Genomic DNA, 66194 nt, shown 5'->3' with positions numbered 1-66194 from the left:
TACTTGCTCGTGGTGGATAAGCTTTTTGATGTACTGCTGGATTTGATTTGCCAATATTTTGTTGAGAATTTTTACACTGATGTTCATCAAGGATATTGGCCTGAAGTTTTTGTTTTTGTTGTTGTATCTCTGCCAGGTATCAGGATGATGCTGGTCTCATAGAATGAGTTAGGGAGAAGTCCCTCCTTCCCAATTTTTGGAGTAGTTTCAGTAGGAATGGTAGCAGCTCTTTTTTTGTAAATCTGGTAGAACTCAACTGTGAGTCTGTCTGGTCTTGGATTTTTTTTTTTTTTTTTTGGCTTGTAAGCTATTTATTACTGCCTCAATTTCAGAGCTCATTATTGTTCTGTTCAGGGCTTCAGTTTCTTCCTGGTTTAGTCTTAGGAGGATGTATGTATCCAGGAATTTATCAATTTCTCCTAGATTTTCTAGTTTATGTGCATAGAGGTGTTCATAATATACTTTGATGATTGATGGTATTTCTTTGAAAATTTATTATCATTTTTCCCCACATTCTTGCTGTCATTTTGTTCTCACCCATTAATTCAGGCTATTTTATAGTTACCTGCACTCTCTTGACTCAAAATCATTTGCTTTCATGTTTTCCAAATTCACTAATTCACAGGCTTTGATGTATATAAGATTATCTCAGAAGTTATTTCTTTTTTTTTTTAGTATTATACTTTAAGTTTTAGGGTACATGTGTACAATGTGCAGACTAGTTACATATGTATACATGTGCCATGTTGGTGGGCTGCACCCATTAACTCGTCATCATTTAACATTAGGTATATCTCCTAATGCTATCCCTCCCCCCTTCCCTCACCCCAAAACAGGCCCCAGTGTGTGATGTTCCCCTTCCTGTGTCCATGTGTTCACATTGCTCAATTCCCACCTATGAGTGAGAACACGTGGTGTTTGGTTTTTTGTCCTTGTGATAGTTTGCTGAGAATGATGGTTTCCAGCTTCATCCATGTCCCTACAAAGGACATGAACTTATCCTTTTTTATGGCTGCATAGTATTCCACGGTGTATATGTGAGTGAACAGGCAACTGACAGAATGGGAGAAAATTTTTGCAATCTACTCATCTGACAAAGGGCTAATATCCAGAATCTACAATGAACTTCAACAGATTTACAAGATAAAAACAAACAACCCCATCAAAAAGTGGGCAAAAGATATGAACAGACACTTCTCAAAAGAAGACATTTATGCAGCCTAAAGACACATGAGAAAATGCTCATCATCACTGGCCATCAGAGAAATGCAAATCAAAACCACAATGAGATACCATCTCACACCAGTTAGAATGGCGATCTTTAAAAAGTCAGAAAACAACAGGTGCTGGAGAGGATGTGGAGAAATAGGAAAACTTTTACATTGTTGGTGAGACTGTAAACTAGTTCAACCCTTGTGGAAGTCAGTGTGGCAATTCCTCAGGGATGTAGAACTAGAAATACCATCTGACCCAGCAATCCCATTACTGGGTATATACCCAAAGGATTACAAATCATGTTGCTATAAAGACACATGCACACATATGTTTATTGCAGCACTACTCACAATAGCAAAGACTTGGAACCATCCCAAATGTCCAACAATGATAGACTGGATTAAGAAGTTATTTCTTAAGCTGGGTGGTTAGTATATGAGTTTCTATTATTCTAATATCTATGTACTTTTATGTGGTAAAAATTATTTTTATATAAGAAAACAAATGGAGCTTGTTAAACATGCAGATTCCCCAGATCCGTTTTCCCAAAGGTTCTGATTCAATGGGTGATTCTGGTACTGGTGATCCACAGTCCACACTTGAAGAGACAACACTCTTGTGGGTTGGCCTAAGTAGTTTCCTTGGGTGCCACATTTTTGAGAAAGCCCATCCGGAAACTGCATATATTGCATAGGCAGGTGCTGATTATGGCACAAAAAGCCAAATGTCCCCAAGATAAAGATAAGATTATTGGTTGAGATATCTGTAACGAACATATCTGCACTGATGATCAAAGATCTGTCAGTGCATGCCTTTTTTTTTCACTCCTCATAATAGTCCTGTTGTTTGCCATGAGAAGAACATTGTGAAGGTGCTGAACTGGGAGAAGATTATAAAATTAAAATGTTGCAATGGGAGGTTTTCCCTTTTTTTCTTGAACAATATATACTCATTTTGTTATGTTTCAGATGTAAAATTACCTGCTTCCATTATTCAAGTAAGGCCAATGGTGTTTCTTTTGATTCTGTGATTCAGATTTACCTTGATTCTTAGACCTCAAGGAGGATCCAACTATTAAGCATGTGGTTCAGAGAGAATGGGGTGAATGAATTGAAGGAGGTGGGTGGTCACAGAGGCTGTAGCAAGACACAGCAAACCTTGTTAGTTAACATCTTATGAGGCAAGTTGGTATCTGACAAATTCAATTGGAATTGCATGAAAAGGAGTTCCAGAAGTCCTAAGCAGATGACAGATTTCACCACTTCAAATCAAATTTTGCCTAGAAAGTTGTCTATTATCAATGTGAGGACTCTTGCTCACAAGAAAATGTGGAGATCCTGTCTATAGAGAGTCCACACTCATTTTAGGGTGAGGAGAAAGGACATGGGAAGAAGAGAATATGGAAGAATAATATAATGAAATATTGTAAACTAGAAAAATAAAAAGTTTTAAAGCTTTTAAAAGGTATTGAAAAAAAGGGGGACACTTTGGAGAAGTGGAGAAGGCCCACATGGAAGGACCAGCAAAGCAGATTTCTAAGTTTTTTTAGAACACAGACATGTTTCAGATACTATTTTTCAAGAGAAGAGGAAAACTACACGCATGGAGGGTTCTAACCTTTCAAGGATGTGGAAATCTTAGTATCACAGTTAACCTTTTGTTAGGAGAATTCTTCCAATTGAGTTTTCAGATCACATGTACACCCTCTGGACAGTGCCCTTGGATGGCCTGATACTTACAGAAGCAGAAACCATGAAGTTCTAGTGATCTTATTTTTGTTTTTTCTTTTTTCTTTTTTTTTCCTGATTACCTCCTTGCCCCATTTGCCAAGTTACACTACGTATCTGCCATGGTCTACAGCTGATAACAATGTAGATTTGGAGAGTGAAATAAGATTATAAACAGCTTCAGTAGATCAATTTGGTTCTGGAAATTTATTTTGGTATGTTCTGATATGTTTATATGCTTTGATATCTTGCTGGAGCCATTGAATACATGACACAACTGACACTTCATTTTGGAGTAGTCTGGGAGTTGTATATAACTTAGGGTACCAGTTCAGCTACTGTAAAAAAAAATTATAGTGGCTTATGGGTGAAAGTTTTTTTTTTTTTAAATTTCTGAGAAAATGTAGTCCAGGGCTGGCATGTTGGCTCCGTGGTGTTGGAGATGATGTTGTTGTATCGTCTTCAACATGCTTTCCCATGTCATGGTATAAGATGGCTGTTCTAGCTCCTACTTACACATCCGCTTTCCAGACTGTATTAGTCCATGTTCACACTGCTATAAATACCCGAGACTGGGTAATTTATAAAGAAAAAAGGTTTAATTGACTCACAGTTCTACATGGCTGGAGAGGCATCAGGAAAGTTACAATCATGGTGGAAGGCAAAGAAGAATCAAGGACCTTCCTTACATGGTGGCAGGAGAGAAGTGTGAGGAGCGAAGGGGGAAGGGGAAAAGCCCCTTATAAAACCGTCAGATCTTGAGATTGGGAGAAACCGCTACCATGACCCCACCACCTCCCACCGGGTCTCTTTCTCAACTCCTGGGGATTACAATTCAAGATGGGATTTGGATGGAGACACAAAGCCTAACCGTATCACAGACATTAGGAAGAGGGAAAGTATAAGGAGTGGGCATATTCATCCTTTTAAAAATGCATCATAGAAGTTGTACCCATCACTTTTACTCATATCCCCTTGGCTATAATTTAGTTGTGTAGCCACATTTAGCTACAGAGAGGTTGGGAGTGGCTGGATCAGCTATGTGCAAACTAAAACTAAGTCATTCCATTAATAAGGAGAAAGTGGGATAATAAATATTGGATGGCACATAGAAGTCTCTTCCATAGGAAGAGCAAGCTCCAATAACTACGGTGGCCAGGCAGGTAACCTAAAGGTAAAATAAGCCAAGGGTAATACTGGAGGGAATGGTGAAGACTGTGGAAAATTAGACAGTGCATGTCTTGTCTGAAGGGGGCAGCCTATATTCAGTCCAGACAATTGTTGCCATTTGAAAATCGGGCCCATGATCTTTCAGTTTTTCATGGGAAGCCAGAGATCTCTAAAACACAGAAAACACACGTATGAAATGAATTTGGCTTTCTGGCTGCCTATTTTTCACCCCTGGGATAATCACCCGTTAACCTGATCAGCACAATAAAACCTTGGGAGCTGAGCAACACAAATGAACAATCTTCCTAGCCCCTTGATACACATGTGGCCCATGGACCTTTTGCTGAAAGCTTGTTAAAAATGAAGAATTTCAACCCCTTCCCCCCAAGACCTATCGACTCAAAACCTGCTTTTCCACAAGATCCCCAGATGATTTGATTCCAGTGCATATTAAAAGTTTGAGAAGCACTGGCAAGGGGTGGCAAACTTTTTCTCTAAAGGGCCAAATAGTAAATATGTTAGGCTTTGTGAGTCATATAGTCTCTGTCACAACTATTTAATTCTACTGTTAAAGCTTAAAAGCAGTCATGGAATAATTTTCACATGTCACAAAATATGCTTCTTTTGACTTTTTTCCAGCCATTAAAAAAATCAAAATCATTCTCAACTTGAGAGCCATACATAGACAGTCATGGAGCCAGATTTGTCCCAAGACCTGTAGTTTGCCAACCTGTGGGTTAGAATACCAAGGAACAGAAAAGCCTGTGAATACTTAAATATTAATTTTTTGTCCCTGTCACATTAATTCCCTAATGTTGTCATTACTCTAAACAGATCATCCTTCACCACGGTATTTTTGGTGTCCACCTTTTTTCTTTCTTGCAGCATACCATCATAACTCTATAACCTAGTCAGAATCTACAGGAGCCAGAATTTAGAGGCGCTTTCCCCTCCATAGCTTATGGTCTAGAGCAAGAGATTTAGGCTAGCTGGGAGGACTGGCAAAACAAATACCATTACCAAGCCTTTGCCAGCAAGCACCAGGCAGCAGAGAGTTTCTCCAAGGGGAGAAACTTATGTTGTTCTGCTGGCACTACGTTCAGACCACTTGATACTGTGGCAAACATGATGACCTATTCCCAGAATAGGTCTTAGAGATGTGAGTCTTAGAAATCATAAGCCAGATTGCCTTCAGAGAAAGAATGAGATATTTGACTGGAATCCCAAGTCCTTGAAACTGGCCAGAGGTTCCTGCATGTCCTTGTGGGCCATATGCAGAGTCACTCCAGGCAAATATATATTATTACTAGCTAGAAACTTTGGCCCCAAATACTTGTCTGATTTCCTTCCATGATAAATAGAACTAGACCAAGTATAAGCCCATGGAACTAATTTTGGCCCCATAACTTATGGTCTAGAGCAAGAGTTTTCAACATTGACTACACATTGAAATTGTCTGAGGAGATTTTGAAAATGCTAATGCCTGGATCCTATGCTCAGAGATTGTGTTGTAATTGCTCTGAGCTGTGGTCTGAGCAATGGGATTTTACAAAGCTTCTCAGGTTAGGAGCAGCCAATGTTAAGAACCAGTGATCCTTAATTCTTATGATCTGTAGGAACTTTCTGGGAATGTTGTCAAAATGACGATTCTGATTCTGTAAATATGGAGCACGGCCTCACATTCTGCGCGTCTAAGAAGTTGTCAGGTGATATCAATGTTGTTGTTGTACAGACAACATTTTGAGAAGCAAGGATTTAGGCCCAGAATTTCTTATTCAGCAGGTCTGAGAATAAGCATAATGACAATAAAGTAGGAAGGAAAGTTACTGCTGTACATCTGGGAAGTCAAATTTCTTTCTGATAACAAAGGACTAATGTGGTAACAGGAGGCATTTTTACTGCTAAGTTAAAGAAGTTGTAGAAAAGGGAGAAGCCTTCTTCTCTCAACTCATCAAAGTCATTCTCCATCCAGCTTTGTTCCATTACTGGTGAGGAGCTGTGTTCCTTTGGAGGAGGAGAGGTGCTCTGACTTTTAAAGTTTCCAGTTTTTCTGCAGTTTTCTTCCCCATCTTTGTGGTTTTGTCTACCTTTGGTCTTTGATGATGGTGACATACAGATGGGGTTTTGGTGTGGATGTCCTTTCTGTTTGTTAGTTTTCCTTCTAACAGTCAAGACCCTCCCCTGCAGGTCTGTTGGAGTTTGCTGGAGGTCCACTCCAGACCCTGTTTGCCTGGGTATCAGCAGCGGAGGCTGCAGAACAGCAGATATTGGTGAACAGCAAATGTTACTGCCTGATCGTTCCTCTGGAAGTTTTGTCTCAGAGGAGTACCCAGCCATGTGAGGTGTCAGTCTGCCCCTACTGGGGGGTGCCTCCCAGTTAGGCTACTCAGGGTTCAGGGACCCACTTGAGGAGGTAATCTGTCCATTCTCAGATCTTAAGCTGCATGCTGGGAGAACCACTACTCTCTTCAAAGCTGTCAGACAGGGACATTTAAGTCTGCAGAGGATTCTGCAGCCTTTTGCTTGGCTACGCCCTTCCCCCAGAGGTGGAGTCTACAGAGGCAGGCAGGCCTCCTATGGCTGTGGTGGGCTTCACCCAGTTCGAGCTTCCTGGCCACTCTGTTTACCTACTCAAGCCTCAGCAATGGTAGGTGCCCCTCCCCCAGCCTCACTGCCTCTTTGCAGTTTGATCTCAGACTACTGTGCTAGCACTGAGTGAGCTCCCTGGGAGTAGGACCCTCTGAGTCAGGTGTGGGATATTATCTCCTGGTGTGCTGTTTGCTAAGACCATTGGAAAAGCACAGTATTAGGGTGGGAGTTACCCAATTTTCCAGGTGCCATCTGTCACCCCCTTTCTTTGACTAGGAAAGGGAATTCCCTGACCCCTTGTGCTTCCCAGGTGAGGTGACGCCTCGCCCTGCTTCAGTTCATGCTCGGTGTGCTGCACCCACTTTCCAACACTCCCCAGTGAGATGAACCCGATACCTCAGTTGGAAATGCAGAAATCACCTGTCTTCTGCGTCACTCAGGCTGGGACCTATAGACTGGAGTGGTTCCTATTTGGCCATCGTGGCTCCATGATTATCTCAATAGATACAGAAAAGGCCTTTGACAAAATTCAACAGCCTTTCATGTTGAAAACTCTCAATAAATTAGGTATTGATGGGAACTATTTCAAAATAATAAGAGCTATTTATCACAAACCCACAGCCAATATCATACTGAATGGGCAAAAACTGGAAGCATTCCCTTTGAAATCTGGCACAAGACAGGGATGCCCTCTCTCACCACTCCTATTCAACATAGTGTTGGCAGTTCTGGCCAGGGCAATGAGGCAGGAGAAAGAAATAAGGGGTATTCAATTAGGAAAAGAGGAAGTCAGATTGTCCCTGTTTGCAGATGACATGATTGTATATCTAGAAAACCCCATCATCTCAGCCCAAAATCTCCTTAAGCTTATAAGCAACTCCTGCAAAGTCTCAGGATACAAAATCAATGTACAAAAATCACAAGCATTCTTATACACCAATAACAGACAAACAGAGAGCCAAATCATGAGTGAACTCCCATTCACAATTGCTTCAAAGAGAATAAAATACCTAGGAATCCAACTTATAAGGGATGTGAAGGACCTCTTCAAGGACAACAACAAACCACTGCTCAAGGAAATAAAAGAGGATACAAACAAATGGAAGAACATTCCATGCTCATGGGTAGGAAGAAGCAATATCGTGAAAATGGCCATACTGCCAAAGATAATTTGTAGATTCAATGCCATCCCCATCAAGCTACCAATGACTTTCTTCACAGAATTGGAAACAACTACTTTAAAGTTCATATGGAACCAAAAAAGAGCCTGCATCGCCAAGTCAATCCTAAGCCAAAAGAACAAAGCTGGAGACATCCCGCTACCTGACTTCAAACTATACTACAAGGCTACAGTAACCAAAACACCATGGTACTGGTACCAAAACAGAGATATGGACCAATGGAACAGAACATAGCCCTCAGAAATAACACTGCATATCTACAACCATCTGATCTTTGACAAACCTGAGAAAAACAAGCAATGGGGAAAGGATTCCCTATTTAATAAATGCTGCTGGGAAAACTGGCTAGCCATATGTAGAAAGCTGAAACTGGATCCCTTCCTTACACCTTATAGAAAAATTAATTCAAGATGGATTAAAGACTTATGTGTTAAACTTAAAACCATAAAAACCCTAGAAGAAAACCTAGGCAATACCATTCAGGACATAGGCATGTGCAAGGACTTCATGTCTAAAACACCAAAAGCAATGGCAACAAAAGCCAAAATTGACAAATGAGATCTAACTAAACTAAAGAGCTTCTGCACAGCAAAAGAAACTACCATCAGAGTGAACAGACAACCTACAGAATGGGAGAAAATTTTTGCAATCTACTCATCTGACAAAGGGCTAATATCCAGAATCTACAATGAACTCCAACAAATTTACAAGAAAAACACAAACAACCCCATCAACAAGTGGGCAAAGGATATGAAGAGACACTTCTCAAAGGAAGACATTTATGCAGCCAACAGACACATGAAAAAATGCTCGTCATCAATGGCCATCAGAGAAATGCAAATCAAAACCACAATGAGATACCATCTCACACCAGTTAGAATGGCAATCATTAAAAAGTCAGGAAACAACAGGTGCTGGAGAGGATGTGGAGAAATAGGAACACTTTTACACTGTTGGTGGGACTGTAAACTAGTTCAACCATTGTGGAAGACAGTGTGGCGATTCCTCAGGGATCTAGAACTAGACATACCATTTGACCACGCAATCCCATTACTGGGTACATACCGAAAGGATTATAAATCATGTTGCTATAAAGACACATGCACCCGTTGGTTTATTACGGCGCTATCCACAATAGCAAAGACTTGGAACCAACCCAAATGTCCAACAATGATAGACTGGATTAAGAAAGTGTGGCACATATACACCATGGAATACTATGTAGCCATAAAAAAGGATGAGTTCATGTCCTTTGTAGGGACATGGATGAAGCTGGAAACCATCATTCTCAGCAAACTATTGCAAGGACAAAAAACCAAACACCGCATATTCTCACCCATTGGTGGGAATTGAACAATGAGAACACATGGACACAGGAAGCGGAGCATCACACACCAGGGTCTGTTGTGGGGTGGGGGGAGGGGAGAGGGATAGCATTAGGAGATATACCTAATATTAAATGATGAGTTAATGGGTGCAGCCCACCAACATGGCACATGTATACATATGTAACAAACCTGCACGTTGTGCACATGTACCCTAAAACTTAAAGTATAATTTAAAAAAAAGAAAAGGGAGAAAATTGGTACATTTTGTATTACTGGAACTGAATTATTGGGACTATACTGATGCCATTATCTGATATAATATAGTTGAGCACAATTAAAGATGGAAACTGGGAAGATGACTTCCTGGCATTTTTTGTAGTGTAGCTTTGAAATTAGCTTAATTGAAGCAATGTCCTTATGCATTTAAGTGGACTCGAAGGAGAGTTTCAGAGAGACATTCATTGAAGACCTTGAGGGGCTGATCTAATGATCTAATCATCTTATTGGTCCCAGGTACAGTGCCAACAACTAGAGAGACAGGTTTAATGGTGGTACAACAGGACTTTTCTGGTACTCTGCTGATTGTTTCCCATGAAGAAGACAAAAGTAACCCTGGTTGACAGCAAGCCCTACTGTTAGGCTCATTTTATTTAGCTAGATGAAGAACAAAATGTAGAGAACTGTCTGTAACACATACTAACTACAGAAAGTGGTCAAGATTTCCACTATCACTACTACTACTGTGGAGGAATTGCTAGGGGTTGGTGGGTTGGGGACAGAAAAAAAGGTACAATTAGTAGGGGTAAGAGATGTTAATAGGTCTTCACTTACTGATAGTATGCAACTTCATGGTGCACTCTCATTTAGATAACTCTCTGTTTTTCACTTCCATATAGCTAATGTGGTAAGCCCAGTAGGATCAGTGGGTTCCATAGGAAAGAAGCTATGAAGGGGGAAGCTTAGACCAGTTATACTGCAGTCACAGGGAGAAGATAAGTGTCAAGAAGCTACCCGAACAAGCCTTAGTCTACATCAGTAGTTTATAAAGTGTGGGCCCTGGACCAACAACATCAACACCACTGGGGACATTCTGGAAATATTCCATGCATTTGATATACTTTTGATTATCTTACCAGATGTGGGACTACTAGAAGTCTTGAAAGTGTAGAGTGTTGCTTTGCTTTTGTTTACCAAGTACCTAGGTGCTACGAAACTCCCATATATAAGAACTTAGGAAGCCCTGCATCTGGCACTGACTGAGTTTGCAGATGCTTCAGGCTTGGGTAATCAGATCGTATGTCTATTGCAAAATTGACTCATATGGGCTGACTTCAGTAAGTTATAGTCTATTTCATTCCTTCCTTGCCCACCCACATGATTCATCTCAATTAAGCTGTCTTTAATGTTGGGTGCTTAAAAAACAAAAGAGCGAGACAGAGAATGAGAGAGAAGAGATCCATTTACCAAGTATGTGTGAAACAGGAAAAAGATTAAAATGGTGTGAATTGTCTAGGGATCTGAGCATTCTTCAACTCAGAATAAATGGCCTGTGGCAGACTCAGTATTAATGGCTCATCCTGGACCATAGCTCACCTGTAGGCCTTTACATTACCTGTTCTAAAGAAAACTTGCCAGATGCTGTGGTTCATGCCTGTAATGCCAGCCCTTTGGGAGGCTGAGGCAGGAGGATTTCTTGAGGCCAGGAGTTCAAGATCAGCCTGGGAAATATGGCAAGACCCCATCTCTAAAATAAATAAGTAAATAAATAAAAATTAGCTGGGTGTGGTGACATGCCCCTCTAGTTCCAGCTACTTGGGAGACTGAGGTGCAAGAATTGCTTGAGCCCAGGAATTCAAGGCTGCAGTGAGCTGTGATCACACCACTGCACTCTATTCTAGGCAACAGAAGGAGACACTGTCTCAAAAAACAAAAAATCTAATAGAGAAAACTAGGCAACTAAGATTGAGTTTAAAGGCACCATTCTAATCTGTTGTGTTGCCAGGACTCAGGCATTTTAAAGTGTCTTAACTTCATTTCTTGTTCATCAGAGTAAAATTAGCCTCTTTTTGATCCCTCTCTAACAAAGCAGAGATATCAGGGAATGTCTCTACTGACTTGCTTTCTCTGTATTTTCATAGTTTCTGCTCCCTTATACAAAGGGTCAGAGCGTAATGGAAGATGCCATTTAGAGCAGTGGAACTTTGAAACCATGTTACCACAGGCGAAGAGGGCTTTACCTAATATTTGAATTGTTGAAATCTGGTTAGAAGTGCTCTTTTTTCTTCTTTGTTTTTTCTATTGTACTTTAAGTTTTAGGGTACATGTGCACAACGTGCAGGTTTGTTACATATGTATACATGTGCCATGTTGGTGTACTGTACCCATTAACTCATCATTTACATTAGGTATATCTCCTAATGCAATCCCTCCCCCCTCCCCCCACCCCACAACAGTCCCTGGTGTGTGATGTTCCCCTTCCTGTGTCAAAGTGTTCCCATTGTTCAATTCCCACTTATGAGTGAGAACATGTGGTGTTTGGTTTTCTGTCCTTGCAATAGTTTGCTGAGAATGATGGTTTCCAGCTTCATCCATGTCCCTACAAAGGACATGAACTCATTCTTTTTTATGGCTGCATAGTATTCCATAGTGTATATGTGCCACATTTTCTTAATCCAGTCTATCATTGATGGCCACTTGGGTTGGTTCCAAGTCTTTGCTATTGTGAAAAGTGCCGCAATAAACCTACGTGTGCATGTGTCTTTATAGCAGCATGATTTATAATCCTTTGGGTATATACCCAGTAATGGGATGGCTGGGTCAAATGGTGTTTCTAGTTCCAGATCCTTGAGGAATTGCCACACTGACTTCCACAATTGTTGAACTAGATTACAGTCCCAAAAACAGTGTAAAAGCATTCCTGTTTCTCCACATCCTCTCCAGCACCTGTTGTTTCCTAACTTTTTAACGATTGCCATTCTAACTGATGTGAGATGGTATCTGATTGCGGTTTTGATTTGCATTTCTCTGATGGCCAGTGATGATGAGCATTTTCTCATGTGTCTTTTGGTTGCATAAATGTCTTCTTTTGAGAAGTGTCTCTTCATATCCTTTGCCTACTTTTTGATGGAGTTGTCTGATTTTCTCTTGTAAATTTGTTTAAGTTCTTGGTAAACTTTGGGTATTAGCCATTTGTCATATGAGTAGGTTCCAAAAATTTTTCCCCATTCTGTAAGTTGCCTCTTAACTTTGATGGTAGTTTCTTTTGCTGTGCAGAAGCTCTTTAGTTTAATTAGATCCCATTTGTCTATTTTGGCTTTTGTTGCCATTGCTTTTGGTGTTTTAGACATGAAGACCTTGCCCAAGTCTATGTCTTGAATGGTACTGCCTAGGTTTTCTTCCAGGGTTTTTATGGTTTTAGGTCTAACATTTAAGTCTTTAATCCATCTTGAATTAATCTTTGTATAAGGTGTAAGGTAGAGATCCAGTTTCAGCTTTTTATATATGGCTAGCCAGTTTCCCCAGCATCATTTATTAAATAGGGAATCCTTTCCCCATTTCTTGTTTTTGACAAGTTTGTCAAAGATCAGATGCTTGTAGATGTGTGGTATTATTTCTGAGGGCTCTGTTCTTTTCCATTGGTCTATATCTCTGTTTTGGTACCAGTACCATGCTGTTTTGGTTACTGTAGCTTTATAGTACAGTTTGAAGTCAGGTAGTGTGATGCCTCCAGCTTTGTTCTTTTGGCTTAGGATTGTCTTGGCAATGCGGGCTCTTTTTTGGTTCCATATGAACTTTAAAGTAGTTGTTTCCAATTCTGTGAAGAAAGTCATTGGTAGCTTGATGGGGATGGCATTGAATCTGTAAATTACCTTGGGCAGTATGGCCATTTTCACGATATTGCTTCTTCCTACCCATGAGCATGGAATGTTCTTCCATTTGTTTGTATCCTCTTTTATTTCCTTGAGCAGTGGTTTGTAGTTGTCCTTGAAGAGGTCCTTCACATCCCTTATAAGTTGGATTCCTAGGTATTTTATTCTCTTTGAAGCAATTGCGAATGGGAATTCACTCATGATTTGGCTCTCTGTTTGTTATTAGTATATAAGAATGCTTGTGATTTTTGCACATGGATTTTGTATCCTGAGACTTTGCTGAAGTTGCTTATCAGCTTGAGGAGATTTTGGGCTGAGACAATGGGGTTTTCTAGATATACAGTCACGTCATCTGCAAACAGGGACAATTTGACTTCCTCTTTTCCTAATTGAATACCTTTTATTTCTTTCTCTTGCCTGATTGTCCTGGCCAGAACTGCCAACACTCTGTTGAATAGGAGTGGTGAGAAAGGGCATCCCTGTCTTGTGCCAGATTTCAAAGGGAATGCTTCCAGTTTTTGCCCATTCAGTATGATATTGTCTGTGGGTTTGTGATAGATGGCTCTTATTATTTTGAGATAGTTCCCATCAATACCTAATTTATTGAGAGTTTTCAACATGAAAGGCTGTTGAATTTTGTCAAAGGCCTTTTCTGCATCTATTGAGATAATCATGTGGTTTTTGTCTTTGGTTCTGTTTATACACTGCATTATGTTTATTGATTTGTGTATGTTGAGCCAGCCTTGCATCCCAGGGATGAAGCCCACTTGATCATGGTGGATAAGCTTTTTGATGTGCTGCTGGATTTGGTTTGCCAGTATTTTATTGAGGATTTTTACATCAATGTTCATCAGGGATATTGGTATAAAGTTTTCTTTTTTTGTTGTGTCTCTGCCAGGCTTTGGTATCAGGATGATGTTGGCCCCATAAAATGAGTTAGGGAGGAGTCCCTCTTTTTCTATTGATTGGAATAGTTTCAGAAGGAATGGTAACAGCTCTTCCTTGTACCTCTGGTAGAATTCAGCTGTGAATCTGTCTGACTCTGGACTTTTTTTTTGGTTGGTAGGCTATTAATTATTGCCTCAATTTCAGAGCCTGTTATTGGTCTGTTCAGGGATTCAATGTCTTCCTGATTTAGTCTTGGGAGGGTGTATGTATCGAGGAATTTATCCATTTCTTCTAGATTTTCTAGTTTATTTGCATAGAGGTGTTTATAGTATTCTCTGATGGTAGTTTGTATTTCTGTGGGATCAGTAGTGATATCCCCTTTATCATTTTTTATTGCATCTATTTGATTCTTCTCTCTTTTCTTCTTTATTTGTCTTGCTGGTGATGTATCAATTTTGTTGATCTTTTCAAAAAACCAGCTCCTGGATTCATTGAATTTTTGAAAGGTTTTGTGTGTCTCTATCTGCTTCAGTTCGGCTCTGATCTTAGTTACTTCTTCCCTTCTGCTAGCTTTTGAATGCATTGCTGAGGAGTGCTTTACTTCCAACTATGTGGTCAATTTTGGAATAAGTTCAATGTGGTGCTGAGAAGAATGTATATTCTGTTGATTTCAAGTGGAGAGTTCTATAGATGTCTATTAGGTCTGCTTGGTGCAGAGCTGAGTTTGAATACTGGGTATCACTGTTAACTTCCTGCCTCATTGATCTGTCTAATGTTGACAATGGGGTGTTAAAGTCTCCCTTTATTATTGTATGGGAGTCTAAGTCTCTTTATAAGTCTCTAAGGACTTGCTTTATGAATCTGGGTGCTCCTGTATTCGGTGCATATATATTTAGGATAGTTAGCTCTTCTTGTTGAGTTGATCACTTTGCCATTATGTTATGGCCTTCTTTGTCTCTTTTGATATTTGTTGGTTTAAAGTCTGTTTTTTCAGAGACTAAGATTGCAACCCTGGCCTTTTTTTTTTTTTTTTCCATTTGCCTGGTAGATCGTCCTCCATCCCTTTATTTTGAGCCTATGTGTGTTTCTGTATGTGAGATGGGTCTCCTGAATACAGCACACTGATGGGTCTTGACTATCCAATTTGCCAGTCTGTGTCTTTTAATTGGAGCATTTAGCCCATTTACATTTAAGGTTAATATTGTTATGTGTGAATTTGATCCTGTCATTGTGATGTTAGCTGGTTATTTTGCTCATTAATTGATGCAGTTTCTTCCTAGCCTCGATGGTCTTTATAATTTGGCATATTTTTACGGTGGCTGGTACCGGTTGTTCCTTTCCATGTTTAGTGCTTCCTTCAGGAGCTCTTGTAAGGCAGGCCTGGTGGTGACAAAATGTCTCAGCATTTGCTTGTCTGTAATGGATTTTCTTTCTCCTTCACTTATGAAGCTTAGATTGGCTAGATATGAAATTCTGGGCTGAAAATTATTTTCTTTAAGAATGTTGAATATTGACCCCACTCTTTTCTGGCTTGTAGAGTTTCTGCTGAGAGATCTGCTGTTAGTCTGATGGGCTTCCCTTTGTGGGTAACATGGCCTTTCTCTCTGGCTGCCCTTGACATTTTTTCCTTCATTTCAACTTTGGTGAATCTGACAATTATGTGCCTTGGGGTTGTTCTTCTCGAGGATTAACTTTGTGGCCTTCTCTGTATTTCCTGAATTTGAATGTTGTCCTGCTTTGCTAGGTTGGGGAAGTTCTCCTGCATAATATCCTGCAGAGTGTTTTCCAACTTGGTTCCATTCTCCCTGTCACTTTCAGGTACACCAATCAGACGTAGATTTGCTCTTTTCACATAGTCCCATATTTCTTAGAGGCTTTGTTCTTTTCCTTTTACTCTTTTTTCTCTAAACTTCTCTTCTCACTTCATTTCATTCATTTGATCTTCAATCACTGATATCCTTTCTTCCAGTTGATCTAATCAGTTACTGAAGCTTGTGCATTCATCATGTAGTTCTCAAGCCATGGTTTTCAGCTCCATCAGGTGATTTAAGGTCTTCTCTACACTGGTTATTCTAGTTAGTCATTCGTCTAATATTTTTCCAAGGTTTTTAGATTATTTGCCATGGGTTTGAACTTCCTCCTTTAGCTTGGAGAAGTTTTATCATCTGAAGCCTTCTCTCAACTCGTCAAAGTCGTTCTCCATCCAGCTTTTTTCTGTTGCTGGTGAGGAGCTGCGTTCCTTTAGAGGGGGAGAGGTGCTCTGATTTTTAGAATTTTCAGCTTTTCTGCTTTTTTTTTTCCCCATCTTTGCGGTTTTATCTACCTTTGGTCTTTGCTGATGGTGACTTACATATGGGGTTTTAGTGTGGATGTCCCTTCTGTTTGTTAGTTTTCCTTCTAACAGTCAAGACCCTCATATGCAGGTCTGTTGCAGTTTGCTGGAGGTCCACTCGAGACCCTGTTTGCCTGGGTATAAGCAGCGGAGGCTGCAGAACAGAGAATATTGCTGAGCAGCAAATGTTGCTGTCTAATCCTTCATCTGGAAGCTTCATCTCAAAGGGGCACCCGGCCATATGATGGATCAGTGAGCCCCTACTGGGAGGTGCCTCCCAGTTAGGCTACTTGGGGGTTAGGGACCCACTTGAGGAGGCAGTCTGTCTGTTCTCAGATCTCAAACTCCATGCTGGGAGAACGACTACTCTCTTCAAAGCTGTCAGACAGGGACTTTTAAATATGCAGAGGTTTCTGCTGCCTTTTGTTCAGCTAAACCCTGCCCCAGAGGTGGAGTCTACAGAGGCTTGCAGGCCTCCTTGAGCTGCGGTGGGCTCCACCCAGTTCGAGCTTCCAGGCTGCTTTGTTTACCTACTCAAGCCTCAGCAATGGCGGGCACCCCTCCCCCAGCCCCGCTGCCGCCTTGCATTTAGATCTCAGACTGCTGTGCTAGCAATGAGCGAGGCTCCGTGGACATGGGATGAAATGCTATCTTTTAGTATGTTTTTTTTTTTTTCAAATGTAACTCCTATATAATTTCTGAGGTTGAATTTCTTCAGTGCTGGTCCAGCAGGTATGAGATAGGGAGCAGTTCTGAATCATCACCAAATTTAGGCTTCTCTTAGCCTAATAGTGCCCAACTTTTTCAATTTGTCTTTTTGATGACCAAGGCTGAATTGACAGCAGTGGATGTTGAAGGTCAGATGGACCCTAAATACAGGTCCTTGACAGTGTACTCTCAAAAGTTTATTCTGCAAGAGTATATACACATTTCACCAGAATTTAGGTCCTAATCATAAAGTTAATGGCATAATTGTAGTCCTTATTCCATGTCTCTTATTCTAAGAAGACTTCTCAGCAGGTGAGTTACTAGCCTGACACTCTAGGTACCTGTGACACAAGCTGATCAGCTGCCTCAGTTCCCACTGAAAATATTAGCAGCCAATGGCCAAAATGCAGGGCATGACTGGATGTTCCAGGCTACTGTTAGAGAGCAGAGCTCAGATCACACAAAGTTTAGCACAGGTAGCATAGGGGAAAGTGAGTAATAGGACCAGAAGGTTCATTTGGTCACCTACCTTAACTTTCAAGGGTAGGGGCTTATAGGCGATGGTGGGGTCTTCTAGTCAGGAACACATGTTGACAATGTCCACCTAAACAAGCCTGAGCTTGTAGCAAGTTGGGAGGTAATTATAGTTTAATGGAAAGAACCACAGTTTGGAATCAGATAGACTGGGTTCAAATCCTGGTTCTGTCATTTTCATCCACGGGACCTTGGGCCTAACTTTCCTCATGTGTGAAAAGAAGATAATAGAGGTACCTTTTTCATTACAGTGACAATTAAATGCAATAATATATGTAAAGCACTTAGTGCAGTTTCTGAGAATGTAGATTCTCAATAAATGGTTGTAGTGGTAGCAATAGCAGTAGCAGTAGTAGTGACAGTAATATTAATAATAGTAGCAATAAAGATGGTTCTGTTTGGACAAAACCCAAATGACAAAATTATTTGATACCTTGGAGTATACCACCACCTGGGGTTCACTGTATTTGTCTTTATACAGTCTCATACATAGCTAGAGCACCCCTAAGGCTAGAGAAGGGAAAAGTGGAGAGATAAATGTGATCCAGGCCAGTTCTCCTACTCCTAATCATCTGAGGTTCTGTGCCTCAGGAGGTAAATATTAACATAGTTTTGGCTGCTTGCATTAGCTATAATTGACAGGAGATATGCTTCCCCTATCCACATGGTCTTATCCTAAATCTTGACGGGGATCCACTTTATGGTCATTGCAGACTATTCCCCAGTAGGCATAGCTAGGAAGACAGCTGGCTTCCTGGCCACATACTAGTCAGTAGTTTTGCCAGATGGCTGCCAACTTCAGCTGTTGGGCCGATTCATTGGGAACAGGTTGGCAAGCCCTTCCTGGTGTCTTTTGAGGACAGAACTAGGCTTAGCAGTCAGAACTCTGCCACCTATTGACTGACTTACCTTCTCTCCTTGTGAAGAAGGGAAAATCTAAAATTGCCAAACATCTGGGAAGCCCACCAAGACTTCATAAATAGGGAATTTTCTCCTATGTGCCCAAGATGACTGAACTCCCTGTCTCCTTCATCAGGCAGGAAACCAAAGTTCTGTCTATTGTGATTCACCTGAGAAACACAAGGCCTGAGAGTACAAGAAGTTGCCCACTTGCATGAGGAATCCAGGAAACTGTGTTGTTTTGCCAGCAAAGTACTCCTGCAAAAGCATCCAGTGCAAGCACAGCTGCAGAGCCGGTGCTCCTAGTTGTGCAGGCTGAAGGTTGTGCATGAGACCAGAAACTCTGCACTGACCTCTGATAGTGGGTTGATGAGGTCTTGTCCACACATGACAGCCTCATCTTCAGCACCATGTTGAGCCTGTCCTAGAAATTTTTGAAAGTGCACTGAGAGATTCTAGAAGTACAAGATTGCCTTTATCACTTGATGGCCAAGACTAGAGTGACGCCATGACAGTAATAAACAAGGGGGCACTATTAGATTAGAAACATGTCTACTGAAGGTAACCTGAGGCTTTTCAAGAGAAGCCAAGGTCACAACCAGGACAAAGGTGCCAAGTGTCTGAAAGGTGAAATGTGTTCTAAAACAAGAGAATGAGAACAGCTGTCAGTAGCCAGTCTGGTTAGAGCAGACAGAATCAAGCTTGAGTTGGTGAAAAAACATGAAGAAAAACACCAAAATACTAACATAAGTCATCTTTGGGTACTGGGATTACCAGTGTTTTTTATTTTCTTCTATTTTTCTGTGTTATCTATTTTTACTATAATAAGCATGTATTTTGTGTGTGTAATAAAAATTTTAAAAAACACGAATAGAAGCTCTAATTTTGTTAGAAATATAGGAGTAACAACAATAATAATAGCAAACACTTCCAGGCCCCTTCCTATGTGTAAGGAATATTCAAAGTATTTATCAGTATTGGTTCATTTAATCTTCCAAATCAACTCTATGAGATAGCTGTATTATTATTATTCCTGATTTACAGATGATGAAGTAGAGAGGTCAAATAACTTGGCAAGGACATACAGCTAGTAAATTGGAAAGAAAGAACCTGAATCCAGGCAGCCTTGCTCCAAAGCTTATACTTTAATTACCAAGAAACTTATCATTAAAGATGGCTGAATGACCACACATATTTCTCTCCTTTTCCCTTTGAGGTTCCCTAAATTGATAGTAAAAGAATGAGAAAAGTCTGAAGCTCTAATAAAAAGAGAATGAGTGCATATTTGTGGATAAAATATTTCAATAAACTTCTAGAAGCTGGAGAGCAGCTGGGTGACATAATGATGCAGGGCAGAAGAAGACACAGTCTAGAATACACAAAGAGAAACAGCTAAAATAGTGGTCAATGTGACTTGATTTAGACAAACAAAAACAATCCAACAGATGATTGGAACTTAGGCAAAGAACAACAAAGGACAGGTGTATGCTGCAGTAAAGGATTGGAAATCTGCGCATAATAATTGACTGAGTTCCCACTCCTTGATGTGCAGATTTCTAAGCAGCTGGGCATCCAACCATCAGGGCTTATAATAAAGGAAATTGAGCATCTTCAGAGAAAAGCTTGTTCTGACATTCAGGAGTTTCCCAGAACCCCACTCAATAATCTAAAACTGTAGCCCATATTCAGACCAATTAGTCCACTTACATAGTGCTTTCCAATCATACTTATGGTGTCTCATTCTTAAATACAAATGGACAAGCAAAGATCATCAAATGTTTAATAAAATGTTTCCAATAGTAAGCAGAGTGACCATGATAAATAAGTAGAAAAGCAAAAGGCTCAGGAGGAAAAGAGACAATGAAAAGAACAGAAGAAAATTTGAAAAACTTTCATTAGAATCCTCAAGGAGATCAGAGAAGATACCTTTATGATAAAATGAGAAGAAATTTCTATGTAGAATTAAAAAATTAAAAAATACCCCACAAATTTAAAAATAATTGCCAGGATGAGCAAATTCAAGATAAGGGTTGGAAGACAAAGCAGAGAAAATTTAGAAAGTAAAACAAAACAAAAAAGAAGTAACATTAGATAAAAGATTTAAAAATTAGAAAATCAATCCAAGAGATTCAATATCCAACTAATGAACTTCTAGGAAGAGACAAAAAGAAAATGAAAGGAGGACATTATTAAAGAAATAAGAAAGTTTTCTCAAGGGAAAAGACACAAATTTTCAGGTTGAAAGGGCCCACCAAGGGCCCAGAAGAATAAAGATTTACACTTAGGCACATTATTGTGAAATTTGAGAACATCAGAGATTAAAAACAGACAAAAAGCTCAAAGAAAGAAAACACAGATTTTCAGTCAAGAATCAGGAACCAGAACTGTGTCTGATTTTTCAACACTGGTTGCGTTGAACAATGCTTTCAAGTGCTAAGGAAAATTAATTTCAACCTAGAATCTATATTCATTCTGCTTAGCAATGAAGCATGAAAGTAGAAAAATGATATTTTTAAGATAGATATGATAAAAATTTACCTACCACACACCCATTCTTAAGAAGTTACAGGAAACCTTTATCTACAAAACAAGCAAAAGGAAGACATGGAACCCAGGAGAGAATGTCTCCAACCCAGAGAGACAGTGAAGGAAAACCCCAGTAAGCTATTATGCTTCAAATTTAAAGGTTACCAGTCAAGACTGGAGCAAGGGCATGGAGTACCAAAGCAGACAGAAGTCAAGAAAAAGGGGGGACTTAATAGAAAACTTAATTGAGTGAAGAGATTGAAAAAAAGCTCCAGTCTGTTATTAAAACAAACAGAGCAAGAAAACAAAAAGGAAAAGAAAAGAAAAGAAAAGAAATGCAGTTAGACACTCCAGAAAAATAAAAGCTACACAAGAAAAAATAATAAAAATGTAATTGTGGGTTTACTGACGTTAAACTTTTAGAATCAACCTAAGAAACAAGCAGACTGAATTACATTTACAAAACAGAACATGATTGTCATCAACCTTGATAGGGAAAAAGTCAAAGAACAGTTGTAGACAGTGGGAGCAGGAAGGAAGAATGACAGCCAAAGGGAAGGGAATAGATGCTAATATAGTCGTCTTCCAAAGTAGTGAGCCAAAAGATACTGTTCATGGTGGGTGGAACAAGAATTAGTGGTATTGGAATATTAGTTAATGTTACAAAGGTACCAATAGAGGAGCTGAAAGTAATAGTATAAAAATAGAAAGGATGGGAGTCAGGTTCCAAGATGGCCAAATAGGAACAGCTCCAGTCTACAGCTCCCAGTGTGAGCGATGCAGAAGATGGGGGATTTCTGCATTTCCAACTGAGGTACTAGGTTCATCTCACTGGGGCTTGTTGGACAGTGGGAGCAGGACAGTGGGTGAAGCCCACAGAGCATGAGCCAAAGCAGGGCAAGGCATCGCCTCACCCAGGAAGCACAAGGGGTTGGGGAATACCCTTTCCTAGCCAAGAGAAGACAGAACAGACGGCACCTGGAAAATCAGGTCACTCCTACCCTGATATTGAGCTTTTCCAATGGTCTTAGCAAAGGGCACACCAGGAGATTATATCCCGTGCCTGGCTCAGAGGGTCCCATGCCCACAGAGCCTCCCTCATTGCTAGCACAGCAGTCTGAGATCAAACTACAAGGCAACAGCGAGACTGGAGGAGGGGCGCCTACCATTGCTGAGGCTTGAGTAGGTAAACAAAGTGGCCTGGAAGCTCGAACTGGATGGAGCCCACTGCAGCTCAAGGAGGCCTGCCAGCCTCTGTAGACTCCACCTCTGGGGACAGGGCATAGCCTAACAAAAAGCAGCAGAAACTTTTGCAAACTTAAACATCCCTATCTGACAGCTTTGAAGAGAGTAGTGGTTCTCCCAGCACAGAGTCTGAGATCCGAGAACGGACAGACTGCCTCCTCAAGTGGGTCCCTGGCCCCCAAGTAGACTAACTGGGAGGCACCTCCAGTAGGAGCTGACTGATACCTCACACGGCCGGGTAACCCTCTGAGATGAAGCTTCCAGGTGAAGGATCAGACAGCAACATTTTCTGTTCTGCAATATTTGCTTTTCTGCAGCCTCTGCTGGTGATACGCAGGCAAACAGGGTCTCGAGTGGACCTCCAGCAAACTCCAACAGACTTGCAGCTGAGGGTCCTGATGTTAGGAGGAAAACTAACAAACAGAAAGGACATCCACAACAAAACCCCATCTGTATGTCATGATCATCAAAGACCAAAGACAGATAAAACCACCAAAATGGGGAGAAACCAGAGCAGAAAAGCTGAAAATTCTAAAAATCAGAGTGCCTCTTCTCTTCCAAAGGAACACAGCTCCTTGCCAGCAACAGAACAAAGCAGGACAGAGAATGACTTTGACGAACTGAGAGAAGTCTTCAGATGATCAGTAATAACAAACTTCTCCAAGCTAAAGGAGGATGTTTGAACCCATCACAAAGAAGCTAAAAGCCTTGAAAAAGATTAGACAAATGGATAACTAGAATAAACAGTATAAAGAAACCTTAAATGACGTGATGGAGCTGAAAACAATGGCATGAGAACTACGTAAGGCATGCACAAGCCTCAGTAGCTGATTCGATCAACTGGAAGAAAGGGTATCAGTAATGGAAGATCAAATGAATGAAATGAAGTGAGAAGAGAAGTTTAGAGAAAAAAGAGTAAAAGAAAATTAACAAAGCCTCCAGGAAATATGGGACTATGTGAAAAGAGCAAATATGCGTCTGATTGGTGTACTTGAAAGTGACAGGGAGAATGGAACCAAGTTGGAAAACACTGCAGGATATTATGCAGGAGAACTTCCCCAACCTAGCAAGGCAGGCCAACATTCAAATTCAGGAAATACACAGAATGCCACAAAGATAATTCTCAAGAAGAGCAACTCCAAGACACATAACTGTCAGATTCACCAAAGTTGAAATGAAGGAAAAAATGTCAAGGGCAGCCAGAGAGAAAGGTTGGGTTACACACAAAGCGAAGTCCATCAGACTACCAGTAGATTTCTCAGCAGAAACTCTACAAGCCAGAAGAGAGTGGGGGCCAACATTCAACATTCTTAAAGAAAAGAATTTTCAACCCAGAATTTCATATCCAGCCAAACTAAGCTTCATAAGTGAAGGGGAAATAAATCCCTTACAGACAAGAAAATGCTGAGAGATTTTGTCAACAACAGGCCTGCCCTAAAAGAGCTCCTGAAGGAAGCACTAAACATGGAAAGGAACAACCGGTACCAGCCACCAAAAAAACATGCCAAATTGTAAAGACCGTCGAGGCTAGGAAGAAACTGCATCAACTAACGAGCAAAATACCCAGCTAACATCATAATGACAGGATCAAATTCACATATAACAATATTAACCTTAAATGTCAATAGACTAAATGCTCCAATTAAAAGACACAGACTGGCAAATTGGATAAAGACTCAAGACCCATCAGTGTGCTGTATTCAGGAAACCCATCTCACATACAGAGACACACATAGGCTCAAAATAAAGGGATGGAGGAAGATCTACCAAGCAAATGGAAAACTAAAAAAGCAGGGATTTCAATCCTAGTCTCTGATAAAACAGACTTTAAACCAACAAAGATCAAAAGAGACAAAGAAGACTATTACATAATGGTAAAGGGATCAATTCAACAAGAAGAGCTAACTATCCTAAATATATATGCACCCAATACAGGAGCACCCAGATTCATAAAGCAAGTCCTCAGTGACCTACAAAGAGACTTAGACTCCCACACAATAATAATGGGAGACTTCAACACCCCACTGTCAACATTAGACACAACAACGAGACAGAAAGTCAACAAGCATACCCAGGAATTGAACTCAGCTCTGCACCAAGCAGACCTAATAGACATCTACAGAACTCTCCACCCCAAATCAACAGAATATATATTCTTCTCAGCACCACATTGAACTTATTCCAAAATTGACCACATATTTGGAAGTAAAGCACTCCTCAGCAAATGTAAAAGAACAGAAATTATAACAAACTCTCTCTCGGACCACAGTGCAATCAAACTAGAACTCAGGAATAAGAACCTCACTCAAAACTGCTCAACTACATGGAAACTGAACAACCTGCTCCTGAATGACTACTGGGTACATAATGAAATGAAGGCAGAAATAAAGATGTTCTTTGAAACCAATGAGAACCAAGACACAACATACCAGAATCTCTGGGACACATTTAAAGCAGTGGGTAGAGGGAAATTTATAGCACTAAATGCCCACAAGAGAAAGCAGGAAAGATCTAAAATTGACACCCTAACATCACAATTAAAAGAACTAGAGAAGCAAGAGCAAACACATTCAAATGCTAGCAGAAGGGAAGAAATAAATAAGATCAGAGCAGAACTGAAGAAGATAGAGAAACAAAAAACCCTTTAAAAAATCAATTAATCCAGGAGTTGGTTTTTGAAAAGATCAACAAAATTAGACTGCTATCAAGACTAAAAAAGAAGAAAAGAGAGAAGAATCAAATAGATGCAATACAAAATGATAAAGTGGATATCACCACCAATCCCACAGAAATACAAACTACCATCAGAGAATACTATAAACACCTCTACGCAAATAAACTAGAAAATCTAGACGAAACGGATAAATTCCTCGACACATACACCCTCCCAAAACTACACCAAGAAGAAGTTGAATCTCTGAATAGATCAATAACAGGCTCTGAAATTGAAGCAATAATTAATAGCCTACCAAGCAAAAAAAGTCCAAGACCAGACAGATTCACAGCTGAATTCTACCAGAGGTACACAGAGGAGCTGGTACCATTCATTCTGAAACTATTCCAATCAATAGAAAAAGAGAGAATCCTCCCTAACTCATTTTATGAGGCCAGCATCATCCTGATACCAAGGCCTAGCAAAGACACACACAAAAAAAGAGAGAGAATTTTAGACCAATATCCCTGATGAATATTTATGTAAAAATCCTCAATAAAATACTGGAAAACCGAATACAGCAGTATATCAAAAAGCTTACCCACCATGATCAAGTGGGCTTCATCCCTGGGATGCAAGGCTGGTTCAACATACACAAATCAAAAAACATAATGCAGCATATAAACAGAACCAAAGACAAAAACCACATGATTATCTCAATAGAGGCAGAAAAGGCCTTCGACAAAATTCAACAGCCTTTCATGCTAAAAACTCTCAATAAATTAGGGATTGATGGAAAGTATATCAAAATAATGAGAGCTATTTATAACAAACCCACAGACAATATCATACTGAATGGGCAAAAACTGGAAGCTTTCCCTTTGAAAACTGGCACAAGACAGGGATGCCCTCTCTCACCACTCCTATTCAACATAGTGTTGGCAGTTCTGGCCAGGGCAATTAGGCAGGAGAAAGAAATAAAGGGTATCCAATTAGGAAAAGAGGAAGTCAAATTGTCCCTGTTTGCAGATGACATGATTGCAAATTTAGAAAACCCCATCATCTCAGCCCAAAATCTCGTTAACCTGATAAGCAACTTCAGCAAATTCTCAGGATACAAAATCAATGTGGAAAACTCACATACATTCTTATACACCAATAACAGACAAACAGAGAGCCAAATCATGAGTGAACTCCCATTCACAATTGCTTCAAAGAGAATAAAATACCTAGGAATCCAACTTACAAGGGATGTGAAGGACCTTTTCAAGGAGGACTATAAACCACTGCTCAATGAAATAAAAGAGGACACAAACAAATGGAAGAACATTCCATGCTCATGGATAGGAAGAATCAATATCGTGAAAATGGCCATACTGCCCAAGGTAATTTATAGATTCAATGCCATCCCCATCAAGCTACAATGACTTTCTTCACAGAATTGGAAAAACTACTTTAAAGTTCATGTGGAACCAAAAACGAGCCCACATTGCGAAGTCAATCCTAAGCCAAAAGAACAAAGCTGGAGGCATCACGCTACATGACTTCAAACTATACTACAAGGCTACAGTAAACAAAACAGCATGGTACTGGCACCAAAACAGAGATATAGACCAATGAACAGAACCAGAGCAGAGCCCTCAGAAATAACACCACACATCTACAACCATCTGATCTTTGGCAAACCTGACAAAAACAAGAAATGGGGAAAGGATTCCCTATTTAATAAATGGTACTGGGAAAACTGGCTAGCCATATGTAGAAAGCTGAAACTGGATTCCTTCCTTACACCTTATACAAAAATTAATTGAAGATGGATTAAAGACTTAAATGTTAGACCTAAAACCATAGAAACCCTGGAAGAAAACCTAGGCAATACCATTCAGGACATAGGCATGGGCAAGGACTTCATCAAACATCAAAAGCAATGGCAACAAAAGCCAAAATTGACAAATGGGATCTAATTAAACTAAAGAGCTTCTGCACAGCAAAAGAAACTACCATCAGAGTGAACAGGCACCTACCGAATGGGGAAAATTTTTGCAATCTACTCATCTGACAAAGGGGTAATATCCAGAATCTACCAAGAACTTAAGCAAATTTACAAGAAAAAAACAAACAACCCCATCAAAAAGTGGGCAAAGGATATGAACAGACACTTCTCAAAAGAAGACATTTATGCAGGCAACAGACACATGAAATATGCTCATCATCACTGGACATCAGAGAAATGCAAATCAAAACCACAATGAGATACCATCTCACACCAGTTAGAATGGTGATCATTAAAAAGTCAGGAAACAACAGGTGCCGGAGGGGATGTGGAGAAATAAGAACACTTTTACCCTGTTGGTGGGACTGTAAACTAGTTCAACCATTGTGGAAGACAGTGTGGTTATTCCTCAAGGATCTAGAACTAGATATACCGTTTGACCCAGGAATGCCATTACTGGGTATATACCCAAAGGATTATAAATCATGTTGCTATAAAGACACATGCACATGTCAGTTTATTGCGGCACTATTCACAATAGCAAAGACTTGGAACCAACCCAAATGTCCAATAATGATAGACTGGAGTAAGAAAGTGTGGCACATATACACCATGGAATACTATGCAGCCATAAAAAAGGATGAGTTCATGTCCTTTGTAGGTACATGGATGAAGCTGAAGACCATCATTCTGAGCAAACTGTCGAAAGGACAGAAAACCAAATGCCACATGTTCTCACTCATAGGTGGGATTTGAACAATGAGAACAGTTGGACACAGGATGGAGAACATCACACACTGGGGACTGTTGTGGGGTGGGGAGGGGGGGAGGGATAGCATTAGGAGATATACCTAATGTAAATTATGAGTTAATCGGTGTAGCACACCAATATTGCACATGTTTACATGTATAACAAGCCTGCACGTTGTGCACATGTGCCGTAGAACTTAAAGTATAATTTAAAAAATAGAAGGGATGTGAAGAGGAGGATTATAAGGGTTAAAGCTTTCACTAACATAGGTAGGAAATAATATATCATATTTTAAAAGGGTAAATCATGAAACAGTTATAGAAGCAAACCATTTAGAACAGATATTGCAACTCAAATGTTTATAGGCCAGATATCATAAATGAGTGAAAGAGGGAAAAATGTGACAAATTGAAGTATTCTGGTCCTATTCAAAAGGAGGTAGCTACTACTCCACTATAATTCATTGTTTCCATGTGGATATGTGAGCCTAATTTTGGCAGATCTACTAATTTTTACAGAACTGTTTAAAAAATTGGATTTTTATATGAAAACATTCAACTATTAAATATTATCAGTCAATTCCAAGGAGTTTAAAACAGTTCATGGGCACAATAAAGCATGTCTGTGGGTGGCTAGTTTTCAACCTCTGTTTTAGAGACATAATAATATCTAGCAGAAGAAAAACTGAAAGATTTAGAGATGTTTAACTCTGGGAAATACACCTGGGGGTCAGAAGGAATTACTGGCACCTATTGAGAAATGGGGCTGATGGAATAAACTGCTATTCCAGCTATATATTGCTTTGATAAAACATTTTAAATAAAGTAAATTTTGAATAAAAAGAATCTATTGTGAAGACTCAGTCAAAACGAGGAGTCCAGAAATAACCCCAAATGGTAAGAGTATGATGGAGATCTCTTTTTAGATGGAACCAGGTAGTGTGGGATGAGGGTGGTCATAATGGAGGTGGATTGAACCTATGGATCCAGCTTCCTAATGTGAGGCTGAATTTCACATTTGAATGGAGAGCTGCAGCTGTTGCAAAAATACATATGATAGCGGAAATGAACCACACAATAAAATATATTGTAAAATACATATTTTTAAAATTTGTCCATGGAACTCCAGATATCCTGACATGAGTACCATTAGTAAAGTCTACAGATAAAAGGAAAGCCAATCACACACTAATAGGTTGGCCTTGGCCAAAAACACAATATAAGTTTACCCAGAATCATTAACATCCCCTATTGAGGAATGGGGCAGACATCTTCCAGCTTGCCAAGAGCGGCTGGTAGAGGGGGAGTTGGGAATGGGGGAAGGATGAGGTAGGGGTAGGACAGCCAGGGTGGGAAAGGATGAAGATTCTCACTCCCACACATATGTATTAATAAATCTCCTGAAGTCAGAAATTAAGCCTTTAGCCAACTGAGAACCAATGTGTAACCCTACAGATGAGATTCTGAGTCCTTTCTCAGATTAAAATAGAGCTTCATTTAGGAGAAAGAACATGAAATGTAGTCAGAGAATCTGTATGTAATACTGACTCATTATGTGATATCAATTTCTTCTCTGGGCCTTGTTTCTTCATCCTTAACAAATGATGAGGCTCATCCTAAGGATCTCTGATAGCCTTTCCAGCTTTGACATTCTTTATGTAGAGTTGAAGGGGAAATCCCAGGCTAAAATACTACTTTAGTCTTGGTGATGGTGAGATTCTTCTGAAGAAACAGGATGTGGTGCTCATGAATGGGGGCATGTGACCTATTATGATCAGCTTTTGGGGTGTCTATTCATCCCACAAGCTGTTACCCTTTACCTTAAAAAAAAAAAAAGGAAATTCCTTTATTCACAATCTTGATGTCTGGCACCCATATTAGTAAAAGGAGAGCAAAGGCACTGAGCATGGTTGATTGGACTGAGCATGGGCACATGATCCAAACTGTGCCAGTTAGATTTCCTATTGTGAGCATTTTTGAAGCTCTGAACATATTTTGAAATAATTTCCAAGTTACAAAAACATAGTCAAAATAGAAATAACACACAGAAGATGGCAGAATGGGAGCCTACCACCATTTATACCCCCTGCAGGAACATCAAATTTTAACAGCTACCTGCACACAGAAAATCATCATAACAAGAACCAAAAATCAGGTGAGCAATCACAGTACCTGGTTTTAACTTCATATCATTGAAAGAAGCATTGATGAAGGCTGAAGGCTGGAAAGACAGTCTTGAATCCCCAATGACACCTATCTCTCATCTCCCAGCAGTCACCATGAAGCATCGTCAGTCTTTGCACTTGGGGAGGGAGAGTGTAGTGACTGTGGGACATTACATTGAACTCGGTGCTACCCTGTCACAGCACAGAATGAAGCTGTGCTGGGCTCAGCCAGTGCCTGTGCATGAAAGAAGAATTTGGACCAGCTTTAGCCAGAGGAGAACTGCCCACCCCATCGGTCAGAAGTGGAGTTTCTCAGCAAGCCTGGCCAGCATGGGCCAAAGTGATCTGGGGTACTAGGTAAACTTGGAAGGCAATCTAGGACACAAAGATTGCAACTCCAAGGCAACTCTTAGTGCTGGACTAGGCTCAGAGCCAGAGGACTAGAGTGGCATGTGGCCTAGGGAGATACCAGCTGGGGCAGCTAAAGGAGTGTTTGCCCCACCCCTCCCCCAACCCCAGGCAGTGTAGCTCACAACAATGAAAGCATCTTCTTTCTTCTTCTTAAGGGGAGGATAATAAAGAGTAAAGAGGGTGTTGTCTTGGATCTTGGATACTAGCTCACCCACAGTAGAATATGTCACCAGGCAGAGTTGTAAGGTCCCCGTTACAGGTCCGAGCTCCTGGATGACATTTCTACACACAGCCTGAGCCAAAAGAGAGCCCGCCGCCTTGAAGGGAAAGATCCAGTCCTAGAAGAGTTCATCACCTGCTGACTAAAAAGCGCTTAGTCCCTAAAAAACAGCAATATCCAGGTAGTACACAATGGGCCTTGGGCTCTGAGATGTGCTGACTAAAGATGTGACCCAGCACATTCCCAGCTGTTGTGGCCATAGTGAAAGACTCCTGTTTAAAAAAAGCAGAGGGAGAAATAAAGGGCACTTTGTCTTGTACCTTAGGTACCAGCTCAACCACAGTGGGATAGAGCAAGAAGCAGACTATTAGGATCCCCAAGTTCAGGCCTAGGCTCCTGGACCGCATTTCTAGACCAGTCCTGGGCCAGAGTAGAGTCCATTGCCCTAAAGGGTGAGTCTCAGACCTGGCAGCATTCAACACAAAATGACTGAAAAGATCTTGGGCTTTGTGAACATTAGTGGTGGACTGGCAGAACGACCCCCCTGCTCTATGGGCTGGTGATGGTGGTGCCCACAGAGAGAGGCTCCTTTGCCTGTGGAAAGGGAACGGAAAAGTGGGAAGGACTTTATATTGTGGTTTGAGTGCCAGCTTAGCTACAGTAGAATAGAACATCAGACAAATTTCTAAGGTTTTTGACTTCAAATTCTGACTTTCAGTTGGCATCTCTGGACCTGCCTGAGGCCTAGGAGAACTTGCAGCCTTGAAGGGAAGAACACAAACCTGGATGGCTTTACCACCAGCTGATTGTAGAGCCCTAGGAGCTTGAATAAACATAGGTGGTAGCTGGGAAGTGGTTATAGCAGGCCTCGGGCAAGAACCAGTGTGTGCTGACTTCAGGTCTGACCCAGCACAGGAGTGTCAGCCAAAGGATACTTGCACCACCACACACCCAGTCCTAGGTGGCTCAGCATAGACAGAGGGACACCATTCATTTGAGGGAAAGTAAGGCACACAAAAAAAAGAGTCCTTTCCCAGTAATCTAGAGAATTCTTCTACATCTTATCCAAAACTACCAACTTTGTACCTTTGCAAATCTGCAAAAACAACAGCAATATTTAGCTTGAGACCCGAGTTTCTTTGAATACCTGGAAAGCCTTCTTAATAAGGACAGTCACAACCAAGCCCAGAGAGTGACAACTACAATAAATATCTAGCTCTTCAATGCCCTGATGACATGGATGAACGTCTACAAGCATCAAGACCATCCAGGAAACTATGACCTCACCAAATGACCTAAATAAGGCACCAGGGATTAGTCCTGGGGAAACAGTCACATGTGACCTTTCAGAGAGATAATTCAAAATGGCCCTTTTGAGAAAACTCAAAGAAATTGAAAACACAGAAAAGGAATTCAGAATTCCATAAAATAAATTTAACAAAGAGATTAAAATAATTTAAAAGCATCAAGCAAAAATGCAAGTGACATACCAAAGAATGCATCAGAGTCACTTAATAACAGACTTGATCAAGCAGAATGAAGAATTAGTGAGCTTGCAGACAGTCTCTTTTAAAATACACAGTCATAGGAGACAAAAGAAAAAACCAAAAACAATGAAGTAAAGTTGCAAGATACAAAAATAGCCTCAAAATGGCAAATCTGAGAGTTATTGGCCTTAAAGAGGAAGTAGAGAAAAAGATCAGGGTAGAAAGTTTATTCAAAGGGATAATAGTAGAGAACTTCCCAAATCTGGAGAACGGTATCAACATTCAAATACAAGAAGGCTACAAAACACCAAGAAGATAGAACCCAAAGAATTCTACCTCAAGGCATTTAATAATCAAACTCCCAAAAGTCAAAGAAGCAAACTATCGCAAGGACAAAAAACCAAAAACCGCATGTTCTCACTCACAGGTGGGAATTGAACAATGAGAAAACATGGACACAGGAAGGGGAACATCACACACTGGGGCTTGTTGTGGCGTGGGGGGAGGGGGGAAGGATAGCATTAGGAGATATACCTAATGTTAAATGACAAGTTGATGGGTGCAGCACACCAACATGGCACATGTATACATATGTAACTAACCTGCACATTGTGCGCATGTACCCTAAAACTTAAAGTATAATAATAAAAAAAAATCTTGGGATACCAACAAAAAAAAAAAAAAAAGAGAAAGGATTATAAAACCAGCAAGGAAAAGAAACAAATAGCATACAATAGAGGTTCAATACATCTGGAAGCAGACTTTTCAGTGGAAACCTTACAGTCCAGGAGAGTGTGTCATGGCATATTTAAAGAGCTGAAGGAAAAAAAAAACAAATAAAACTTTTGCCCTAGAAGAAGATATCTGGTGAAAACATTCTTCAACCCCAAAGGAGAAATAAAGACTTTCTCAGACAAACAAAAGCTGTGGGATTACATCAGCACCAGATTTGTCCTAAAAACAAATGCTGAAAAATGTTTTTCAATCTGAAAGCAAAGGATTTCAATGAGCAAGAATAAATTACCTGAAGATACAGAACTCACTAGTAATAGTCAGCACACAGAATATTATAACACTGCAGTCAAATGCTCTACCCCTGAGCTATACCCCCTTCACCTCACAGAATATTATAACACTGTAATTGTGGTGTATAAATACTCACATCTTAAGTAGAAAGACTAAATGATGAACCAACAAAGAAAATGACTACAACACCTTGCAACAAGAAGTTAAAAAGTGAGAGGATAATGTTGAAGTGTAGAGTTTTTATTAGTGTTTTTTCCATGTTTTTTTATTTGTTTCTTTATGCAATTAGTGTTAAGTTGTCATCAGTTTAAAATAATGAGTTGTAAGATAGTAATTGCAAGTTTCAGAGTAATCTCAAATCAAAAAACATACAATAGATACAAAAATAAAAATAAAAAGCAAGAAATTAAATCATACCACCAGAGAAAATTTATCTTCACTGAAAGGAAGACAGGAAGGAAGGAAAGAAGGAAGACAATACCACAAAACATTCAGGAAACTAACAAAATGGCAGGAGTAAGTTCCTACTTATCATTAATAACATTGAATGTGAATGGACTAAACTCCCCAATCAAAAGACATAGAGTGGCTTAATGCATAAAAGAACAAGATCTTATGCTCTATTGCCTACAAGAAACACACTTTACTTACAAAGATATGCATAGACTAAAAATAAAGAGGTAGAAAAAAGATACTTCATGCCAATGAAAACCAAAAAAAGGCAAGAGTAGCTATTTTGATATCAGAGAAAATAGATTGCAAGGAAAAAACTCTAAAAGATAAAGAAGGTTATTATATAATGCTAAAAGGGTCAATCCAACAATAGGATATAATGGTTGTACATCTTTATGCACCCAACACTGAAGCACCCAGATATATATAGCAAATATTATTAAAGCTAAAGAAAGAAATATATCTCAATAAAATAATAGCTGTAGACATTACAACCTCAGTGTCAGCATTGGGCACATCTCCCAGACAGAAACTCAACAGAGAAACATCAGACTTTATCTGCACTACACAGCAAATGGACTTAACAGAGATTTATAGAACATTTCATCTAATAGCTCCAAAATACACATTCTTCTGCTCAGAACATAGATCATTCTTAAGGACAAACAATATGTTAGGTTACAAAACAAGGCATAAAACATTCAAAAAATTTAAATATAAGCATTTTCTCTCACCACAATGGAATAAAATGATAAATCAATAACAAGGAGAAATTTGGAAACTAAAAAACTTATGGCATCTAAACAATATGCTTTTGAATGACCAGTGGGACAATGAAGACATTATAAGCAAAACTGAAAAATTTCTTGAGACAAACTATAATGGAAACATCAAAACCTATGGGGTACAGCAAAAGCAGTGCTAAGAGGGAAGTTTATAGCTGTAAGTGCCTACATCAAAAAAGAAAAAAAAAAACTTCAAATACATAACTTTAACATTACATCTCTAAAAATTAGAAAATCAAGAGCAAACCAAATGCAAAATTATTAAAAGGAAAAAATAAGTATGAGGGCAGAAATAAATGAATTTGAAATGGAGAAAACAACATAAAAGATAAACGAAAAAAAGTCGGTTTTTTGAAAAGAACAACAAAATTGACAAACATTTAAGGAGACTAAGGAAAAAAGGGAGAAGACCCAAATAAATAATAGCAGAGATTTAAAAGGGGACGTTATGACTGATACTGCTGAAATTGAAGGGATCATTAGTGGCTACTATGTGCAACAATATGCCAATAAATAGAAAAATCTAGAAAAAATAGGCAAATTCCCAAACACACATCACCTACAAGGATTGAACCATGGAGAAATTAGAAACCTAAGCACACCAATAACAAATAAAAAAATCAAAGCCATAATAAATACTTTCCCAGTGAAGAAAAGCCCGAGATCTGATGGTTTCGCTTCTGCATTCTACCAAATATTTAAAGAAGAAGTAACACTAATTCTACTCAAACTATTCTGAAGAATAGTGGGAAAGGTAATACTTCTAAACTCATTCTATGAGGTCAGTATTACTCTGACACCAAAACTGAAGACACATTAAAAAAACAAACAAACTACAGGCCAATATAACTGATAAATAGCGATGCAGAAATTTCCAACAAAATACTAGTAAACCAAATTCAGCAACACATTAAAAAGATCATCCATTATGATCAAGTGAGATTTTTCCCTGAGATGCAAGTATGGTTTAATAAATGTATACATGACAAAAACCTTAAGATTATTTTAATTGACGCTGAAATAGCATTTGATAAAATTCAACATCCCTTCATGATAAAAACCCTTAAAAAACTGGTTATTGAATAAACATATCTCAACATAATAAAAGCCATATACAATGGACCCATGGCTAGTAGCATACTGAATGGGGAAAAACTGACAGCCTTTCAGTTTGTAGTAAGTGGCATGATCATAATTCACTGCAGCCTTGACCTCTCAGGCCAAGTGATTCTCCCACCTTAGCCTCCAAAGTGACTGGGACTACAGGTGTGTGCCACCATGCCTGGCTAATTCTTTTATTTTTCTTTGAGGTGGGATCTCACTATTTTGCCCAGGCTGGTCTTAAAATCCTGGGCTCAAGTGACCCTCCTACCTTGGCCTCCCAAGGTGCTGGGCTTTCAGGTGTGAACTACCTTGTCTGACCCTAATTCTTGTATTTAACCTGCCATTTGTATTTCAATTTTATCAACTGACTCAATAATTTCTTTTTATAGCTTTTCCCTCTCCAGTACAGACTCTGATTTAGCACAATCAATAAAAGGAAATAGATAAATTGGACTTCATTGAAATTATAAATGTTTGTGTTCCAAAAGACACCACTAGAAAATGGAATGAAAAACAACAGGGAGACAATATTTGTAAAGATACATGCTCCAACATGATGAACTTTGAAGACATACTATGGGAAATAATCCAGTTACAAAATATCACGTCATAGATTTTGATTTATATAAAATTCCTGGAATGGGATTTTAATAGAAATAGAAAATATATTAGTTTTCACCAAGGACTGAGGGTAGGGATGTAGTGGATGGGGAATGACTACTAATGAGGTTTCTTTTGGGAATGATGAAAAGTTCTGAAATTAGAAAGTAGTGATGGACCCTAAACCCCATCCCCACCTGAGCCCTGCCACTGGAGTAAGCACACACAAGAAAACCACAGTCTCACTTCCACTGCTCCCCCTCACCTCTTGACATGTTTACCCCACTTTGCTGCCATGGATCCTGGCATATGTAAGTGAGCATGGATCTTGCTTCCACAGCCTAAAAGAAGCACGTAGGTTGGCACTACCCATTGAAACGTTGTGGCCAGTGGGCCAGGAACACATCAGCACCTCCAGTGCTGCAGGTTCCTAACTTTGAGGGCCCAGAGAACAAAGCCAGGGTCCCGGTATCAGGCACACAAAGTAAGAGTATGCAGACCAGGAGTGCTGAGCTGAGTTTTGGTCCCCTAAAATCTTTCAGAAATAAACCCAGTTGAGTGAACCTACCTTATACAACAATCAAACCTTCAAGGGCATCAAAAAAGAAAAATAATAAAAAAAGCCATCCAAAGGATAACAACTTCAAAGATAGAAGGAACATCAGCTCACACAGATGAGAAATAATGAACACAAGAACACTGGCAACTCAAACAGCCAGATGTCTTCTCACATCCAAACAAGTCTATACTTCCCCAGCAATGAATTTTAACCAGGCTGAAATGGCTGAAATGACAAAAATATAATTTAGAATATGGATAGAAAAAAAAGTCATGGAGATTCAGGGAAAAGTTTAAACAAACCAAAGAAATTTAAGAAATAGAATAAAATAATACAGGAGATGAATAATAAAATGGCCATTAAAAAAACTAAACTGTATGATAGCTAAGAAAAACTCACTTCAAGAATTTTATAGTACAATTGCAAGTATTAACAGCCGAATCAACACAGCTGAGGAAAGCATCTCAGAGCTCGAAGGTTAGTTCTCTGAAATAACTCAGTAAGCAAAAATTTTAAAAAATGGAGAAAAAAAACTCTTCCGAGCAACATGGGATTATGTAAACATACCAAATCTATGACTCTTTGGCATCCCTAAAAGAGAAAGAGAGAAAGCAAGCAACATGGAAAACATAAATAAAGATGTCATCCATGAAAATTTCCTCAAACTCACTAGAGAGGTTAACATTCAAATTCAGGAAATGCAGAGAATGCCATCAAGATACTATATAAGATGGCCATCCCCAAGAAAAATATGCATGAGATTCTCCAAAGTCGAAATGGAAGAAAAAATGTTAAAGACAGCTAGAGAGGAGGCCACCTAAAAAAAGGAACCCCATCAGGCTAACAGCAGAACTTTCAGTGGAAAACCTGCAAGCCAGAACAGGTTGGGTATCTATATAAAGCATACCCAAAGAAAAGAATTCCACCAATAATTTTATATCTAGGAAAACTATGCTTCATAAGCAAGAGAGAAACAAAATCCTTTCCAGAAAAGCAAATAGTAAGAAAATTTATTATCACCAGACTTATCTTATAAGTGATTTTTAAGGAAGTGCTAAATATAAAAAGCAAGACTATTGCTGGCCAACATAAAAACACACTTAACTATACAGACTATTAAAACTAAAAAGCAATCACACAAGCAAGTCTGCAAAATAACCAGCTATCAACACGCTGACAGGATAAAATCTAGACATAATATTAACCTTGAATGTAAATGGGATAAATACCCCAAATTAAAAGGCAGAGTGTCAAGTTGGATAAAGAAGCAAGACCCAACAGTTCACTCTCTTCAAGAGACCCTTCCCACATGTAGTGACACCCATAGGTCTCAAGTAAGAAGATGGAGAAAAATCCACCAAGCAAACAGAAAACCGAAGAAATGGGCTTCTATTCTAATTTCAAACAAAATAGACTTTAAACCAACAATAATTTAAAAAAAAAGAGAGAAAAAGAAAGAAATTACATATGGTAAAGGGTTCAATTCAACAAAAAGACCTAACCATCCTAAGTACATATGCACCCAACACAGGAGCACCCAGATTTATAAAGTAAGTTTTTAGAGACCTATGAAAAAACTTAGGTACCCATACAATAATAGTGAGAGACTTCAGTGCCCTACTAACTGTTTTAGACAGACCACTGAAGCAAAAAATTAACAAAGATATTTGGGGCCTGAACTTGGCACTTGACCAAATGGGCTTAACATACATCTACAGGATTTTTCACTCCCAAAAAACAGAATATACATTCTCATCTGCACATGGCACATACTTTAAAATTGAACACAAAATCAGCCATAAAACAATTATCAGCAAATTCAAAAAACCAAAATCATACCAAACACAATCTCAGACCACAGCCCAATAAAAATAGAAACCAATACTAAGAAAATCACTCAGAATCATACATTCACATGGAAATAAAGTAACCTGCTCCTGAATGACTTTTGGGTAAGCAATGAAATTAAGGTAGAAACTAAGAAATTCTTTAACACTGAAAACAAATATACAACATACCAAAATCTCTGAGACACAGCTAAAGCATTGTTAAGACGCAAGATTATAGCACTAAAATCCCACATCAAAAAGATAGAAAGATCTCAAATTAACAACCTAATATCACACCCAGAGGAACTACTGAAAGAATAAACTAACCCCAAAGCTAGCAGAAAATGAGAATAAAATAAAATCAGTGCTGAACTGAGGGAAATTGAGATGTGAAAACCATACAAAACGTCAACAAATCTAGGATCTGCTGTATTGAACGAATAAATAAGATTGATATACCACTAGCTAGACTAATAAAGAAAAAGAGAGAGAGGGAAGATCCAAATAAACATAATCAGAAATAACAAAGGGGAGTTAACCTCTCACCCCACAGAAATACAGCAAACCTCAGAGACTGCTACAGACATATCTATGCACACAAGATAGAAAAACTATGTTTTCCTAGAAACATACAAATTCCTGGAAACACACAACCTCCCAAATTTGAACTAGTAAGTTGAATCCCGGAATATACCAATAAGGAGTTCAAAAATTGGTCGGTATTAAAAAGCCTACCAATGAAAAAAAAGCCCAGGATAAGACAGATTCACAACTAAATTCTGCCAGCTCTATAAAGAGCTATTACAATTACAACTGAAACTATTCCAAAAAAATTGAGGAGGAGAGATTCCTCCCCAACTCATTCTATGAGGCCTGCATCATCTTAATACCAAAACCTGGCAGAGACACAATGAAAAGAGAAAAACTCCGGCCAGTATGCTTGATGAACATAGATGATTGAATCCAGCGGCAGATCAAAAAGCTAATCCACGATGCTCTAGTCGATTTTATCCCTGGGATGCAAGGTTGGTTCAGCATATGCAAATAAATACATTTGATTCATCATATAAACAGAGCTAAAAACAGAAACCACATAATCATCTCAATAGATGTAGAAAAAGCTTGTGATAAAACTCAACATTTCTTCATGTTAAAAATTCTCAAGAAATTGGCATTGAAGGATCATACCTTGAAATCAGAGCTATCTATGACAAACCCACGGGCAACATAAACGAAATGCAAAAATAAAACAAGCCAAAAGCATTCCCCTTTGGAACCAGAACAAGACAAGGATGGCTATTCTAACCACACTTATTCAACAGGGTACTGGAATTCCTAGCTAGAGCAATCAGGAAAGAGAAATAAATAAAGGGCATCCAAATAAGAAGAGAGGAAGTTAAACTCTCCCTATTGGTAGATGACACGATTCTATATGTAAAAAATTGCACAGTCTCTGACCAAAAGCTCCTTCACCTAATAAACAACTTCAGGAAAGTTTCAGGATACAAAATCAATGTACAAAACGCAGTAGCATGTCTACACACTAATAGCATGCAAGATGACAGCCAAATCAGGATAATAATCCAACTCATATCTACCACAAAAAGAACAAAATACCTAGAAATACAGCTAACCAGGAAGGTGAATGTTCTTTACAATGAGAATTACAAAACACCGCTCAAAGAAATCAGAGATGGCACAAACAAGTAAAAATTATTACATGTTCATAGATAAATAGAACCAATGTGATAACCATGGCCATACTGCTCAAAGCAACTTACAGATTGAATGCTATTCCCACTGACCTACTAATGACATGCTTCACAGAATTAGAAAAAAAAAAACTATCTTAAAAAAATTCATATGAAACCACAAACAGCCTAAATACCCACGGCAAATTTAAACAAAAAGAACAAAGCTAAAGGCGTCATGCTACCTGACTTTCAACTACATTATAAGACAACAGCAACCAAAAATACATGGCACTGGTACCAAAACAGACACATAGACCAATGGAACAGAATAGGGAGCCCAGAAGTAAGGCCCTACACCTGCCACCATCTGATCTTTGATAAAGTCGACAAAAACAAGAACTAGGGAAAGCACCCCCTATTTAATAAATGGTGCTGGAATAACTGGCTACGCATATGCAGAAGAATAAAACTGGACTCCTTCCTACCCTACATACAAAAATCAACTGAAGATAGATTAAAGAAATAAATGTAAAATCTAAAACTATAAAAACCCTAGGCAATACCATTCTGAACATGGAAACTGACAAAGATTACACGATGAAGATAGCAAAAGCAATTGCACAAAATGAAACATGATCAAATGGTACCTAATTAACCTAAAGAGCTACTGCAGCAAAAGAAACTATCAACAGAGTAAACAATCTACAGAATGGGAGAAAAAATTTTCAAACTATGCATGCAACAAAAATTGGATCCATAATTTATGAGAAACTTAATTTTACAGGCAAGAATCAAAAACACTCGTTAAAAATGGGCAAAGGATATGAACAGACACATTTCCAAAGAAGGCATATATGCAGCCAACAAGCATGTGAAATAATGCTCAACATCACTAATCATTAGAGAAATGCAAATTAAAAACACAATGAAATACCATCTCACACCAGTCTGAACGACTATTGTTAAGAAGTCCACAAACTGAATCCAGCAGCACATCACAAAGCTAATCCACCATGATCAAGTTGGCTTCATCCCTGGGATGCAAGGCTGGTTCAACATACACAAATCAATAAACATAATCCAGCATATAAACAGAACCAAAGACAAAAACCACATGATTATCTCAATAGATGCAGAAAGGCCTTCAACAAAATTCAACAGCCCTTCATGCTAAAAACTCTCAATAAACTACGTATTGATGGAAAGTATATCAAAATACTAAGAGCTATTTATGACAAACCCACAGCCAATATCATACTGAATGGGCAAAAACTGGAAGCATTCCGTTTGAAAACTGGCACAAGACAGGGATGCCCTCTCTCACCACTCCTATTCAACATAGTGTCGGCAGTTCTGGACAGGGCAATCAGGCAGGAGAAAGAAATAAAAGGTATTCAATTATGAAAAGAGGAAGTCAAATTGTCCCTGTTTGCAGATGACATGATTTTACACCTAGAAAACCCCATTGTCTCAGCCCAAAATCTCCTTAAGCTGATAAGCAACTTCAGCAAAGACTCAGGATACAAAATCCATGTGCAAAAATCACAAGCATTCTTATACGCAAATAACAGACAAACAGAGAGCCAAATCATGAGTGACCTCCCATTCACAATTGCTTCAAAGAGAATAAAATACCTAGGAATCCAACTTTCAATGGATGTGAAGGACCTCTTCAAGGACAACTACAAACCACTGCTCAAGGAAATAAAGGAGGATACAAACAAATGGAAGAACTTTCCATGTTCATGGGTAGGAAGAATCAATATAGTGAAAATGGCCATACTGCCAAAGGTAATTTATAGATTCAATGCCATCCTCACCAAGCTACCAATGACTTTCTTCACAGAATTGGAAAAACTACTTTAAAGTTCATATGGAACCAAAAAAGAGCCTGAATTGCCAAGTCAATCCTAAGCCAAAAGAACAAAGCTGGAGACATCCCACTACCTGACTTCAAACTATACTACAAGGCTACAGTAACCAAAACAGCATGGTACTGGTAACAAAATAGAGATATAGACCAATGGAACAGAACACAGCCCTCAGAAATAATGCCACACATCTACAACCATCTGATCTTTGACAAACCTCACAAAAACAAGAAATGGGGAAAGGATTCCCTATTTAATAAATAGTACTGGGAAAACTGGCTAGCCATATGTATAAAGCTGAAAGTGGATCCCTTCCTTACACCTTACACAAAAATTAATTGAAGATGGATTAAAGACTTAAATGTTAGACCTAAAGCCATAAAAACCCTAGAAGAAAACCTAGGCAATATCATTCAGGACATAGACATGGGCAAGGGCTTCATGACTAAAACACCAAGAGCAATGGCAACAAAAGCCAAAACTGACAAATGGGATCTAATTAAACTAAGGAGCTTCAGCACAGCAAAAGAAACCACCATCAGAGTGAACAGGCAACCTACAGAATGAGAGAAAATTTTTGCAATCTACTCATCTGACAAAGGGCTAATATCCAGAATCTACAAATAATTAAAACAAATTTACAAGAAGTAATCAAACAACCCCATCAAAAAGTGGGTGAAGGATATAATCAGACACTTCTCAAAAGAAGACATTTATGCAGGCAACAGACACATGAAAAAATGCTCATCATCACTGATCTTCAGAGAAATGCAAATCAAAACAACAATGAGATACCATCTCACACCAGTTAGAATGGCAATTATTAAAAAGTCAGGAAACAACAGGTGTTGGAGAGGATATGGAGAAATAGGAACACTTTTACACTGTTGGTGGGACTGTAAACTAGTTCAACCCTTGTGGAAGACAGTGTGGCGATTCCTCAGGGATCTAGAACTAGAAATACCATTTCATCCAGACATCCCATTACTGGGTATATACCCAAAGGAATATAAATCATGCTGCCATAAGGACACATGCACACGTATGTTTATTGTGACACTACTCACAATAGCAAAGACTTGGAATCAACCCAAATGTCCAACAATGATAGAGTGGATTAAGAAAATGTGTCATATATACACCGTGGAATACTATGCAGCCATAAAAAAGGATGAGTTCATGTCCTTTGTAGGGACATGGGTGAAGCTGAAAACCATCATTCTCAGGAAACTATCACAAAGATGAAAAACCAAACGCCTCATGTTCTCACTCGTAGGTGGGAATTGAACAATGAGAACACTTGGACACAGGAAGGGGAACATCACACACCAGGGACTGTTGTGGGGTGGGGGGAGGGGGGATTGATAGCATTAGAAGATATACCTAATGTGGATGAGGAGTTAATGGGTGCAACACACCAACATGGCACTTGTATACATATGTAACAAACCTACACATTGTGCACATGTACCCTAGAACTTAAACTATAATAAAAATATATATAGATATAAAAAAGTCCAAAAGTAACACATGCATGTGAGGTTGTGCAGAAAGAGGAATGCTTATACAGTGCTGGTGAAAGTGCAAATTAGTTCAGCCAATGTGGAAAGCAGTGTTGTGTTTCCTCAAACAACTTAAAACCAAATTACCATTGAACCCAGCAACTCCATCGTTGGGTATGTACTGAAAAAAAAATATAAATCTCTCTAACATAAAGGCACACTTATTTATTGCAGCACTATTCACAATAGCAAAGACATAGAATCAACCTAAATTCTCATTAATAGTAGACAGTATAAAAATTATGGTACATATATATCATGGAATACTATGCAGCCACAAAACAGAATGAGATCCAGATATGAAAAAGACACTTGCGTATGTATGTTTATAGCAGCACAATTCAAATTGCAAAATATGGAACCAGCCCAAATGTCCATCAACCAACGAGTGGATAAAGAAACTGTGGCATATATACACAATGGAATACTACTCAGCCATAAAAAGGAATGAAATAATGGCATTTGCAGCAACCTGAATGGAGTTGGAGACCATTATTCTAAGTGAAGTAATTCGGGAATGGAAAATCAAACATTGTATATTCTCACCTGTAAATGGGAGTTAAGCTATGTGGACACAAAGGCATAAGAATGGTACAATGGACTTTGGAAACTTGAGGGGAGAAGCGGGGAAGGGGGATGAAGGATAAAATTCTACACATTGGGTACAGTGTACACTGCTTGGGTGATGGGTGCAACAAAATCTCTGAAATCACCACTAAAGAACTCATCAATGTAACCAAATACCACTTGTTCCCCCGAAACTATTGAAACAACAATAAATAAATAGATTAATTAAAATTAAAAATTAATAAAAAGAATGAGATCTTGTTCTTTGTTGCAGCATGGATGGAGGTGGAGGCCATTATCCTAAGCAAACTAATGCAGAAACAGAAAACCAAGTACCGCAAGTTGTCACTTATAACTGAGAGCTAAACAATGAGAAATCGTGGACACAAAGAGGGGAACAACGACACCAGAGCCTACTTGAGGGTGGAGAGTGGGAGGGGGGAAAGGAGCAGGAAAAATACCTATTGAGTACCATGCTTATCACCTGGGTGATGGAATAATTTACACACCAAACCCCCGTGACCTACGATTTACCACCTATATAACAAACCCGCACATGTACACCTGAACCTAAAATTAGAGGTTATATATATGATATATAGAATATATATCATGTATATTAATATATAATATACATTTATATAATATATATTTTATAATATAAATATATATATAAATATAATATAAAATATATATAATATAATGTATTATATATCATATATATGATATATATAACATGATATATATCATATATTATATGATATATATGACATATATATTATATATAGAGAGAGAGTCTGTTGATTGTTTCCCTGGCAAAGACATCAATTTAAAAACTATCTACACTGAAAAAAACACCTCCATAAGAACCAAAAATCAGGTGAGCACTGGTTTGAACTTCATATCACTGAAAGAGGCACTGAAGAGATAGGAAAAAAAATCTTAAATTGCCAATGCTACCCCTGCCCCATCTCTGGCAGCTGTAGCATATTGTGGAGAGTGTCTCTGGGCTCCAGGGGAGAGGGAACACAGCAATTGTTAGGCATTGAACTCAGGACTGTCCTGTTAGTGATGAAACAAAATCTGGACAAAACTCAGCTAGCACCCATCCGTGAATGGTGGATTTAAACCAGCCCTAGCCAGAGGGTAATTGCCAATTCCAGTGGTCCAATCTTGAGTTCCCACAAACCTCATTACCAAGAGCTAGAGTTCCCTGTGTCTCCAGGTACATTTGAAAGGCAGCCTAGGCCATAAGAACTGCAACTCTTAGTAGAGTGTTAGCGCTAAACTAGGCCCAGAGATAGTAGACTTGGTGGTTGTCGTGGTCGGGGGGTGAGGTATGTGACCTATGGAGACACCAACAGGGGCAGCCAGCCAAAGAACTGCTGGATAATGCCAACCAAGAAAGTGCTGGCATTACCACTCCCCTAAACTCAGGCTGCACAGCTTATGGCTCCAAAAGAGACCCCTTCCTTCCACTTGAGGAGGTGGAAGAAAAGAGTGGGAAGGACTTTGTCTTGCATCTTGGATACCAGCTCAGCCACAGCAGAATAAGACATTGGTCAGAGCCAGGAGGCCCCTGTTCCAGGAACTAGCTCTAAGATGACAATTCTAGACATACCCTGGGTCAGAAGGGAACCCTCTGCCTTAAAGGAAAGGACTCAGTCCTGGCAGTATTTATTACCTGCTAACTGGAGAGCCCTTGGGCCATGAATAACCATCAGTGATACACAGGTACTATGTTGATGGCCTTGGGTGAGACTCTGACATTTGCTAGCTTCAGGTGAGACTCAGCACATTTCCACCACGTTACCAGATATAGTGGCTATGAAGCAAAACTCTTTCTGCTTGAGAAAAGGAGAGGGAAGAGTAAACGTGACTTTCTCTTGCACCTTAGGTGTCAACATGGCCACAGTGGGGTAGAGCACCATGTGGGCTCTTGGGGCCCCTGATTCTAGGACTTGACTTTTGGATGGCATTCTTGGACATTTCCTGGGCTAGAGGGAAGCCAACTGCTCTGAAGGGTGAGTCTCAGGCCAGGCAGCATTCACCACAAGCTGATTTAAGAGCCCTTGGGCACTAAAAAAAATATTAGTGGTAGTTTTGCAGTACGACTTGTGTCCTGGGGTGGTGGTGGCTACAGGGTGAAGCTCCTCTGCCTTTGGAAAGTGGAGGGAAGAGTAGGAAAAACTGTGACTTGTGGTTTGAGTGTCAACTCAGCTGAAATACAATAGAACACCAGGTAGACTTCTAAGAATTTTAACTCTAGTCCCCGACTCCTGGATGGCACCTCTGGACCCACCAAAGGCATGGGGCACCTTGCCACCCTTAAGAAACAAAAGAGGTCTGGCTGGCTTTGCCACTTGCTGATTGTAGTGTCCCAGTGCCTTGAGTGAACACAGGCAGTAGCCAAGGAGTTTTTACACCAAGCCTTGAGAGAAACCCAGTGCTGTACTGGCTTCAGGTCTGAACCAGCACAGTCATAGTGGTGGCGGCCACAGAGGTGCTTGTGCCACTTCAACCCCAGCTTTAGATGGCTCAGAACAGAGAGAGAGAAAGACTCTGTTTGGGGAAAAAAACAAGTGAAGAGAATCAGAATCTTTGGCTGGTAATCCAGATAATTCTTCTGGATCTTGTCAAACACCATCAAGGAGGTATCTCTACAAGTCTGCAAAACCAGAGCATTACTGGGTTTAGGGGTGCCCTATAAAGAAGAAACAGCTTAGAACACAACACCCAAGCAAACCCTTTCAAATATCTGTAAAGTCTTCCCAGGGACAGGTACAAATAAGCCCAGGCAGTGATGACTACAATAAATATCTAACTCCTCAATGTCAAGTCACTGAAAAACATCTACTAGCATTGACACCATCTAGGAAAATATGACCTTACCAAATTAACTAAGTAAGACACAAGGGAAGGGACCTTTCAGACAGATAATTTAAAGTAGCCAAGTTGAGGAAACTCAAAGAAATTCAACATAACACAAAGGAGGATTTCAGAATTATATCAGATAAATCTAACAAAGAAATTGAAATAATTTCAAAGAATCAAGCGAAATTTTAGAGCTGAAAAATGCCACTGACATACTGAAGAATGCATCAGAGTTATTTAATAGCAGAATTGATCAAGAAGAAGAAGAAAAAAATAGTGAGCTTGAAGATGGTTACTCAAAGCTCTAGTAACAGAACTTCCCAAGCCCAGAGAAATATATCACTATCCAAGAAAAAGAACGTAATAGAACACAAACCAGATTTAACCCCGAAAAGGACTTTCTCAAGGAATCTAATAAACTCTCAAAGGCCAAGGATAAGGAAAAAATCCTAAAATCAGCAAGAGAAAAGAGATAAACAAAGAACACACAATAGACGTCCAATGTGTCTGGCAGCAGACTTTTCAGTGGAATCTTTACAGGCCAGGATAAAATGGCATGACATATTTAAAGTGTTGAAGAAAAAAATAATATCTTAGGATAGTATATCTGACAATAATGTCCTTAAATCATGAAGGAGAAATAAAGACTTTCCCTAACAAACAAAAGTGGAGGGATTTCTTCAACACCATACCTGTCTTGAAATAAATGCTAAGGAAATTATTCAATCAGAAAGGAAAAGACATTAATAAACAATCAGAAATTATCCGAGGGTAAAAAACTCACTGGTAATAGTAAGTACACAGGGGGACATTTCGAGGCCCTGTGGGAGGGAAGTGAGCAACATTTGAGGCAGAGGAGAGAGAAAGGTGAAATGCGCAGGTAACATCTAAAGGAACTGGTTTAAATCCTAATGCCAAATTATGGCAAAGAGTTGCTTCTAGAAATACTGATGCCACCCAAGTAACTAATGAAACTGAAAGATCTTGGCATGAAACAGCAGCTACATCAGGTGCTCATTCTGAGTGTAATGCAGAGCTCTCAGGAGACATGTGTAAAGAATATAAAGTAATATATTCTTTTTTTTATTATTATTATTATACTTCAGGTTTTATGGTACATGTGCGCAATGTGCAGGTTAGTTACATATGTATACATGTGCCATGCTGGTGCGCTGCACCCACTAACTCGTCATCTAGCATTAGGTATATCTCCCAATGCTATACGTCCACCCTACCCCCACCCCACAACAGTCCCCAAAGTGTGATGATCGCCTTCCTGTGTCCATGTGTTCTCATTGTTCAATTCCCACCTATGAGTGAGAATATGCGGTGTTTGGTTTTTTGTTCTTCTGATAGTTTACTGAGAATGATGATTTCCAATTTCATCCATGTCCCCACAAAGGACATGAACTCATCCTTTTTTATGGCTGCATAGCATTCCATGGTGTATATGTGCCACATTTTCTTAATCCAGTCTATCATTGTTGGACATTTGGGTTGGTTCCAAGTCTTTGCTATTGTGAATAGTGCCGCAATAAACATACGTGTGCATGTGTCTTTATAGCAGCATGATTTATAATCCTTTGGGTATATACCCAGTAATGGGATTGCTGGGTCAAATGGAATTTCTAGTTCTAGATCCCTGAGGAATCACCACACTGACTTCCACAAGTGTTGAACTAGTTTACATTCCCACCAAAAGTGTAAAAGTGTTCCTATTTCTCCACATCCTCTCCAGCACCTGTTGTTTCCTGACTTTTTAATGATTGCCATTCCAACTGGTGTGAGATGGTATCTCACTGTGGTTTTGATTTGCATTTCTCTGATGGCCAGTGCTGGTGAGCATTTTTTCATGTGTTTTTTGGCTGCATAAATGTCTTCTTTTGAGAAGTGTCTGTTCATGTCCTTCACCCACTTTTTGATGGGGTTGTTTGCTTTTTTCTTGTAAATTTGTTGGAGTTCATTGTGGATTCTGGGTATTAGCCCTTTGTCAGATGAGTAGGTTGTGAAAATTTTCTCCCATTTTGTAGGTTGCCTGTTCACTCTGATGGTAGTTTCTTTTGCTGTGCAGAAGCTCTTTAGTTTAATTAGATCCCATTTGTCAATTTTGGCTTTTGTTGCCATTGCTTTTGGTGTTTCAGACATGAAGTCCTTGCACATGCCTATGTCCTGAATGGTAATGCCTAGGTTTTCTTCTAGGGTTTTTATGGTTTTAGGTCTAATGTTTAAGTCTTTAATCCATCTTGAATTGATTTTTGTATAAGGTGTAAGGAAGGGATCCAGTTTCAGCTTTCTAAATATGGCTAGCCAGTTTTCCCAGCAGCATTTAATAAATAGGGAATCCTTTCCTCATTGCTTGTTTTTCTCAGGTTTGGCAAAGATCAGATAGCTGTAGATATGCGGCGTTATTTCTGAGGGCTCTGTTCTGTTCCATTGATCTACATCTCTGTTTTGGTATCAGTACCATGCTGTTTTGGTTACTGTAGCCTTGTAGTATAGTTTGAAGTCAGGTAGCGTGATGCCTCCAGCTTTGTTCTTTTGGCTTAGGATTGACTTGGCGATGCGGGCTCTTTTTTGGTTCCATATGAACTTTAAAGCAGTTTTTTCCAATCTGTGAAGAAAGTCATTGGTAGCTTGATGAGGATGGCATTAAATCTGTAAATTACCTTGGGAAGGATGGCCATTTTCACGATATTGATTCTTCCTACCCATGAGTATGGAATGTTCTTCCATTTGTTTGTATCCTCTTTTATTTCCTTGAGCAGTGGTTGGTTGTTCTCCTTGAAGAGGTCTTTCACATCCCTTGTAAGTTGGATTCCTAAGTATTTTATTCTCTTTGAAGCAATTGTGAATAGGAGTTCACTCATGATTTGGCTCTCCATTTGTCTGTTGTTTGTGTATAAGAATGCTTGTGATTTTTGTACATTGATTTTGTACCCTGAGACTTTGCTGAGGTTGCTTATCAGCTTAAGGAGATTTTGGGCTGAGACAATGGGGTTTTCTAGATATACTATCATGTCATCTGCAAACAGGGACAATTTGACTTCCTGTTTTCCTAATTGAGTGCCCTTTATTTCCTTCTCCTGCCTAACTGCCCTGGCCAGAACTTCCAACACTATGTTGAACAGAAGTGGTGAGAGAGGGCATCCCTGTCTTGAGCCAGTTTTCAAGGGAAATGCTTCCAGTTTTTGCCCATTCAGTATGATATTGGCTGTGGGTTTTTCATATATAGCTTTTATTATTTTGAGATACATCCCATCAATACCTAATTTATTGAGAGTTTTTAGCATGAAGTGTTGTTGAATTTTGTCAAAGGCCTTTTCTGCATCTATTGAGATAATCATGTGGTTTTTGTCTTTGGTTCTGTTTATATGCTGGATTACATTTATTGATTTGCGTATATTGAACCAGACTTGCATCCCAGGGATGAAGCCCACTTGATCATGGTGGATAAGCTTTTTGATGTGCTGCTGGATTCGGTTTGCCAGTATTTTATTGAGGATTTTTGCACCAATGTTCATCAAGGATATTGGTCTAAAATTCTCTTTTTTTGTTGTGTCTCTGCCCGGCTTTGGTATCAGGATGATGCTGGCCTCATAAAATGAGTTAGGGAGGATTCCCTCTTTTTCTATTGATTGGAATAGTTTGAGAAGGAATGGTACCAGTTCCTCCTTGTACCTCTGGTAGAATTCGGCTGTGAATCCATCTGGTCCTGGACTTTTTTTGGTTGGTAAGCTATTGATTATTGCCACAATTTCAGCTCCTGTTATTGGTCTATTCAGAGATTCAATTTCTTCCTGGTTTAGTCTTGGGAAGGTGTATTTGTTGAGAAATTTATCCATTTCTTCTGGATCTTCTAGCTTATTTGCATAGAGGTGTTTTTAGTATTCTCTGATGGTAGTTTGTATTTCTGTGGGATCAGTGGTGATATCCTCTGTATCATTTTTTATTGCATCTATTTGACTCTTCTCTCTTTTTTTCTTTATTAATCTTGCTAGCGGTCTATCAATTTTGTTGATCCTTTAAAAAAACCAGCTCCTGGATTCATTAATTTTTTGAAGGGTTTTTTGTGTCTCTATTTCCTTCAGTTCTGCTCTGATTTTAGTTATTTCTTGCCTTCTGCTAGCTTTTCAATGTATTTCTTCTTGCTTTTCTAGTTCTTTTAATTGTGATGTTAGGGTGTCAATTTTGGATCTTTCCTGCTTTCTCTTGTGGGCATTTAGTGCTATAAATTTCCCTCTACACACTGCTTTGAATGCATCCCAGAGATTCTGGTACATTGTGTCTTGGTTCTCATTGGTTTCAAAGAACATCTTTATTTCTGCCTTCATTTCGTTATGTACCCAGTAGTCATTCAGGAGCAGGTTGTTCAGTTTCCATGTAGTTGAGCGGTTTTGAGTGAGATTCTTAATCCTGAGTTCTGCCTTGATTGCACTGTGATCTGAGAGATAGTTTGTTATAATTTCTGTTCTTTTACATTTACTGAGGAGAGCTTTACTTCCAAGTATGTGGTCAGTTTTGGAATAGGTGTTGTGTGGTGCTGAAAAAAATGTATATTCTGTTGATTTGGGGTGGAGAGTTCTGTAGATGTCTATTAGGTCTGCTTGGTGCAGAGCTGAGTTCAATTCCTGGGTATCCTTGTTGACTTTCTGTCTCTTTGATCTGTCTAATGTTGAAGTGGGGTGTTAAAGTCTCCCATTATTAATGTGTGGGAGTCTAAGTCTCTTTGTAGGTCACTCAGTACTTGCTTTATGAATCTGGGTGCTCCTGTATTGGGTGCATATATATTTAGGATAGTTAGCTCTTCTTGTTGAATTAATCCCTTTACCATTATGTAATGGCCGTCTTTGTCTCTTTTGATCTTTGTTGGTTTAAAGTCTGTTTTATCAGAGACTAGGATTGCAACCCCTGCCTTTTTTTGTTTTCCATTCGTTTGGTAGATCTTCCTCCATCCTTTTATTTTGAGCCTATGTGTGTCTCTGCACATGAGATGGGTTTCGTGAATACAGCACACTGATGGGTCTTGAGTCTTTATCCAGTTTGCCAGTCTGTGTCTTTTAATTGGAGCATTTAGTCCATTTACATTTAATGTTAATATTGTTATGTGTGAATTTGATCCTGTCATTATGATGTTAGCTGGTTATTTTGCTTGTTAGTTGATGCAGTCTCTTCCTAGTCTTGATGGTCTTTACATTTTGGCATGATTTTGCAGTGGCTGGTACTGGTTGTGCCTTTCCATGTTTAGTGCTTCCTTCAGGAGCTCTTTTAGGGCAGGCCTGGTGGTGACAAAGTCTCTCAACATTTGCTTGTCTGTAAAGTATTTTATTTCTCCTTCACTTATGAAGTTTAGTTTGGCTGGATATGAAATTCTGGGTTGAAAATTCTTTTCTTTAAGAATGTTGAATATTGGTCCCCACTCTCTTCTGGCTTGTAGAGTTTCTGCCGAGAGTTCCGCTGTTAGTCTGATGGGTTTCCCTTTGATGGTAACCCAACCTTTCTCTCTGGCTGCCCTTAACAGTGTTTCCTTCATTTCAACTTTGGTGAATCTGACAATTATGTGTCTTGGAGTTGCTCTTCTCGAGGAGTATTTTTGTGGCGTTCTCTGTATTTCCTGAATCTGAATGTTGGCCTGCCTTGCTAGATTGGGGAAGTTCTCCTGGATAATATCCTGCAGAGTGTTTTCCAACTTGGTTCCATTCTCCCCGTCACTTTCAGGTACACCAATCAGACGTAGATTTGGTCTTTTCACATAGTCCCACATTTCTTGGAGGCTTTGCTCGTTTCTTTTTATTCTTTTTTCTCTAAACTTCCCTTCTCACTTCATTTCATTCATTTCATCTTCCATCACTGATATCTTTTCTTCCATTTGATCGCATCAACTCCTGAGGCTTCTGCATTCTTCACGTAGTTCTTGAGCCTTGGTTGTCAGCTCCATCAGCTCCTTTAAGCACTTCTCTGTACTGGTTATTCTAGTTATACATTCTTCTGAATTTTTTTCAAAGTTTTCAACTTCTTTGCCTTTGGTTTGAATATCCTCCCTTAGCTCAGAGTAATTTGATCATCTGAAGCCTTCTTCTCTGAGCTCGTCAAAGTCATTCTCCGTCCAGCTTTGTTCCATTGCTGGTGAGGAACTGCGTTCCTTTGGAGGAGGAGAGGCACTCTGCTTTTTAGAGTTTCCAGTTTTTCTGCTCTGTTTTTCCCCCATCTTTGTGGTTTTATCTACTTTTGGTCTTTGATGATGGTGATGTACAGATGGGTTTTTGGTGTGGATGTCCTTTCTGTTTGTTAGTTTTCCTTCTAACAGACAGGACCCTCAGCTCCAGGTCTGTTGGAGTACCCGTCCGGCCGTGTGAGGTGTCAGTCTGCCCCTGTTGCTGGGTGCCTCCCAGTTAGGCTGCTCGAGGGTCAGGGGTCAGGGACCCACTTGAGGAGGCTGTCTGCCCGTTCTCAGATCTCCAGCTGCGTGCTGGGAGAACCACTGCTTTCCTCAAAGCTCAGATGGAAATGCAGAAATCACCCGTCTTCTGCATCCCTCAGGCTGGGAGCTATAGACCGGAGCTGTTCCTATTCCGCCATCTTGGCTCCTCCCCATAATACATTCTTTATCTTGTGAAATCACAAGAAATACTACAGGCATTGAAGAATCAACTGAAAACTAATTTCAAGACCAGAAGGTCTGAGTTACCAAATATGTGATATATTTTGAGAAAGCAATCAGCAAAGACTTAAAAGAATGTTTGAAGAAACAATTAGAATTGTGTTTTTCAAGAAAAAAAATGTTAAAGTATCTTTACTTGATATCTCCAATGGATACTGATTAGCTCATCTAAATTTAGACAGTTGCCTACTTAGAAGAAATAAAAATGTTGATCACAGACCCTGATCTAATTCTTGAAGTGTTGAGATCTTCTCCTATGGTACAAGTGGACGAGAAGGGTGAGAAAGTGAGATCAAGTCATAAGCATTCTATTGAGATTCTTAGAGAGATTTCTGGAACATCAATAGAGGAAGTAAAAGCTTTGATCAAAAGTGCAAACTGCACCAAAGTGATAATCTGTGAGTTTGCACACAATCGCAAAGGGTACATCACTTTCCAGTCAGAAACAGATGCACAACAGGCTTTTAAATGCTTAAGAGAGTAAGTTAAAACATTTCAGGGCAAGCCAGTCATTGCAAGGATAAAGGCCATCAATACATTTTACTTGCTAAGAATGATTATCAACTAATGGATTCTAGTATATATAGCCAGCCCATTCAGACTCAAGCACAGTATGCCTCACCAGTCTTTACGCAGCTTGTATATAATCCTCACCAACAGTACTCAGTCTACAGTATTGTGCCTCAGTCTTGATCTCCAAATCTTGCACTTTACTGTGAAACACCACTGGCTTCCTTTCCCAATGGTAGTTTTGCCAATGGCTTTAATTCATCAGGATCTCAAAACAAATGCTGCTGCTTTGAATTTAGTTCGACCATCCAAAAAAAAAAAAAAATGTGTGAAGCCTCATTTTAGGTTCAGAACACTAAATAGAGGGCTTTGTATTATTGGAGGGAAGATCATTGAACACATGTAGTTCAAGAAACTTTCCATACTGAACAGCATAATCCTGCATCAGGAGCAAACTTACCTTCAAAAGGAGACTTCCATTGTGCAGATAAAACAGAGCGGGACTATGGTAGGAGCAGAAAAACTCTTTTCAGAGGTCGAAGGTGATGAGAAGATGATAGTATCCCAAGACCCTATCCTTCAACAGTTGAATCAAAGGCTCCAACACCAAAGTTTGGCTTACTAGCCTCAAATTTTCCAACTTTATTAAGAATTCCAGGTGAACTCATTTTAGAGAATATGATTTCTTATGCTGTTAAAGGTGGCTACAAAGAAAAGGATAATAAAGATTTGTTTGTTGCCCAGTGCCTGCAAATGAGCAGACACAATGCACTTCTGATTAGCAAATCAACTTGAGTACCAGTCCTCCATGTGCAGCTGAGCTTCTTGCATTAACCACAGCTCAGCAAGAAAAAGATCTAAAAGACAATTCCACTGTTCAGAGGTACAGTTTCAACCAGATGGACTATACCAGTTTCTCCTCCAAGTGCTACAAAGCTATCAATGGCAAGTACTGCTTCACCATATAATAATGACATAAATGCAGCTGCAGCTGTGGATCTACAGGAACCCCTAATGTTAATTTATGCTGAAGTGTGCCAAAAGCTCCCTAAAGAGCCATCTTCAGTTTTTGTGCAGCCACTCTGGGAACGTCACTCATTTTACTATCTCCCATCAAAAATGAAGACAATGAAGCTCCTGAGAAGTCCATTGAGAAACCACATGAGCAGCCAGAAGCAAGGACTAGTAAGGAATATTCTGGCTTTGGAGGCAATACCATTCTCAGGGAGAATGTGGAAAAATCAAGGAAAAGAAATGCCAGTTTAGCCATAGAACTATACCTCAGGGAGTTACTCAATATAATGGCAAAGAGGAATATGTACCACCCAGATCACCAAAGTGGAAAACAACAAAAGCAACCCCAAAAAACTATTCAAAATTTTCTCTCTTTTCCTATTAAACTTGAGCCATGGCTATATTGAACTGTTTTGGAATGGAAGCGGTAACCAGGACGGAAACAGGAGAAAGTGCATCCTTAAATCATTATGGATTTTGGAGTTGTGAGTTATAGTGTATTAGTCCGTTCTCACATTGCTATAAAAAACTGCGTGAGACTGGGTAATTTATAAAGAAAATAGATTTACTTGACTCACAGTTCCCCAGGGCTGGGGAGGCCTCAGGAAATACAATCATGGCATAAAAAGAAGCAAATACATCATTTTTCACACAGCAGCAGGAAGAAGTGCCAAGAAAAGGGGGTAAATAACATTTAAAAAATCAGATCTCATGAGAACTCACTCACTATTAAGAGAACAGCATGAGGGTAACTGCCCCCATGATGTAATTACCTTCCACTGGGTCCCTCCCACAACATGAGGGGATTATGGGAACAACAATACAAGATGAGATTTGTGTGGGGACACAGCCAAACCAAATTATTCAACCCCTGATCTTTCCAAAATCTCACGTCCTCACATTTCAAAACATAATCATGCCTCCCCAACAGTCCTCCAAAGTGTTAGCTCATTCCAACATTAACCCAAAAGCCCAACTCCAAAGTCTCATCTGAGACAAGACAAGTCCCTTCCACCTATCAGTCTGTAAAATCAAAGTCAAGTTAGTTTCTTCACAGATCCAATGGAGGTACAGGCATTGGGTAAAAACATCCATTCCATATAGGAAAAAATGGCCAAAACCAAAGAGCTACAGGCCCCGTGCAAGTCTGAAATACAATAGGGCAGTCATTAAAACTTAAAGTTTCAAAATGATCTCCTTTTAGTCCATGTCTCACATCCAGATCAGGTTGATGCAACAGGTGGGCTCCTATGGCCTTGGGGAGCTCTACTCCTGTGGCTTTGCAAAGTACAGCTTCCCTCCCAACTGCTTTAACAGGCTGGAATTTAGTATGTGTGGCTTTTCCAGTTGCACTATGCAAGCTGGTGGTGGATCTAACATTCTGGGGTCTGGAAAACAGTGACCCTTTTCTCACAGCTCCACTAGGCTGTGCCACAGTGAGGACTCTGTGTGTAGGCTCCAATCCCACATTTTTGTTACACATAGCCCTAGCAGAGGTGCTCCATGAGGGCTCCACCCCTGTAGCAAACTTCCCCTGGACATCCAGTCATTTTTGTACATTCTCTGAAATCTAGGCAGAGGTTCCCAAACCTCAATTCTTTACTTCTGTGCACCCACGGGTTCAACACCACGTGTAAGCCACCAAGGCTTGAGACTTACACCTTCTTAAGCAATGGCCTGAGCTGTACCTTAGGCTTTTTTAACCACAGCTTGAGCTGAAGCAGCTGGAATGCAGGACACCACGTCCTGAGGCTGTATAGAGCAGGGGGCCCTGGGCCTGGCCCAAGAAACCATTTTTCCCTCCTAGGCTTCAAGGCTTGTGATGGGAGGATTTGTCATAAAGGTCTCTGACATTCCCTGTAGATATTTTCTTGGAGATTAACAATTGGCTTCTTGTTATTGATGCAAATTTCTGCAGCTAACTTGAATTTCTCCCCAGAAAATTGGTTTTTCTTTTCTATCTATCTCATCATCAGGCTGCAAATTTTCCAAACTATTAAACTCTGCTTCCTTTTGAATGCTTTGCCACTTAGAAATTTCTTCCACCAGATACACTAAATCATCTTTCTCAAGTTCAAAGTTCCACAGATCTCTAGGGCTGGGGCAAAATGCTGTCAGTCTCTACTAAAGCATCACAACAGTCACCTGTGCTCCAGTTGCCAACAAGTTACTCATCTCCATCTGAGACCATCTCAGCCAGGACTTTATTGTCCATATCACTATCAGCATTTTGGTCAAAGTCATTCAACAAGTCTCTAGGAAGTTTCAAACTTTCCCACATATTTCTATCTTCTTCTGAGCCTTCCAAACTGCTTCAACCTCTGCCTGTGACCCAGTTAAAAAGTCACTTCCACATTTTTGAGTAGCCTAACATCAGCCTCCCACTCCCTCAGTACCAATTTACTATATTAATTCATTCTCATGCTGCTATAAAGAGCTGCCCACAACTGGGTAAGTTATAAAGAAAAGAAGTTTAATTGACTCACAGTTTTGCAGGGCTGGGGAGGACTCAAGAAACTTACAATCATGGTGGAAGTGAAAGCAAACATGTCCTCCTTCACATGGTGGCAGGAAAGAGAAGTGCCAAGCAAAGGGGGAAAAGTCTCTTATAAAACTATCAGATCTCAAGAAAACTCACTCACTATCACGAGAATAGCATGAGGTAACTTCCCCCATGATTTAATTACCTTCCACCAAGTCCCTCCTATGACACGTGGAGATGATGGGAATAAAATTTAAGACAAGATTTTGGTAAGGACACAGCCAAATCATATCAGATACGATCCCAAAAATTCACCTTTAATGTGATTTTTAAAGGCTGCAGGATTCCCATCTATCTGTCTATCTATCTATCTATCTATCTATCTATCTATATCTATCCATTACTTTATCTATTTATCTACACATACATAGATAAAAAGTATAATTTTTCTATATTTTTGTTTTTAATTACTATTTGCAGAGATTATTTTCCAGGAATCAATTTTGAGGCTTTGGATTCAGCTTGGAAGAAAAAAAAATTTTACACTTTTTAGTATAAGAGATGAGGGAGTGAGAGGAAACATTTTTTGAAGTAGCATTTCTGTAAAATTAAAATTTACTTTTTAAAATCTATTTAAAGTTTGGCTTGGAAAATGCCATCTCTGACTATACGGCCTTGTACTGCAAAGAAGACCAGTGGCTGGAGTGCCTCTTGTGAGTGTGTGTGTACAAAAGCACCTGAAACCAAATCTGTTGTCGTGTTAGTAAATGTTTTGAAAACTGAATGCAATAATTGAATGGATTTTTTTGTAGTTTGAAATTTAGTCTGCCTTTTTGACATTTCTAATATTTTATTCAACAAGTTGCTAAGCTCTGATTGTACTTGAAGATATGACAACCAATCAGCTTGATACTTAAGGAAAGCAATTCAACAAGAAGAGCTAACTATCCTAAATTTATATACACCCAATACAAGAACACCCAGATTCATAAAGCAGGTTCTTAGACACCTACAAAGAGACTTTGACTCCCAAACAATAATAATGCTGGACTTTAACACCCAAACAATAATAATGGGGGACTTTAACACCCAAATGACAATACTAGACAGATCATCAAGATGGAAAATTAACAAAGATTTTCAGGACCTGAATTCAGCTCTGGATAAAGGGGACCCGATAGATATCTATAGAACTCTCCACACACCCAACTCAAAAAAAAAAAAAAAAATAGAAGAATATACACTCTTCTCATTGTCACATGACAGTTACTCTAAAATTGCTCATATAATAAGAAGAAAAACACTCCTAAATAAATGCAAAATAACTGAAATTATAACAGTCTCTCACACCCACACCACCGTGCAATCAAACTACAACACAAGACTAAAAAATTCACCCAATACTACACAACTGCATAGAAATTGAACAACGCACTCCTAAATAACTCCTGGGTAAATAAGGAAATTAAGGCAGAAATCAAGAAGTTCTCCAGAACTACTGAAAACAAAGAGACAATGTACCAGAATCTCTGGAATGCAGCTAAAGCAGTGTTAAGAGGAAAATTTACAGCCCTAAATGCCCACATTAAAAACCTATAAAGATCTAAAATTAGCAATCTAACATCACAACTAAAAGAACTAGAGAGCCAAGGGCAAACAAACCCCAAAGTTAGCAGAAGACAAGAAATAACCAAGATCAGATAGGAACTGAAGGAGATAGAGACATAAAAATCCCTGAAAAAAACAACCAATACAGGAGCTGGTATTTTGAAAATAAATTAATAAAATAGATAGCTAGCTATGCTAATAAAGAAGAAAAAAGAGAAGAATCAAATAGACACAATCAGAAATGATAAGGGGAATATTATCACTGACTCCACAGAAATACATAAACAATCATCAGAGAATACTATAAACACTACTATGCACATAAGCCAGAAAATCCAGGAAGAAATTAATAAATCACTGGATACATTGACCCTCCCAAGACTGAATCAGGAAGAAACTGAATTACTGAATAAATCAATAACAAGTTCTGAAACTGAGGTGGTAATAAATGGCCTCACAAACAAACAAAAAATGCAGGACCAGACGGATTTACAGCTGAGTCTTACAAAATGTACAAAGAAGAGATGGTAACATTTCTACCGAAACTATTCCAAGCAATTGAAAAGGAGGGACTCCTCCCTAAATCACTTTATGAGGCCAGCATTATCCTGATACCAAAACTTAGCAGATACAATTAAAAAAAAATAACTTCAGGCCAATATCCCTGATGAACATTGACACAAAAATCTTCAATAAAATACTGGAAAACCAAATCCAGCATCACATCAAAAAACATATCAACCACGATCAAGTTGGCTTAATTCCCAACATGCAAAATTGGTTCAACATATGCAAATCAATTAATATAATTCATGACATAAACAGAACTAAAGACAAAAACCACATAATTACCTCAATAGATGCAGAAAAGACCGTTGATAAAATTCAACATTCCTTCATGTGAAAAAAAAAACTCTCAATAAACTAGGTTTTGAAGAAACATACCTCAAAATAATAAAATCCATATATGACAATTCCACAACCAATATTATACTGAACGGGCAAAAGCTGGAAGCATGCCCCTTGAAAACCAGCACAAGACAAAGCTGTCCTCTATCACCACTCTTATTCAACACAGTATTTGAATTTCTGGCCAGGGCAATCAGGCAAGAGAAAGAAATAAAGGATATTCAAATAAAAAGGAAGAAAGTCAAATTATCTTTATTTACATATGACATAATTCTATATCTAGAAAATCCCATAGTCTTAGCCCAAAAATTTCTTAAGCTGACAAAAAACTTCAGCAAAGTCTCAAGATAAAAATCAATGTGCAAAAATTACAAGAATTTCTGAACATCAACAACAAACAAGCAAGCAGAGAGCCAAATCATGAATGAACTCCCATCCACAATTGCTACAAAGAGAATAAAATACCTATGAATACAGCTAACAAGAAAATGAAGGACCTCTTCAAGGAGAATTAGAAACCATTGCTCAAGGAAATCAGAGAGGACACAAAGAAATGGAAAAACATTTCATGCTCATGGATAAAAAGTATCAGTATTATAAAAATGACCATACTGCCCAAAGTAACTTATAAATTCAATGCTATTCCCACTAAACTACCACTGATATTCTTCAAAGAATTAGAGAAAACTATTTCAAAATTCATATGGAACCAAAAAAGAGCACAAATAACCAGGACAGTCTTAAGCAAAAAGACCACAGCTAGAGACATCACACTACCCAACTTCTAACTATACTACGAGGCTACAGTAAGCAAAACAGAATGGTACTGGTACAAAAACAGATACATAGATTAATAGAACAGAATAGAAAAATGAGAAATAAAACTGCATGTCTACAATCATCTGATCTTTGACAAACCTGACAAAAACAAGCTATTGGGAAAAGATATTCTATTTAATAAATGGCGCTAGAAGAACTGACTAGCCAAATGTAGAAAATTGAAATGGGGCTCCTTCTTTACACCTTATACAAAAACTAACTCATGATAGATGAAAGACTTAAATGTAAAACCCAAAACTGTAAAAAGCCAAAAAGAGAATCTGGGCAATACCACTCAGGACATAGGCATGGACAAATATTTCATGATGTAAATGCCAAAATCAATTGCAACAAAAATGAAAATTGACAGACATAATCTAATTAAATTAAAGAGCTCTGCACGGCAAAAGAAACTATCATCAAAGTGAACAGACCACCTACAGAATAGGAGAAAAATTTTGCAACCTATCCATCTGACAAAGATCTAATATCCAGAATCTACAAGGAACTTAAACAAATCTAATAGAAATAAACAAACAACCCCACTAAAAAGTGGGAAAAGAAAATGAATGGACACTTTTCAATAAAAGGCATACATGCAGTCAACACACATTTAAAACAAGCTAAGCATCACCAATTATTAGAGAAATGCAACTCAAAAGCACAATGAGATACCATCTCACACCAGTCAGAATGGCAATTATTAAATGTCAAAAAACAACAGATGCTGGCCAGATTGCAGAGAAAAAAATGCTCTTAAACTATTGGTGGAAGTGTAAATTAGTTCAACAGTTGTGAAAGACAGTGTGGTGATTCCTCAAAGACCTAGAGTCAGAAATACAATGGGACTCAGCAATCCCATTACTGAATATATACTCAAAGGAATACAGATTATTCTATTACAAACATACATGCACATGCGTGTTCATTGAAGCCCTATTCACAATAGCAAAGACATGGAATCCACCCAAACGCCCATCAATGTTAGAATGAATTAAAAAACATGTTATATATACAACATTGAATACAACGCAGCAATAAAAAAGAATGAGATTAGGTCATTTGTGTGGACATGTATGGAGCTGGAAGCTGTTATTCTCTGCAAACTAACATGGGAACAGAAAACCAAATACCATACGGTTTCACTTATGAGTGGGAGCTGAATAATACACAGATACATGGGAAAAGAACACACACTGGGGTCTGTCAGGAGGAAGTGGGGAGAAGAAGAACATCAAAAACAATAGCTAATGGAGGCTGAACTTAATACCTAGGTGATGGATTCATCTATGCAGCAAACCACAATTGCACACGTTTACCTATATAACAAATCTGCACATCCTGCACATATACTCCAGGACTTAAAATAAAACTTGAAAAAAATAGTTAGTACACAGAAAAACACAGCATATTATAACACTAAACGAGTGGTGTGTAAACTGCCTTTATCATAAGTAAAAAGATTAAATCCTAAGTAAAAAGATTAAATGATGAGCCAATCAAAAATAATAACTACAACAAGTTTTCAAAACATAGTAGTATAATTAAATATAAATAGAAAAAACAAAAAGGTAAAAAGCTGGGGGATAAAGTTGAGGCACTGAGTTTTTTTTTAAATTACACATTAAATTCTAGGGTACATGTGCACAACATGCAAGTTTGTTACATATGTATACGTGTGCCATGTTGGTGTGCTGCACCCATTAACTCTTCATTTATATTAGATATATCTCCTAATGCTATCCCTCCTCCCTCCCCTCACACCACGACAGGCCCCAGTGTGTGATGTTCCCCACCCAGTGTCCAAGTATTCTCATTGTTTAATTCCCACCTATGAGTGAGAATATGCGGTGTTTGGTTTTCTGTCCTTGTGATAGTTTGCTCAGAATGATGGTCTCCGGCTTCATCCATGTCCCCACAAAGGACATGAACTCATCCTTTTTTATGGAGGCATAGTATTTCATGATGCATGTGGGCCACATTTTCTTAATCCAGTCTATCATGGATGGACATTTGGGTTGGTTCCAAGTCTTTGCTATTGTGAACAGTGCTGCAATAAACATATGTGTGCATGTGTCTTTATAGCAGCATGATTTATAATCCTTTGGGTATATGCCCAGCAATGGGATGGCTGGGTCAAATGGTGTTTCTAGTTCTATATCCCTGAGGAATCACCACACTGTTTTCCACAATGGTTGAACTAGTTTACAGTCCCACCAACAGTGTAAAAGTGTTCATATTCCTCCACATCCTCTCCAGCACCTGTTGTTTCCTGGCTTTTTAATGATTGCCATTGTAACTGGTGTGAGATGGTATCTCATTGTGGTTTTGATTTGCATTTCTCTGATGGCCAGAGATGATGAGCATTTTTTCATGTGTCTGTTGGTTGCATAAATGTCTTCTTTTGAGAAGTGTCTGTTCATATCCTTTGCCCACTTGTTGATGGGGTTGTTTGTTTTTTTCTTGTAAATTGGCTTAAGTTCTTGGTAGATTCTGGATATTAGCCCTTTGTCAGATGAGTAGATTGCAAAATTTTCTCCCATTCTGTAGGTTGCCTGTTCACTCTGATGACTGTTTCTTTTGCTGTGCAGAAGCATTTCAGTTTAATTAGATCCATTTGTCAATTTTGGCTTTTGTTGTCATTGGTTTTGGTGTTTTAGTCATGAAGTCCTTGCCCGTGCCTATGTCCTGAATGTTATTGCCCAGGTTTTCTTCTAGGGTTTTTATGGCTTTAGGTTTAACAGTTAAGTCTTTAATCCATCTTCAATTAATTTTTGTATAAGGTGTAAGGAAGGGATCCAGTTTCAGCTTTCTACACATAGCTAGCCAGTTGTCCCAGCACCATTTATTAAATAGGGAATCCTTTCCCCATTTCTTGTTCTTGTCAGGTTTGTCAAAGATCAGACGGTTGTACATGGGTGGTATTATTTCTGGGGGCTCTATTTGGTTCCATTGATCTATATCTCTGTTTTGGTAGCAGTACCATGCTGTTTTGGTTACTGCAAAGGCATTGAGTTTTTATTAGTTTTCCTTTTGTTTGTTTTTACAAACATTTTTGTTGTTATCAGGTTAAAATAATGGATTATAATAAAGTATTTACAAACCTCAGGGCAACCTCAAACAAAAAACATATGATGTACACCAAAATAAAAAGCAACGAATTGTATCATAGTACCAGAGAAAATTATCTTCAATAAAAAGACAGGAAGGAAAGAAATAAGAAAACAAAACCACATCACAATCAGAAAACAAATAAAAAATGGCAGGATTAAGTTTTATCAATAATAGCATTGAGAGGATGGAGCCAAGATGGACGAATAGGAACAGCTCCAGTCTTCAGCTCCCAGCCTGAGCAATGCAGAAGACAAGTGATTTCTGCATTTCCAACTGAGGTACAGGGCTCATCTCACTGGAGAATGCCAGACAGTGGGTGAAGGACAGTGGGTGCAGCACACCATGCATGAGTGGAAGCAGGGCGAGGCATCACCTCACCTGGGAAGCACAAGGGGTCAGGGAATTCCCTCTCCTAGTTAAAGAAAGGGGTGACACATGCCACCTGGAAAATCGGGTTACTCCCATCCTAATACTGCGCTTTTCCAACAGGCTTAACAAACGGCACACCACGAGATTATATCCCGCACATGGTTTGGAGGGTCCTAAGCCCACAGAGCCTTGCTCATTGCTAGCACAGCAGTCTGAGATCAAACTGCAAGGTGGCAGTGAGGCTGGCGGAGGGGTGCCCACCATTGCCGAGGCTTCAGTAGGTAAACAAAGAGGCCAGGAAGATCGAATTGGGTGGAGCCCAACACAGCTCAAGGAGGCCTGCCTGCCTCTGTAGGCTACACCTCTGCGGGCAGCGCACAGACAAACAAAAGGCAACAGTAACCTCTGCAGACTTAAATGTCCCTGTCTGACAGCTTTGAAGAGATTAGTTGTTCTCCCAGCATGCAGCTTGAGATGTGAGAACGAGCAGACTGCCTCCTCAAGTGGGTCCCTGAACCCCGAGTAGCCTAACTTGGAGGCACTCCCCAGGAGGGGTGGACTGACACCTCACACGGCTGGGTACTCCTCTAAGACAAAACTTCCAGAGGAACGATCAGGCAGCAGCAATTGCGGTTCACCAATATCTGCTGTTTTGCAACCACCGCTGCTGATACCCAGGCAAACAGGGTCTGGAATGGACCTCCAACAAACTCCAACAGACCTGTAGCTGAGGGTCCTGACTATTAGAAGGAAAACTAACAAACAGAAAGGACATCCACACCAAAAACCAGTCTGTACATCACCATCATCAAAGACCAAAAGTAGATAAAACCACAAAGATGGGGAAAAAACACAGCAGAAAAACCAGAAACTCTAAAAATCAAAGCACCTCTCCACCTCCAAAGGAACACAGCTCCTCACCAGCAATGGAAAAACGCCAGAAGGAGACTGACTTTGACGAGTTGTGAGAAGTCCTGAGTGACTTACAAAGAGACTTAGACTCCCACACAATAATAATTGGAGACTTTAACACCCCATTATCAACATTACACAGATCAACAAGACAGAAAGTTAACAAGGATATCCAGGAATTGAACTCAGCTCTGCACCAAGTGGACCTAATAAACATCTACAGAACTCTCCACCCCAAATCAACAGAATATACATTCTTTTCAGCACCACACCACACCTATTCCAAAATTAACAAAATAGTTGGAAGTAAAACACTCCTCAGCAAATGTAAAAGAACAGAAATTATAACAAACTGTCTCTCAGACCACAGTGCAATCACACTAGAACTCAGGAAAAAGAAACTCTCTCAAAACCACTCAACTACATGGAAACTGAACAACCTGCTCCTGAATGACTACTGGGTACATAACGAAATGAAGGAAGAAATAAAGATGTTCTTTGAAACCAACAACAACCAAGACACAACATACCAGAATCTCTGGAACACATTCAAAGCAGTGTGTAGAGGAAAATTTATAGCACTACATGCCCACAAGAGAAAGCAGAAAAGATCTAAAATTGACACCCTAACATCACAATTAGAAGAACTAGAGAAGCAAGAGAAAACACATTCAAAAGCTAGCAGAAGGCAAAAAATAACTAAGATCAGAGCAGAAATGAAGCAAATAGAGACACAAAAAACCCTTCAAAAAATCAATGAATCTAGGAGCTCCTTTTTTGAAAAGATAAACAAAATTGATAGACCGCTAGCAAGACTAATAAAGAAGAAAAGAGAGAAGAATCAAATAGATGCAATAAAAAATGATAAAGGGGATTTCACCACCGATCCCACAGAAATACAAACTACCATCACAGAATACCATAAACACCTCTATGCAAATAAACTAGATAATCTAGAAGAAATGAATAAATTCCTTGACACAT

General features: G+C 39.2%; 1 pseudogene; it reads left to right on the top strand.

Annotated features, from left to right (window-relative positions):
* The first annotated feature begins 29667 nt into the window (after positions 1 to 29667).
* LOC129024105 (la-related protein 4-like) lies at positions 29668 to 65266 on the top strand (annotated as a pseudogene).
* Positions 65267 to 66194: the final 928 nt, after the last annotated feature.

Source organism: Pongo pygmaeus, chromosome X (assembly GCF_028885625.2).
Source record: "Pongo pygmaeus isolate AG05252 chromosome X, NHGRI_mPonPyg2-v2.0_pri, whole genome shotgun sequence".
Taxonomy (NCBI): domain Eukaryota; kingdom Metazoa; phylum Chordata; class Mammalia; order Primates; family Hominidae; genus Pongo; species Pongo pygmaeus.
Note: the sequence above shows the minus strand (reverse complement) of the source record. Positions and strands in the feature narration are given on the sequence as shown.